The sequence below is a fragment of the Rhinatrema bivittatum genome, chromosome 4, assembly GCF_901001135.1.
Source record: "Rhinatrema bivittatum chromosome 4, aRhiBiv1.1, whole genome shotgun sequence".
Classification (NCBI taxonomy): domain Eukaryota; kingdom Metazoa; phylum Chordata; class Amphibia; order Gymnophiona; family Rhinatrematidae; genus Rhinatrema; species Rhinatrema bivittatum.
In genome coordinates this window covers 439257553-439329641 of record NC_042618.1, presented here as the reverse complement: position 1 = coordinate 439329641, position 72089 = coordinate 439257553, and positions in this window count along the sequence as shown.

Below are 72089 nucleotides of genomic sequence, written 5' to 3'. Positions count from 1 at the left end.
TTGAAATTGTCCCCACCACATAGGGATGTTGGGTCAGAGAACCTCAAAGTGACAACAGGCACTGGATTTTTGTGTTGAATTTTTGAGATTTATGGACATGGATTATTATTTTTTTGGAATAGACTTTAAAGTTTATTTTTATTTCAGTAAAAGTTTATTTTTGAGCACCAATTTGTTCTGCTGGTTCTTCCAAATGAAAGCATCCTCATCCAGAGCCAAAGGACAGTGAGTACCAAGTGTGAGAAAGTGAATGGTGTGAAAGTGGGCCCCCATCCCTGAACGCCTAGGGCTGCAGAGGTGGAGCACAGTGGCCAGTGGAGAACTGTGTGGTGAGAGAGGTGGAGAGAATCAGAGGTCCGGATAGATAAACGGTCCCGGGGAAACTGTGCGCCCCTGAATTCCAGGAGATCCTCGAAGAGGGAGTTAGATAACATGGCACCTGAACAGGGATCTGAGGGCATCCCCGGGTTGGATTTTGTGAGTTTTGGGGTGAAAACGAATGTAGAAAAGGAACTGTTTTGGACGTTGCTGTGATTTGGAAAACTTTTAAGAAAAAAAAAATCCCCTATAGGGAGTAATGGATTTAAAAATGGATAATCACTGTTCCTGCCTGTGAGGGAGGGGTTAAGCATGAAGAATCTCATGTCAATTACCCCAAGGTGGTGGTGGTGATATCAGAGCAGGATGAGCTGAAATCGGATCCTGGTGATGTCAGCATGATTGAGAGGAGGAGGTACTGGCTGAAAATCCCTAGAAGTGATGTAGCCAACCCCCCCCCACCCCGCTACTTTGGGCAACGTTGCCAGGGTCTGATCCCTTTACCACTTGGGAGGAGGGGTGGCCTGTTCAGGAGGAGGAAGAGAACATGCTGCCAGCCGTTTGCCTTGGCCTGGTTACAAAATCGGGAGCCAGAGGAGGCACCCCATAAAGTGCAGCCTAATGTGATGCTTTCTCTACTGCCACAAGAATGAAGATGCCGGTGGAGAGAGGCAAAACCCAAGAGAGGGAGAGCCACAGGAGCACCATTGCACCAGCATAAAGGAAAGCAAGAGCCAGTGCAACAGCTGATCGGGAGCAGGGCCGGGACACGCAGCGGCCCAGCACCAAGCTTCATTTGGAGAGGCCTGGAATAGGAAGCAGGGCTGCACAACCAGGGAGGAAACATAGGAACCTGTGCAACATCTGTATGGGAATGGGAGCAGGATCTTGGGGAGAAGAAGCTGTTTCTGCTGGAGTCCTTATCAGGGATCCAACAGAACCCCGGGGCGGAGGAGCACACAGACAGCTCGAGGAGGAACGGCTTCAATGCAGAGCTAATGAAAGGGAACCCTCAGCAAGAGAGAGAGAAGGGAGCCTGTCTTGGGAGCTTGCCTTAAAAAGGAAGAGCACCCTTTATTGGTGTAAAGATACTGGCTGCTAGGTGGCCTTCTGCCAGCAGGGGCCCTCCCTGGGCCACTCTCAGACCTGCTCTAGCCTCTACTTTGAAGGCTGCTTGATGCAGCAAGGCCAGCCCTATAAAATGTTCAGCTTTCTCGTGGCCTCATCATCGAGTCACCTTGGATCCTTGCTTTGGCCATCCTTGCTATTACCTTGCCTTGCCAAATGTTCTTGTTTGCCTTGTTCTTGCTCTGTTTGGGTCTCTTGGTGGTCTTCCTTTTCTGTGTAGTCCTTGCCATTGTCCTGTCTAGGTCTTCCGTGGCCTAACTTGTACCATGCCTTGTTCCTGTCCAGTCTGGGCCTCTTGGTGGCCCTCCTTGTCTGTATAGTTCTTGTCTTTGTCCTGTCTAGATCTCCTGGTGGCCTGTCCTGTCCCTGTGTTCCTTGTCTTGCCCTAGTCTTGTTTAGGTCTCCCGATGGCCTATCTAGCTTGTTCCTTGCTTATCTAAGCTCCCCTGGTTGCCTTCCTTGCCTGTGTGTCTTTGCCTTGTGCCCTGTTCCAGTTCCTGTATCTTGTCTGTCCTTATTTGTCTGGTTCTGTCTTGCCTGCCCTGTTTCCTGCCTAGCTCCATTCTTGACCGCAGCCTGCCTTCATTCCTGCCTGAACCCTATCAGTGAAGTCCTGCCGGCCAACAAAACCTGTGGGCTGAACCCAAGGGGGAGGTGTCTGGCCAGGCAGAAGACCTTGCCCTGCTCTTGACCCCTATGCTGCCCCTGCCTGGGGAATTAACTTGCACCATCCTGCCCAGCCCTGATAATTGGAATCAGCAGGGGAAAAGAGAACAGTGCCTTGTGCTTAAAGACGAGCCTTCCGGTGACAGCCTTCCTGGAAGACTTGGATGTCACAAGGCCCAGCATACAAACTGAGAGGTGCAGATGGTGCCTCACCTACTCCAGTGTTTGTTAGAGGCACCATAGACAGCTGATGATTTAAGCATAGTCACCATCCATGCCAGAATCTGCTCACACAAATGGTCATTGCTGATCTAAGCTGGTATGGTGGAGATAAAATGATAGTGGTGGTGATGATGAGCACAGCCTTCCGTAGGCTCACATCTCCTTTTGCAAATGACTTGCACCATGGAAGCATAATGCAACCTTCCTCTTGGGCATAGCATAGACATGCAGAAGGCACAGGGGGGGGGGGGGGGGGGGGGGGCTTTTCTTTTTTTTTTTTTTATGAATATCTGCTTTTACAACACTTGCTATTTGGATTTTTGTAGATACTTACCCTCTGGAGTCCAAAACGAATGTGGGTAACTTGATTCCTTTGTGAGCAGTTCACTTGATAAAGGTTGTTAATCTTTATAATGGTTAAGGTTAACTTCAGGATGCTATGAAAACATGCACAGATGTTTATTTTTTTAAAGTGTGTTATTGTAGGATTTTTCCCTCAATCCAGGTCACCTGTTTAGAATTTTTCACTGTGCTAGCCCTCACCATAGTATGACATCTGCTAGATTTCATGACATATCATCTTGTCACTTCTAGGGGAAGTCTGTTCCAAGACTTGTTTTAAAACCCAGCTAAACTCAACAACCAATGGTGGGCTCCCTGTCTGTATCCATCTTTTTCATACCAGGCCCTCATCACCTGCTAGCCAGGTTTTTTTTTTTTTTGTTTTAATTAAAGATTTGTATTGAAGTTCAATGATTACATTGCAGTGGATCAACAAGAAAAGAAGTAATGATGGACATTCATTTTAAACTTTCCATACAACTGTACCCCTCATCCCCACTCACCCCCCGCCACCTGATACAGTTTATAATAGGCACAACAGATAACACTACCTAGTTGTATATTAACATATGATTGTGTTTGTTCTTTTTCACCATCTGCTTAATTGCTATACCTCTCAAATGGAGAATCGACCAATGAAGCGTAAAACAATAGATATGTAATAAAGGAATAAAGAAATGAAGAAATATAACCTAAATCTTCCCAATACTTCATAGTGAAGAGTTATCCATATTTTCCTATCTCATAAATGATTCCCAAATCTTCTGGAAGGTCTTTCTGCTATCATTCCTGGAAGCAGTTATAGCTGCCATCCTATAATTGTAGCATACCCTTTGCAAGTCCGCCGATAACGGGGGAGGTTCTGAGCTTCTCCATCTCCATGCTATCTCACGGCGAGCGGCCACACACATTTGTTGGCACAGCCGCTGCTGGAACTTGTCCAGTTTGGGAGAAGGCATATTAAGCAAAGCAAGACCCATAACAAACAAATCTTCCACTTCAAGCATTTCCTGAGCCCAAACTAGTAATTTTTTCCATAATGGGGAGATAATTGGACAGTTCCACCTTATGTGGAGGAAAGTTCCCCTATACCCGCATTGCCGCCAACAATAAGCGCTAGCTGAGGGATACATGCGATGTATCCGCTCTGGTGTTATATGCCATCTCACTAGTAGTTTATAACAATTTTCCTGCTGTTGCGCCGAGACGGAGCATTTACTTACAGATGTGTATATACCATCCCACATTTCAGGGGAAATGGTTGTTCCTAGATCAGCTTCCCAAGCAGAAACATAGGGAAAAATAGGCTTACATTGGCTGCTGAGTATAGCATATAATTTAGACATAAGACCTTTGTTTTAGATGTAAAGCTCCAGAACAATAATGTTCAAATAGTTTTTTACCAGGGGCCAGAGAGGTGCTTATTTTTGGGGACATTAAAAATGTTGAACCTGAGCATAGGCTAACAAATCCAGAGCTCCAGGTCCATACTGTTGTGAGAGGGAGTCAGGACTTTATGGATTCTCCAGAAAGTAAATGTTCGAAATATTTTGTTCTCCTATGTTTCCACTTGGCAAACGCTAGCCAGTTTGAGACAATTTGCTTGCAGAGTGCAGTACAGTAATCGTCTTGGGGCTCTCAGTCTTGAAATCTGACCGCCACTTGTGCACAATCCTAGCCGGTTGTAGGCCCATAGGGATTGGGCATCATCCCCTATGGGGGCTTCCTTCAGGCAGACTTACAGAGTTGTTTTGGTTTTCTTTTGTGACTTGGAGTGCAGTATAGTCTTCTGTGGAGAGCACTGATGGGCTGGAGAGCACCTAATACTAATTAAGATGCGCGAAGATCCATTAAAAATCTTTACGCTAAAATGAGGCAGGATTTAAATGATCTTCAAGTAACACAGCAGAGAAAATAAATACTGGGCCAGTCACAGGTATTTTTTCTAGTAAAACAATTGGTCATCCAAATCAAGAATATAGGAACATTTTAAATAACTGAACATATGTTCTGTCAAGAGATAAAATGAGTCTGAGCTATGTTTTGAAGGACTTCAGTGGCTATCCTGCACCTTAGGCTGGCAGTGGGTTGAGGAATGCTGAGAGGGTAGTAATCACAGCACTTGAGATGGAGTTAAGAGTTACAACTTATACCAGGTCAGCCTGAATGAGCTGATTCAGTGTGTTCTCCCCGGCCACTGTGGCATGCATGGAGTTGTAGTTCTGATTTTCCTAAGAATAGTAGAACCGTATCTCTATACATGTGATGCGGCAAAAACCAGGCTTGAATCTGTCCAGGTTGATACGTGTGAGGTAGCAACTCTCGATGTAGTCAGCTACTACATTGCACATCAGCGACACCTACTGACCCGACCCAGGGTTGAGAAGGGAGCATGGTCTGTGACCTCTGATGACCAGTGCAGGAAGCTGCAGAGGGGCAGGTCTTCCCTATCCTGGCCCCCCCCCCCCCCAAGGAAAAGTTTCCCCGAGACATCCCTCCAGGCAGTCTCATAGGCTTCCTCAAAAAAATGTACAAAAATCACGGAAACAACCCGAAAGCCCACCAAACAGCCAAGGAGTGGACTGTAAGGCAGCTTCCCGGCCTGATCCAGGGACCACAAGCAGGTAGTACCTGAGTCTAAGGATAGGCCTCAAAGATCCAACACAGAATAAACTCCTAACTTCAAAACCAAACTGCACTGCTCCCAGAGCTCTCAGGAGAGCTGCTTTTATTACATCCTAGGGGATCAGCCATCTCAGCACTCTCAAAGGGAGGGACTGCCTATGAATGTCGCCTTCCTATAATTACCAAGGTATACTACTCTAGCTGAAGAAATTCACCAATCCTTAGTGGGAATGAGCCCAGAGTGCCATTACAGATTTATAATGCCATTTTTATATTAAGCACTCCTTTTGTTCCATGCTACGTAGCAACATAAAATGTGAAGTAGAAGATGCATGTATGAAAGAGTTGCTCGGTGTGCTTCATCCTGTGTTCACTAGCAATTGCCTAAGTTCATTGAAGGGAAAAGAAAGCTTAAATGTTCTTTATAATCAGAAACAATGCTGTGCATCAAAAATTTATGCATTTTGTTTTTCAGTTTTCTTCATTTGAAACAGAACTGCTTCTTGATAAACATTGAACAAGAGGAGATGGATCATAATGTGCCTATGTTTGCAGATTTATTAGATACCTGAACTATTCTTAGGTAGTCTTATTCATCTTTACCTAGTGTTGTGGCCCATTTAGCTTATAAGAATCATTAGGTTGTTTTTTTTTGACATTCAAATGAAAGTAAACCATACACTTTTGGCAGTATTGTATAGCTGAGAATCATTTACTTGTCAAATATCTTTGAACAAGTGTGAAAAGGCCTCTGTCTAAGCTGTAATTTTCATGAAGGTCACCCAGCTTCAAGTCTGTATAAGTAAGGTGACTTTAATGAAAGTATTTTTATCAATGATTTTTGGATTTTCTCCTATTGATTTATCTGTTATATGCCTCCTTGCTGTAGACATTTAGACTTAAACAGAAAGGGTCGCTGAATGCTTAGGTTTTCAATCATTTAGATTTGGATTATTGAAGCTAATTATGAGGTGGTAATTGTAGATAGTGGAATACAGTGTATTTCAACAGGTTTTATTGCATCCACCAGAGCATATGACTGTGTGTGTTTAATAATTTTGGGGCATCTAATAACAATCCTTTGTTTATCTCCAGGGATGCACGAGATTGGAAAAATTTCCCTGATAGGGAGAGCTCAAGATGAATCACCCTGATGACAATCCCTAGATCTACAGCATTTCACAAGCTTATGGAAAGCTGTAGATCATGATCATGATGTTATCGTCAGGGTGATTTATTTTGAGCTCTCTTACCCATAGGAGACAACTTTTCAAAATGATTAGGGGTGCTAAATTCAACACAAATTACCCCTCCCTAGGCACAGTGAAAAAGTTTGCTCAATATTGGCGGTGCTCAAGCAAGCACAATATGCAAAGAACTGGCACCTATGCTCCTAAGTAAGGACAACTTTTCCAAGATAACCGATGCTATTTGCATATCTACATGTTTGTGCATTTACATTTTTTTTTTAAAGATACTGCTCTCTTCAATTACAATAGATTTTATGTGGTTAACAAATATATACAAGTATAACATAAATCAAAAACAATAAAATTAAAAACAGAACAAAAAACCGAGAAGCATTTCATATAGCAAGTACAAGCCTCTTAAATTTAAATTTCAAATGCCTCCAAGAAATAATACACTAATACACTTTGACCTGCTTATGAAATATTTTAAAGTCAAGCAATCCTCTTAACTGTAAAGGTAAGGCATTCTTCAAGGTTGGCCCAATCACTGCAAAAGCCAGCTTACGGGTTTCTTGCAGCCCAACATCCTCAGAAGCACAAGCAAAAATATATCCACAGACCAAAGACTTCTCATGGAATGATATCATCATGAGAAGTCTGCTAAATACCTTGGCCCACTGCCATCAGCAGCTTTAAAAATCAGCATTTGTATCTTAAACTGAATCCTTTGGGCAATCAGTAACCAATGAATCTCCTTAAGATAAGGCATAATAAGGTTTGTGCAGCAGACAACCTGTAAGAAGGAATGGGGCAGAGCTTTGCACTAGCTGTAATGCTTGAATAGAAGATTTAGGTAACCCAGCATTCAGAGCACTACAGTAATCAAGCACAGCCAGCACAAAACTCGGCATCACAGACCTAAAATCTTCCTTAAATAGCATAAACATCAGTCGACATAAGAATCTCAATTTAAATTACCCGTTTTTAAAGCAGACCTAATCTGTGCAGTCACAAAAAAGTTTGAGTCGATTAGTATCCCCAAATCATGTGCTACATCAAGTATCTGACAAATCTTGTCCATTAATTTTAATTGAAGTAAATGTGCAAAGGAAATTGATGCAGATTAATCCAACAGACCTCAGTCTTACTTAAATTTAAGACTAAATTATTGCTGTTTTAACCATTTCCGAATGGATTCCATGCAAATTATACAAGTTTTTTTTTAATTTTTGAAGCAAAGTTGTACAATATGGGGTAAATTTTAACACATGTGCGCACGCTACCCAGTGCGCACACATGGACACGCAATTTTATAACTTGTGCGCACAAATAAAATCAGGAGTCAGAGCACTCAAGGGGGTGCACAATTGTGCACCTTGTGCGCACCGAGCCGCGCTTCCTTCCCCCGTTCCCTCCCAGGCTGCTCCGAAATCGGAACGGCCTTGGAGGGAACTTCCCCCGCCCTTTCCCCCCTAACCTTTTCCTTGGTTTTTCTTTTATTACAAAACTTACTTCAGCCCTGGGGCTGAAGTAAGTTGCGCGTGCCGGCCGACTGCCGGTGTGTGATCCCCGGCACAGCAGCATATGGCCGCTGTGCCGGGAGCTTCTGACCCCACCCCGCCCCGTCTTGCCCACGCCCCACCCCTTTCCCAAAGTCCCGGGACCTAGATGTGACCCGGGGCTTTACGCGCGTCGCCGGGCCTTTATAAAATCGGTCTGGCGCGCGTAGGGCTTTTAAAATCAGCCCCTATATATCCAAAGGAATAATAAAAAAAAAAAAAAAAAAGCATCTGGGCAGTACCTCCTGGGAATGGATTAGTTGTCTAATTCTTCCTGAGCAAATATTGCAGAGATGCCCCAACCAATGTGGCATTCCTTAGCACTAGCACACAAACCTTCCTTTCAAGGCCTGTGTATTAGCAGCATAGAGAAAAACGTGCTGTGAAACAAGTGGTGTGCACAGTCACATTGTAAAGCACCCTATGGAACAGGAACCTCCTGGTCACGGTGGCAAGGAGTTCCACTACTGTTATTTCATAGTTATTATCGGTTCTCCGTTATCCTTAGGAGTTTATATAAAGAGGGGAAGGTGTCCTATCTCCCCACAATCCCACTCCTCGACTGTGTAAATTGTAGTAATGGGTAAACCCACATGGCCAGTATGACTCCCAGAGGCTTGGAGTAGGAGATGGCATGGAAATATTAAGATTACAAACCCAGGAAAGTAGAATTTATATGAAAAATATTTAAAAAATTTAGCACTTAACTATATTATAGTGTAATCGTACAATAGCAACAATTAAAACAATACAATTTTTAATTTTTCAGTCACACTTCTTGTTTGGCTAAAAGAAAAGATCAAAACAAACCAAAAAAGGAACCGAAAATGGATCATATACCAATTAACTCGCTATCCTTCAATCATAAAACGACAGTAAAGCCTGATATCATAAATGATGAAACAACGAACTAGAGGTTAACACAAAACCCAACTGGGTGAGAAACCAAGCTCTCAACAATATAGTACAAATAAATTTGGACTATGTATCATCAAAATTTAATCATATATCAGGATTTGTTGCTCATTGGTTTTTTTTTTTTATTTTTTTGCAATTTAAAAATATTGAAACACGTTTTACTTACCTTCTCTGAAGAACTTCCATAAACATATGTAGAACCAAATTTCAAGGTACTGTTCCAATCACATGGAAATAGGGAAACTCAATTTGTCAACTACGGTTTTCAATGATGCATAAATTTGGTTAGCTTGGTTGAAAGGCGAAATGAAAAAGGCTATTTGTGATAAAGAGACCCTACACACAGAAACTATGTAGAAAAGAGAAGAGGAAAAAGTTGTGGAAATCCTGCCAAAGAAAAGGGGCTGGGACAGAAAAACAGTGCTGCTAAGGTTGCAGAGCACTGAAGGTTAAAAGCTTGCTGGCGCAAAGAGGAGCACACAACAAAAAGAAAAACAAAACAAAAAACTGAAACTGCCTTTAAAATAGTGAGTGATCTGTGGGGCCTGGAGGGAAGCAGGTTTAGGTTTTTCTGCAGACTAAGGAGGCAAGCTCTGTCTGAAGTTAGGCCTTATTCTCAGTGTAGTTAGCACTGGACATGCAGGAGTTTTGTTTTTTTTTCCTTTTATATAAAAAAAAATCAGAGAGAAAATAATGGTATAAAAATCTGCAGAGACAGGGTGCAGTCCCTGTAGAGACTGAAGCTGCCAGAGATCCAGGCAGTACTATGGAAAACCTGGTCTGAAGCCAGTTGATGTACTGCACTACAGGTAAAAGAAGGAAAAAGCCAGACTGCTTGGGAAAAGTGAGCATACCTACTTCTGTGTGATAGGTGTTCCCAGCTCTCTAGAGCCAGATGGAAGAGAGAACCTGAGGCTGGAGAGGCCAGCCAAGTTGGTGGAGCTAGAGAATCCACTCCTAAGAGTCCAGGACAAGCAAAGAAGTGAGTGCCTAGACCGGCTGGATAGAGAGTGCCAACAACTCCTGGTTGAGCTAGATGAGATGTTGGCAGAGATGTCCCATGAGTTGAGCGAGTTGGGGCAATGTGCTGAGGAGACCACTGGGAATGCAGAGAAGGCACAGCAGAGTGTGGTACTCGAGAGCTCATGGAGAAGCTTAAAGGAATGGCCTGAAGAGATGGGTTGCAGAAGAGCATGAGAGATATACTGCCAAGTGGTCTGATGGAGGGCCACAGAGGCCATGGAGACCCCAGCAAGAGGGGCTACAGAGTAGCCAGATGGAGGAACTGTCATAGAGAGCTCAGATGGAGATGCAGCTGAGATCCCAGACGGACGGTAGAGTCCCCAGCGAGAGGGGCTACAGAGGAGCCAATGTGTGGTGATGTCGAGGATTCAGCGAGAGGTGCTGTGGAATCACCAGATGGCAGTGATCGTGATGGTGCAGATGAGGCATAAGTCACCAGAGAGAAGAGTACTCCCACAGACAGTCCAAAGAGTCATGCTAAGGTGGAATTGGAACCCGAAACCAGCAATGGACTCAATTAAAGGACTGGGGGTGCACACTGGATTAAGAGCACAGTAGATGGTGCTACCTGCGCTGTCTGGGGTAACCCTAATGTATTGGGGTGAACATGATCCTAGAATCCTGACCCCAAGCTTAGTTGGCGGAGGCCAGATGAAGGGAAGTGGGGAGGTGAAGCACTTCCCTGGCTGGGATCCTGGGGCAGTGAAAACACTGAGACTATTGGATCCAAGATGATGGGGAGGGTATGTGATGAAATGACCCTCCCACCCCCGTTTTGCATATGCAGGAGCAGGCATTTAGCCTGGTCCACCTTAACCAGGAGTTCCTCAGGGATCTGTACTTGGACCGGTGCTTTTCAATATATATATAAATGATCTGGAAAGGAATATGATGAGTGAGGTTATCAAATTTGCGGATAATACAAAATTATTCAGAGTAGTTAAATCACAAGCGGATTGTGATACATTACAGGAGGACCTTGCAAGACTGGAAGATTGGGCATCCAAATGGCAGATGAAATTTAATGTGGACAAGTGCAAAGTGTTGCATATAGGGAAAAATAACCCTTGCTGTAGTTACACAATGTTAGGTTCCATATTAGGAGCTACCACCCAGGAAAAAGATCTAGGCATCATAGTGGATAATACTTTAAAATCGTCGGCTCAGTGTGCTGCAGCAGTCAAAAAAGCAAACAGAATGTTAGGAATTATTAGGAAGGGAATAATTAATAAAACGGAAAATGTCATAATGCCTCTGTATCACTCCATGGTGAGACTGCACCTTGAATACTGTGTACAATTCTGGTCGCCACAGCTCAAAAAAAGATATAATTGTGATGAAGAAGATACAGAGAAGGGCTACCAAAATGATAAGGGGAATGGAACAGCTCCCCTATGAGGAAAGGCTGAAGAGGTTAGGGCTGTTCAGCTTGGAGAAGAGACGGCTGAGGGGGAATATGATAGAGGTCTTTAAGATCATGAGAGGTCTTGAACAAGTAGATGTGAATCGGTTATTTACACTTTCGAATAATAGAGGGACTAGGGGGCATTCCATGAAGTTAGCATGAAGTTAAGACTAATCGGAGAAAATTATTTTTTACTCAATGCACAATAAAGCTCTGGAATTTGTTGCCAGAGGATGTAGTTAGTGCAGTTAGTTTAGCTGGGTTCAAAAAAGGTTTGGATAAGTTCTTGGAGGAGAAGTCCATTAATTGCTATTAATCATGTTTACTTAGGGAATAGCTATTAATTGCATCAGTAGCATAGGATCTTCTTAGTGTTTGGGCAATTGCCAGGTTCTTGTGGCCTGGTTTGGCCTCTGTTGGAAACAGGATCCTGGGCTTGATGGACTCTTGGTCTGACCCAGTATGGCAATTTCTTATGTTATTCTATTCTTATCTCCTATAGAGAGAAAGAGCTCTGTGGGCAGGATCCTGCTGGGAAGGGAATAAAGATTATGAGCCTAGCTGGTATCTGGAGGCCCCTACGTCTCCAAGAGAAGGCAGCTCTGGTAAAACATCTTTAACTTGAAGCTCCTGGAAGTATACTGCAAAGGTAGGCATTCATTGTTATGCTTGTGGTGCTGTTAAATGTGAATAAAGTGTTCTCACAGGACAAGCAGGATGGTAGTCCTCACATATGGGTGACATCACAGGATGGAGCCCAATCACGGAACACTTCTGTCAAAGTTTCCAGAACTTTGACTGGCCCCTACTGGGCATGCCCAGCATGGCACTAACCCTGCAGCCAGCAGGGGTCCCCCCTTCAGTCTTCTTTTTTCCGCTCAGCAGTAGCCACGCGGTTAAGGAGCTCTGTAGAGATTCCTGACAGGAATTTTCCTCACGGAATTACTAAAATTTAATTTACCCCACAGGGGTCCACTCCGGTAAGTTTTTTACCCGTTTTCCGTCGATTACCGTACAGTTTGGCCCTCGCGGCTTACTGGCTGTCGACTGTACCACGGCTCAACTTTTTCATGGCCTTGGCGTCGGGGGTTCCGCCGGTGTCCGGACTGTAATCGCACTATGTCCATCACAGACCCCCACAAAGTCTGTGTAATGTGTCTCGGATGTGAGCAAGATGGCCTAACCTGCACCAAATATGCCCTAATGACACCAAAAGGTCACAAGGCCAGAATGGAGAAAATGGAACTTCTCTTTAGTGCTCAAACCCCGACGCAGTCTATTGCATCGACGTCGTCAGAACCGGCACCGTCAACTTCACGCCAGTATCGACCTCCGGCCGGTAACCGTCTGGCATCGATGACTCCTCGGCCTTTTAACATCCTTCACTCCCCCTCAGGACTGTGGGGATCGTAGAGATAAACATCGCCACCGGCATCGAAAGTCTCGGACCATCGAGGGAGCGAAATCATCGACCTCACCATCGTCCGAGCTGCCATCGAAGAAACCCTGTCCAGAAAAGGCACCGACCTTTTCGGCGACCGGGTCACCGAGGCAACCCTCACTTGACAGGGTATCGGGAGCCACGACTCCGCTTTTAACGGTGGTTCCTCTGGCTATGCCTCTGCCTCCTTCTTCTGTTCCGGAGCCGGGGCTGCTTGCTCCAGGTCTCCAAGAAGAACTGGCCTGGATGGTTCAGGAGGCCATCGACAAGGCGATGCATCGACTCCAGGTTCCTCTGGCACCGACACCGGTACCGATTTCGGAACCGATCACCGACCCGATTCCAGCAGCGTTGGCACCGCTGCTCTCGAGGATGGAAGCTCTCATGGCCGCTTTTCCACTGATGGACCCTGGGTCACCGATGGCTCCGGTGCCCTCTTCGCTTACTTTGTCATCGGGAGGAGAAACACCGTTCCGCATCCCTCCATCGGGAGTTCTGCTGATGCCTCAGCCATTGATGCCGATACGGACGTCGGTGCCACCGATCCATCCATTGGTGCCGATACGTCCGTTGGCGCCACTGAGCCATCCATCGATGCCCTCGATGCCTGCACCGGTACCTTCGATGCCTTCATCAGTGCCTCCAGTTATTCCTTCGAGTCCTTCGGAGCCTAAATCAGGCCCTTCAGGGATCCCACCGCCCCGTCCTCCTCTAGTCCCTAGAGGAGCAGGTGCTGATCCCTATGATACCTGGACTGATGAGTCTTCACCAGACACCGATGATTTGCCTTCACCACCTTCACCTACTGAAAGCAGAAAGCGTTCTCCTCCAGAGGACCTTTGCTTTATAAATTTTGTGAAGGAGATATCTGAATTGGTTCCTTTCCAGTTACAGACAGAACAGGACGATAGGCATCAAATGATGGAGTTGCTACAATTTCTGGATGCTCCCAAGGAAATAACATCCATCCCTATCCACCAGGTTCTTCTGGATCTCCTCAAATAGAACTGGGAACATCCTGGCTCTGTTGCTCCAGTCAACAGGAAAGCTGACACTACCTATCTTGTACAGTCAGCTCCAGGCTTTCACAAACCTCAATTGGATCACCAATCTGTGGTCGTAGAATCTGCCCAGAAAAGAGCAAGGAGATCAAAACCTCACACTTCCTTTCTCCCAGGCAAGGAACAGACATTTCTAGATGCCATTGGTCGCCGTGTCTTCCAGGGATCAATGCTCATCTCCAGAATTGCCTTTTATCAACTCTAAATGACCCAATATAATAGGGCCTTATTTAAGCAGATACAAGATTTGACAGACTCCCTGCTTCAGCAATTTCAAGATCAACTCCAAACCCTAGTAAACAAGGGGCTTGAGGCAGGCAAGCATGAAATCAGATCATCTTACAATATCTTTGACACTGCTACCAGGGTATCTGCAGCTGCTATCTCGGCAAGACGATGGGCCTGGCTCAAATCTTCTGACTTTTGCCCTGAAGTACAAGACTGATTATCTGACCTGCCTTGTGTAGGAGATAATCTGTTTGGCGAACAGATTCAACGAATGGTGGCGGAACTCAGGGACCATAATGAGACCCTAAGACAGCTCTCTCTGATGCCTTCTGAGTACTCTTCAAAACAGCCCTTCCGAAAGGACTCTAAGAAGACATTCTTCCGCCTGAAGAAATCCTACCCACCACCAGCTAGAACCCATTCTACGAGACCGTTTCAAAAAACCCAGTCTCGTCAGACACGAAAACAAAAACCGCAAGCACCTCCTCAACCAGGTCCTGCTTCCGGTTTTTGACTCCTGGATAGAGAGCAGCAGCCAGCTTCCATTGCCCCACATACCAGTGGGAGGTCGATTGTGCCATTTCAACAACAGGTGGCACTCGATCACCTCAGACCAGTGGGTCCTGGCAATAATTGCTCAGGGTTATCATCTGAACTTTCTCTCCATTCCACCAGACTCCCCACCTTTACAGACGTGGAAAACATCCGATCACTCCATCCTTCTGGAACAGGAGGTCTCCCTCCTCCTCCAGTCCAAGGCAATAGAACCAGTACCCTACTCTCAGCACAGCCTAGGGTTCTATTACCGGTACTTTCTAATCCCCCAAAAATCGGGGGGTGTTCATCCAATTCTGGACCTACATGCTCTCAACAAGTACCTCCAGCGAGAAAAGTTCAAAATGGTAACCTTGGGCTCTCTTCTTCCTCTTCTACAAAGAGGAGACTGGCTCTGCTCTCTAGACCTCCAGGACGCATACACTCATATCGCGATAATTCCATCCCATCGCAAATACCTGAGGTTTCTAGTAGGCCCCAAGCACTATCAGTACTGAGTGCTTCCATTTGGCCTCGCGTCTGCACCACGAGTCTTCACAAAATGCCTTGCCATAGTTGCAGCCTTCCTCAGGACTCAAGGTGTTTACATCTCCCCCTATCTAGACGATTGGTTAATCAGGGCTCCCACTCAGCAAGCTGTTCTCTCATCCCTACATCTTACCTTACACACTATAATTTCGCTCGGATTTCTCGTCAACTATGACAAATCCTTCTTACTCCCATCTCAAACCTTATCGTTCATTGGGGCAGATTGGGACACATTGCAGGCAAAGGCTTTTCTGCCTCGACAGCGAGCTCTCACTCTCGTGTCTCTTGCACATCTGCTGCAGTCTCAGCACTCCATGACTGCACACCGCTTTCTTATCCTCCTGGGACGCTTGGCGTCCTCAGTTCAGGTCACCCCAATGGCCCGCTTGGCCATGAGAGTCATGCAGTGGACTCTAAGGTCACAATGGACTCAATCCATTCAGCCCCTGTCGACCATTGTCCACGTAAACGACTCACTCTGTCAGTCTCTCGCCTGGTGGAAAGATCAGGTCAATCTCCTCCAAGGCTTGCCCTTCCAGGCTCCAGACCCTCAAATAACTCTCACAACCGATGCTTCCAACCTCAGCTGGAGAGCCCATGTGGCTAATCTGCAGACACAAGGATCTTGGTCTCCAGAGGAAGCCAAACACCAAATAAATTTCCTGGAGCTTCGAGCAATCAGATATACTCTCAGGGTACTTCAGGATCGCCTATCCAATCAAGTCATCCTGATCCAGACGGACAGCCAGGTGGCCATGTGGTACATCAACAAACAGGGAGGGACGGGCTCCTACCTTCTATGTCAGGAAGCTGCACAGATATGGGCGGAGGCCCTTTCCCATTCGATGTACCTCAGGGCCACCTACTTGCTGGGAGTGGACAATGTGTTGACAGACAAGCTGAGTCGCACCTTTCAACTGCACGATTGGTCTCTCAACCCCTCAGTAGCGAACTCGATTTTCCAGCAATGGGGTTATCCTCAAATAGACCTCTTTGTGTCACCTCAAAATCGCAAAGTAGAGAACTTCTGCTCTCTCTCTCGCAGCCAACACTATCAGCCAAGAGACGCATTCTCCCTCTCATGGACAACCGGTCTCCTTTATGCATTCCTTCCACTTCCACTTCTCTCGAAGACTCTCGTGAAGTTACGTCAGGACAAGGGAACCATGATCCTGATAGCACCTCACTGGCCGCGCCAAGTGTGGTTTCCAATACTTCAGGATCTCTCCATTCGCAGGCACATTCCCTTGGGAAAGGACCCGCTTCTAATCACACAAAACGGCGGGTGCCTATGCCACCCCAATCTTCAAGCCTTGTCCCTGATGGCATGGATGTTGAAAGGTTAATCCTTCAGCCACTTAACCTTTCTGAACCAGTTTCCCGTGTCCTGATTGCTTCACGGAAGCCTTCCACGAGAAAATCGTATTCTTACAAGTGGACTAGGTTTACGTCATGGTGCTCTTCTCAGTCCCTTGACCCCTTTACCTGTCCAATCACGAAGTTTCTGGACTATCTCTGGCACTTGTGAGAGTCAGGTCTAAAAACTTCCTCTATTAGGATGTATGTCAGTGCGGTAGCCGCCTTCCATAAAGGTGTCGGGGATTTTCCCATATCAGTACAACCCCTTGTTACACATTTTTTGAAGGGCTTGCTTCACCTCAAGCCTCCTCTGCATCCTCTGGCCCCTCTTGGGACCTCAACCTAGTTTTGGGTCGGCTCATGAAACCACCATTCGAGCCTCTTCAATCCTTTGACCTTCGATATCTCACATGGAAAGTGATTTTCCTTTTGGCAATCACTTCCGCTCGCAGAGTTAGTGAATTACAGGCTCTAGTTACCTATCCGCCTTAGACTAAACTTCTGAAGGACCTAAATTCTTGCCTAAGGTAGTTTCGGAGTTTCATCTCAATCAATCCATTATACTACCTATTTTCCCAGGCCCCCTTCCAATCCAGGAGAGCAGGCTCTGCATACCCTTGACTGCAAATGGGCTCTAGCGTTCTACCTAGAGACCATACAGCTGCCCTCAGGAAAAGCACTCATTTGTTTGTCTTTCCATCCTATCAAATTGGGGCAGCCTGTGGGTAAGCAGACTCTCTCCTCTTGGTTGGTGGACTGCATATCCTTTTGCTATCAGCAAGCGGGCATTCCACTTCAAGACCATGTTAAAGCACACTCTGTGAGGGCCATGGCAACTTCAGTAGCATACCTACACTCGGTGCCACTTCCTGACATTTGCAGAGCTGCCACCTGTGGTTCTCTCCATACCTTTACTGCCCATTATTGCTTAGACAAAGCCGGAAGATAAGATTCCATCTTCGGCCAGTCTGTCTTTGCCCTCGGCCAAATTTCATCCCAGGCCTAGTGCCTTGCACGCCTGAGTACTTTTGGTGCGTACTCGGACATCCTCAACTCGGTACTCACCCATATGTGAGAACTACCATCCTGCTTGTCCTGTGAGAAAGCAAATGTTGCTTTCCTGTAACAGGTGTTCTCACAGGACAGCAGGATGTTAGTGCGGTGTTGGGTTCATAACGTTTTCATATTTTATTTTCGGCACTACCTGTTGCTTTTTAACAAGACTGGAAACTTTGACAGAAGTGTTCCGTGATTGGGCTCCATCCTGTGATGTCACCCATATGTGAGGACTAACATCCTGCTGTCATGTGAGAACACCTGTTACAGGTAAGCAACATTTGCTAAACTGCAAGAAGAAAAGTTGGAGTCAGCATGTTTTCTGACTCGAGAGTGAAGATTTGCTTAACAATCCTCACACTATTTTAGCCAAAAGAAATTCCTTCAAAAACTGGAAGAAGGAGCCTTCTAAAGAAAATAGGAAAAAGTATAAGCACTTGTTGCGGTCTGCACCGCTTCCTCTCCCTTGTGCCTGACCAGTGCCTACCTTCGCGGCTGGAGACGCCACGCTCCGCAACCCCAGGATCCCAAGACGCCGATGGTTCCACATGGCGTCCGCCATTTCCTGCCTGTTTCGCCGCGGCCTCGCGCGCGCATGAGTACGCTCACTTTGTGCGTCCAGCACCCGGAAGTCGAGCCCCACCTGCGAGGATGACGTCACGCACCCAGGGCGATATAACCGGCGCCCGGACGCCGTCTCATCGCCTTGCAATGAGGTTCACTACTGCCTTGTAGTTCTGAGTTGCACATCGCCTTCACTGAGTTCCTGTCGCTGACCTTGGATTGCCTGACTACGCTTTGCCTGCTGCCTGCCTCTGACCTTGGTTTGTTCCTGACTACGCTTTGCCTGCTGCCTGCCTCTGACCCTGGTTTGTTCCTGACTACGCTTTGCCTGCTGCCTGCCTCTGACCCTGGTTTGTTCCTGACTCCGCTTGCCTGCCGCCTGCCCTGATCTTGGCCTGTTCCTGTTTGCCCAGCCTGCTGCCTGCCACTGATCTCGGCTCGTCTCTGGTCCTGCTTCAGTCTTCAGCTTGCTCCAGTTCCTGTTGGCTACGGAACCCATCCCAGGTTACAGCGTGCGCCAGCTCCTGCTCGTCACAGACTTTGTCTCAGGCTACGCCTGCTCCTATTCCCGCTGGCCACAGAGACTCTGTTACTATTCCCCGCCTGCCTCAGTATCCGGTCTCCTGCCTACCAAGTACCTTTGGACTTCCTTGCTCTCACCCCTGTTACTGGACTCTCTCTATTGCCCAAGTCCCAAGGAGCCAGAACCCTACGGGCTCCTCCTGGGGGGTTCCTGGTTCCCGGGTGAACACCTCGAGCCTCTGGCTCCGCCTCCCGGCCTACCCTATCACTCAAGGTAGGCCGGCCCAAGGGTCCACTACTTCGCCTGCAGTATCAAACTGCAACAGCACTGACAAGTTAAATGTAAAACATTTATAAGGCAGGATAAAAGAGAATTTGAAAAGAACCTGGCTGTGGAAGAAAAAAAGTCATAATAAAACCTTTTAAAAAAAATATTCAAAGCAGGAATCCTGCGAGGGAGTCAGTTGGACTGTGAGATAATCAAGGGGTTAAAGGGGCCATCGCTGAAAGACTAAATTAATTTTTTACTTTGGTGTTTATAAATAAAGATGTTGGAGAGATACCTGTTCTAGAGATGGTTTTCAAGGGTCATGATTCAGATAAACTGAACTAAATCATGGAAGATGTTATAAGTCAGATTGACAAACTGAAGAACAGCAAATTACCCAGACCAGATGGTATATACCCCAGGGTTGTGAAAGAACTAAAAAATGAAATGTTAGATCTATTGTGAGTAATTTGTAACCTATCATTAAAATAATTCATTGTACCTGAAGACTGGAAGATGGCCAATGTAACCCTGATATTTAGGAATTATTAGGAAGGGAATGGTTAATAAAATGGAAAATGTTATAATACCTCTTTATTGCTCCATGGTGAGACCACACCTTGAATACTGTGTACTGGTACTGGTCGCCGCATCTCAAAAAAGGTATAGATGCATTGAAGAAGGTACAGGGAAGGGCACCAAGAACATAAGAGCATAAGACTTGCCATACTGGGTCAGACCAAAGGTCCATCAAGCCCAGTATCCTGTTTCCAACAGTGGCCAGTCCAGGTCCCAAGTACCTGGCAGGATCCCAAGGGGAAGATGAAGCAAAATTATTCAAAGTTGTTAAATTACAAGAGGATTGTATGAAATTGCAAGAGTACCTTGCATAACTGGGAGACTGAGCATGCAAATAGCAAATGAAATTTAATGTGGTCTAGTGCAAAGTGTTGCAATTAGGGAAGAGTAACCTAAATTATAGCTACACAATGCAAGGTTCCACATTAGGAGTCACCATTCAGAAAAAGGATCTAGGTATCATCGTTGATACTATGTTGAAATCTTCTGCTCCGTGTGCTGCAGCAGCCAAGAAAACGAATAGAATGCTAGGAATTATTAGGAAAGGGAGAATAAAACAGAGAAAATCATAATGCTTCTGTATCGCTCCATGTGGTGCAAAAGGTTTTTTAAACCAAAATGATAAAGGGGATGGAATGGCTCCTCTATGAGGAAAGGCTAAAGAGTAACAACTTCTGAAATTCATTGCCAGAGGATGTGGTTACAGCAGTTAGTGTAACTGGGTTTAAAATAGGTTTGGATAAGTTCCTAGAGGAAAAATCCATAAACTGCTACTCTGTTAATAAGCAATAGGAGCTTGTGATTTTTCTAATGTTTGGGTACTTGGCAGGTGCTTATGACTTGGATTGGCCACTGTTGGAAACAGGATACTGGGCTTGATGGACCCTTGGTCTGACACAGTATGGCAATTTCTTATATTCTTATGGAGGATGTAGATTATAAGAAATGTTAAATAAAATATAACTTTTGTAATGCAGCTTGTTGGAAGAGACTACAAATTAAAATAAATGCTGTAACATTTGTGTATTTTGAGTGATTTCATCATTTTGTGCCTAGGGGAGACTTCTGCTCCAAAAGAGTCCTGTTACTTCTCCTGCTGCAGGTCATAAGGGGCCAGCAGCCTTCTGCAAAGTGAGTAAAAAAACCCCAAAATAAAACAGATTCTACTTCCTGGATATAATATCAAGATAAATATTAAGGGAAAAATCCTCCCAGTCTACTTTTCTGTGACAGGGCTTTTTTTTTTTTTTTTTTATTGTGAAAAGAGTTTTATGAGAGGTCCTGGCAGTCTCCCAATTTCACGATCTGTGCTCCATTGTAATTTGATCTACTACTTATTGAAAAGTCTCTCTTTGTTTGCTCTAACCTAAAATTATGAGCCATTGCTGCTGGAACAATGGATCAGAGAAAATCTTTGAATACCTCTGGTGTTGGCCTATTCATCTATATTCTTTTCTTTTTCTCCATATCCTGTTTGGATAGCTGGAAGAAATAGTGTAGTTGTTCTGCAGACTGCCTTGTCTCTAACCTACACATATTTAAATTTAGCTGTAATATGTGCTGTTACAATATCTCAGGGATATAAAGCAAACAATGCATAAACACTGGTACCTTGCAGATGGTGCCCTTTGTATGAACCAAATAGGCTTCTATTTTAGGCCATCAAGGTCATTAACATTTGTGAATGAGATGAAATGGCTGAGCCTGAACTGTAACACTTATGGAGTGTGATTTTAGGACCTAAATAGATAAATATAGAGGAGAGAAAGAAATGACAGAGATATTCAGATACCTCAAAAGGTACACATAGTGCATGATAGGCAAATATTTTTGGTGGAAAGGAGGTTCTGGAGCAAGGATCATAATAGTAGGTCGGAGAGGGGTAGAATAAGAGAAACATAAGGTCAAATTCCTTCATAGAAAGGTGGAGGAAACACCAGACATTCTTTAACAAATTGTGGGAGGGGGGCTGTGCAATGGGGCAATCACAACTGCAGAGAAAGTGGGGGAAGTGATGGGACAGCTGGAGATCACATTTTGGTCTGTGGTAGTGCAGCAGGCAGGGAAAATGGGCAGGCATGATGGAACATGTGCTTTCTGTTGATAAGCAGGGCTAAATTAGCCATGATCTATGGGTGACGTCATCCGGCAGCATCCACCGATCATGGCTAATTCATCCTGCTATCTACAGAAAACACTGTTGATGGTAAATGAACTTGCTCGTCTTCACCTGCTAACATATTCTCTTGCTCCATGTTAGTGTGCAAGAGAAACTTGTTTTGCAGAGCTTTAAATGGATAGCAAACTGATGAAGTATGCTATGTATCAGTGTGCAGTGGTGTTTTAAGCTGATAAATCTAATAAAGTATATTGCTTTTATGGAGAGCACCTCAAGGTATAATATGAACAGGAGGTGCTGCCAATTTGCTAGTAAGCCATTATTGTCATTTTGTTTTTGCCAGGGGGGCCAAACATCACTTGTTTTGTTTTGTTTTGTTTTGTGTTTTCTATTACAGTTGCACAAACTAAATGTGAACTATGAATGCCAAAAACATTTAGTTTTGTTGGCATTTTAGCTTTGCATTATATGCATGTTTACATACTGTTCTGAGAATAAAGTCTAATTTGAATGTGATGTGTAAATATTAATAGACTATGCTAGCCCTTTTTTTTTCTAGCTATATTTTGAGTTGGGCGTATTAGTGATCAAGCTGTTGTAATTTCATTGTGCAACAAACAGTTCCAGAAAGCAGATGACATCATGGTTTGTTTTCCAGTACTGGGTTTCATATGCTGGAACAGTGATAGCATTAGAATGCAATTCTTCTTTAACATAATAACATAGAAAGACAATGACAGATAAAGACCAACATGGAACTTCAACTTTTCCAGCAAGGTGTTGAGGGTTGTAACTGCCGCTTTGCTACATAAAAGTTACTACATGTTACCTCAGTGCTTCATTTCCATTCTCTTGCCAGTAAGGATCCTATTTGTTTAGCCCATGCCCTTTTGAACCTCCATGCCTGATGTAAACTCTTAAGCTATGCAGCTGCTCCTTTCAGTTTTTTCCTAACCATTTTCCTCATTTTATCATAGTTACATTTTTTAAAGTTAAATGCTGTCGCAATAGATTTTTTTAGGTCCTCCCTCCAGTTATTAAGTCAACTTTGATCATGTTGTGATCACTATTGCCAAATGGCCCCAACACTGTTACCTCTCGTAAAATTCCTAAATGAAATAAATGACTGATTCATGGAGCAGCTAGTACAAAAAACAACAAGAGGGGAAGTTATTTTAGACCTAGTCCTTAGTGGAACACAGGATTTGGTGTGAGAGGTAACAATGTTGGAACCACTTGGCAATAGAGAGGGCACTAAAGAAATCCACTGTGTCAGCATTTAACTTCAAAAAGGAGACTATGATAAAATGAGGAAAATTGTTAGGAAAAAACTGAAAGGAGCAACTGTAAAGGTTAAAAGTTTAGATCAAGCATGGACATTGTTTTAAAATACCATCTTGGAAGCCCAGACCAGAAGTATTTCATATATTAGAAAATGTGGAAGGAGCTCTAAACGACTACTGCATGGTTAAAATGTAAGGTGAGAGAGGCTATAATAGCTAAAAGATCATCTTTCATGAAATGGAAAAGGGATCCGAATGAAGAAAACAGGAAACGGCATAAACACTGGCAAGTTAGATGCAAAGCATGATAAGGAAGGCAAAGAGAGAATTTGAAAAGAAGCTTGCTGTGGAAGCAAAAACTCATAATAAAAACTTTTCCAGGTACATTCATGGTAAAAAGCCTGCAGGAAGTCAGAGCATTAAATGATTAAGAGGTAAAAGGAGCACTTAGGTTTGACAAAGCCATAGCAGAGAGACTAAATTAATTCTTTGCTTCGATATTCACTGAGGAAGATGTAGAGTGAAACCCATGTCATAAATGATATTCAAAGGTTATAATGCAGAGGAAATCAAACAAATCTCAGTGAACCTTGAAGATGTACTAGGGCAAATTGGAAAAGAATATCAAATCACCTGAACCAGATGTTATACAACCCATTGTACTAAAAGAACTGAGAAAAGAAATTGCGGACCTGCTATTGAAAATAGTTAAAATATCATTAACATAGTCTGTGGTACCTGAAGACTGCAAGGTTGCCAAAGTAACACCAGTTTTTAAAAAGGGACCAAGGGGTGATACAGGAAACTGCAGACTAGTGAGTCTGATGTCTGTGCCAGGCAAAATGGTAGAGATCATCATAAAGAACAAAATTGCTGAACATATAGATAGGCATAGTTTAATGGGAGTGTCCCCCAAAACTTGCCAAAAGTCCCTGGTGGTCCAGCGGGGGTCCGGGAGTGATCTCCTGCACTCGGGCCGCCGGCTGCCAGTATTCAAAATGGCGCCGATAGCCTTTGCCCTTATTATGTCACAGGGGCTACCGGTGCCATTGGTCAGCCCCTGTCACATGGTAGGAGCACAAGATGGCGCCGGCCATCCATTGCTCCCACCATGTGACAGAAGCCGACCAATGGCACCGGTAGCTTTTCTGTGACATAGTAAGGTCAAAGGCTATTGGTGCCATTTTGAATACCGGCAGCCGAGGGCATGAGTGCAGGAGATGGCTCCCGGACCCCCCGCTGGACCACCAGGGAGTTTTGGTAAGTCTTGGGGGGGTCAGGAGGGTGGGGGGTTGTAGTTAATTCAATTTTAGCCGGGAAACAAATAAGAATTAACGCATGAACATATCGGGGGCTCCCTTGCCGAATGCAATGTATCTGCCCACCAACGAATACGAATCCCGAATGCAATGTATGGCGTCCCTCTACACATTCCTAGTTGATAATACGTTGAAATTTTCTGCTCAGAATGTAGCAGCAACCAAGAAAGCAAATAGAATGCTAGGGATTATTAGGAAAGGAAATGAGAATAAAACAGAGAATTGCCTCTGTATTGCTCCATGGTGCAACCTCATCTTGGGGATAGATGTCACTTCTAGTCATCACATCTCAAAATAAAAACAGCAGAATTAGAACAGGTACAGAGAAGGGTAACCAAATTGAGAAAGGGGATGGAGCTAGTCCCCTGTGAGGAAAAGCTAAAGAGGTTAGGACTCTTCAGCTTGGAAAATAGATGGCTAAGGGGAAATATGATAAAGGTTTAGAAAATAATGAGTGGAATGGAACAAGTAAATGTTAATCAGTTGTTTACTCTTTCAAAAAGTATGAAGTCTAGGGGATACACAATGAAGTTACTAGGTAATACATTTAAAATTAATAGGAGAAAATAATTTTTTACTCTACACATAATTAAACTCGGGAATTCATTGACAGAGGATGTGGTGAAAGCTATTAGTGTAGCTGCTTTTAAAAACAGCTTGGACAACTTCCTGTAGGAAAAGTCCATAAACCATTATTAAGGTCGCTTTGCTGATATCCACTGCTTATTCTTGGGAAAAGCAGCATGGAATCTATCTACCCTTTGGGATCCTGCCAGGTACTTGTGACCTGGATTGGCCACTGTTGGAAACAGGATACTGGGTTTGATGAACTCTTGGTCTGACCCAGTTTGGCAAGTCTTATGTTCTTATAGCTTGGAACAAAAGCATTTTAATGTCTACCTCAAGGTTAGGCATTATAACCAGTCATTTGAGAGAGACCATTAGCAACAAGAAAATAGGGTTCTTTTGTCTGATCTATATGATATTACTGACCCGAGCTGGCACACAATCTCTTTTTTGTATTGGATTCTGGTGGGAAAGCTAAAGACTCATGTTTACACTAAGTTGTTGAATCTTGGGAGCGAGAGATAGGTGTTGTCCTTACAGAACGTCAATATATGCAAGTGTTTAAACATATACCTTCCATAACCTGCAATCTGGGCCTCTATGAAACGCAATATAGATTCTTAATGTGCTACTATGTATCTCAGCATTTGGCATATATTATGAAAATAGCTACTACAGAAAATTTTCTAAAATGCCATTCAGCTATAGGAACTCTGGGTCATCAACTTTGGGATTGCCAAGAATCAGTGAATTTTGGAGAAAAGTTCTTTAACATATTCAGGTCTTGGTTGATGTGGTGTTACTTATGATGCTAAAGTTCTTTTGTTTAATAATCTGCACTGTGTACCCCTGAAGAGGCAATTCCTTAAATTATGGGTGCGGAAAGTTCTGCTGTTAGCAAAACTTTGTATTTTGCAGTGTTGGATGATTGAAGATTCCCCAACACTGACACATGGGAGAAACCAGATTCATCAAATGTGTATTCTTGAAAAATATGTGGAGAAGATTGACATTTTTCAGAAAAAGAAAGTCTTTCTATGAATTTAGGAACCATGAATATAGACATTATCCCACAAAGTAAGGAACATGATTCTGAATGACTGTTAACTATTTTTTGGGGCTGAAACCCATGATGTCTCTCATGGATGCGTGTTGGACGTGAGTTAAAGAGGAGAGGGTTGGAGGGGAAAGGGGGGAAGGAAGAGCTTTTCTGTAGATGATGATGGAGTAGATGAAACTCCATTTACAAAAGAGAATGTATGGGAAGAGCTAGGAAAACTAAAAGTGGACAAGACCATAGGGCCGGATGAGCATACCTGGAAACTCTCCGGATTTAGCCCGGAGACTCTGGAAATTGACAAATTTCCGGATCTCAGGGCAGGACCATAAAATTTCCAGGCTGCTGCTATTTCCGCACGTCTCGAGCTGGAGCCACTATATTTCCGCGCATGCTGAAAAGCTGGAAGGCACTCGACGGTTTCAATCAAGGTGAGAGAGAGAGAGAACTATAAGAAGGCAAACACGATGACTATATATACACATCACAGTAAGAGCATACTTTCAACTCAGGGTGGGTGGGTTGGGCAGGGTTTCATTGGTCTGCCTGATGAATTTCCTGCAAGGTGTCCAAGTCTGCCCCTTTGAATGATAAAGTTTGAGATGGGACTAAGCAAGATTTTGTGTAGTTGACGAGAAATCCTAGCGAAGTTAGAGTGTGTAGGGACGACAGAGCAGCTTGCTGAATGGGAGCCCAGATCAACCAATCGTCTAGATAGGGGTAGATGTGAACACCTTGAGTCCTGAGGAAGGCTGCTACTACTACGAGGCACTTGGTGAAGACTCGTGGTGCAGATGCCAGGCCGAATGGGAGCACTCGGTATTGATAGTGCTTGGGGCCTACTAGAAATCTCAGGAACCTGCGATGAGATGGATTTATCGCAATGTGCGTGTACGCATCTTGGAGATCAAGAGAGCAGAGCCAGTCTCCTCTTTGCAGAAAAGGAAGGAGGGAACCCAAGGTTACCATCTTGAACTTTTCTCGTTGGAGGTACTTGTTGAGGGCACGTATGTCCAGAATTGGATGAACACCTCCCAATTTTTTGGGGATTAGAAAGTACCGGGAATAGAATCCTAGGCCTTGTTGAGAGTAAGGTACTGGTTCTATTGCTCTGGACTGGAGGAGGAGGGAAACCTCCTGCTCCAGGAGTAGTGAGTGGTCGGATGTTGTCCACACCTGTAGAGGTGGGGAGTCCAGTGGAATGGAGAGAAAGTTCAGGCAATAACCTTGAGAGATTATGGTGAGGACCCACTGGTCCGAGGTGATTGTGTGCCACCTGTTGTTGAAATGGCATAATCGACCTCCCACTGGTATCTGAGGCAGTGGAAACTGGCGGCTGCTCTCTATGCAGGAGTCAAAAACCGGAAGCAGGGCCCGGCTGAGGAGCTGCTTGCGGCTTTTGTTTACGAGATTTCTAGTAGGCCCCAATCACTATCAATACTGAGTGCTCCCATTCGGCCTGGCATCTGCACCACGAGTCTTCACCAAGTGCCTCGTAATAGTAGCAGCCTTCCTCAGGAGTCAAGGTGTTCACGTCTACCCCTATCTAGACGATTGGTTGATCTGGGCTCCCATTCAGCAAGCTGCTCTGTCCTCCCTACACACTCTAACTTCGCTAGGATTTCTCGTCAACTACGCAAAATCTTGCTTAGTCCCATCTCAAACTTTATCATTCAAAGGGGCAGACTTGGACACCTTGCAGGCAAAGGCTTTTCTGTCTCGACAGCGAGCTCTCACTCTCATCTCCCTCGCACACCAGCTACAGTCTCAGTGCCGCACGACTGCACGCCACTTTCTCATCCTACTGGGACACATGGTGTCCTCAGTACAGGTTACCCCAATGGCCCGCTTGGCCATGAGTGACATGCAGTGGACTCTAAGGTCACAATGGACTCAGTCCGTCCAACCTCTATCAACCACTGTCCACATCACCGACTCACTCCGTCAGTCTCTAGCCTGGTGGAAAAATCAGATCAATTTCCTCCAAGGCCTGCCTTTCCATGCTGCAGACCCTCAAATAATTCTCACCACCGATGCTTCCAACCTTGGCTGGGGAGTCCATGTGGCCGATTTGCAAACACAGGGAACTTGGTCTCCAGAGGAAGCCAAACACCAAATCAATTTCCTGGAGCTTCGAGCGATCTGATATGCTCTCAGGTTATTTCAGGATCACCTTTCCAATCAGGTCATCCTGATTCAGATGGACAACCAGGTGGCCATGTGGTACATTAACAAACAGGGAGGGACGGGCTCCTACCTACTGTGTCAGGAAGCTGCGCAGACATGGGCGGAGGCCCTCTCCCACTCGATGTACCTCAGGGCCTCCTAGTTGCTGGGAGTGGACAATGTGTTGGCGGACAACCTAAGTCACGCTTTCCATCTGCACGAGTGGTCTCTCAACCCCATAGTAGTGGACACAATATTCCAACATTGGGGTCATCCTCGCATAGACCTCTTTGCGTCACCTCAAAACTGCAAGGTAGAGACCTTTTGCTCTCTCACTCGCAGCCAACACTCTCAGCCAAGAGATGCGTTCTTCCTCTCATGGGCAACCAGTCTCCTATATGCATTCCCTCCACTTCCACTTCTCTTGAAGACTCTCGTGAAGTTACGTCAGGACAAAGGATACATGATCCTGATAGCACCTCACTGGCCTCGCCAAGTGAGGTAACCAATACTTCAGGATCTCTCCATTCGCAGGCTCATTCCCTTGGGAAAGGACACGCTTCTGATCACTCAGAGTGGCGGGTGCCTACGCCACCCCAATCTTCAAGCTTTGTCCCTGACGGCCTGGATGTTGAAAGGTTAATTCTTCAGCCACTTAACCTTTCAGAGCCAGTTTCCCGTGTCCTGATTGCTTCACGGAAGCCTTCCAGGAAAAAAGTCTTACCTATACAAATGGAACAGGTTTAAATCATGGTGTTCTTCTCAATCCCTTGATCCCTTTACCTGTTCCACCACGAAGTTTCTAGACTATCTCTGGCACTTGTCAGAATCAGGTCTAAAAATTTCCTCCATCAGAATACATGTCATTGTGGTGGCTGCCTTCCATAAAGGTGTAGGGGATGTTCCTATTTCAATACAACCCCTCGTAACACGTTTTCTGAAAGGCTTGCTTCACTTCAAGCCTCCACTATCCCCTCCTGCCCCTTCTTGGGACCTCAATCTGGTTTTAGGAAGGCTCATGAAACCACCATTCGAGCCTCTCCAATCCTGTGATCTTCGCTATCTCACATGGAAAGTGATTTTTCTTCTGGCAATCACATCTGCTCGCAGAGTTAGTGAGTTACCGGCCCTAGTTACTTATCCACCTTACACTAAACTTCTGCAGGACCAGGCAGTACTCTACATTCACCCTTATTTCTTACCTAAGATAGTATCGGAGTTTCACATTAATCAATCCATTATACTATCTACCTTCTTTCCCAGGCCCCACTCCAATCCAGGAGAACAGACTCTGCACACCCTTGACTGCTAACGGGCTCTAGCCTTCTATCTAGACCATACAGCTGCCCACAGGAAAAGCACTCAATTGTTTGTCTCTTTCCATTCCATCAAATTGGGGCAGCCTTTGGGTAAGCAGACTCTCTCCTCCTGGTTAGCGGACTGCATATCCTTTTGCTATCAGCAAGCAGGCATTTCACTTCAAGCACACTCTGTGAGGGCCATGGCGACTTCAGTAGCACACCTACACTCGGTGACGCTTCCTGACATTTGCAGGGCTGATACCTGGAGTTCTCTCCATACCTTTACAGCCCATTATTGCTTAGACAAAGCCGGAAGTCAAGATTCCATCTTCGGCCAGTCTGTCTTGCACAACCTTTTTACAACTTGATGTACCAACACCCTTCCGCCTGCCCATTAGGGTTCAGGATGCCCTCTACCAAATTCCACCCCAGTCCTTGTGCCTATTGCACATCTTGGGTACATTTGGTGCATTTCTTGGACATCCTCAGCTCGATACTCACCCATATGTGAGGACTACCATCCTGCTTGTCCTGTGAGAAAGCAAATGTTGCTTACCTGTAACAGGTATTCTCACAGGACAGCAGGATGTTAGTCCTCACAAAACCCACCCGCCGCCCCGCGGTGTTGGGTTTGTTACGTTTTCTTATTTTATTTTTCGGCACTTCCTGTAGCTTTAAACAAGACTGAAGGGGAACCCCTGCTGGCTGCAGGTTTAGTGCCATGCTGGGCATGCCCAGTAGGTGCCAGTCAAAGTTCTAGAAACTTTGACAAAAGTGTTCCGTGATTGGTCTCCATCCTGTGATGTCACCCATATGTGAGGACTAATATCCTGCTGTCATGTGAGAACACCTGTTACAGGTAAGCAACATTTGCTTTCCCACAACCATGCATTTTAGTTCTTTGATATTACTTTTGAAATAAAGAGCTGCTCCTCCCCCTTTTCAGTTATCTCTATCCTTACTAAATAGATTGTAGATTGGTATGGCCGAATCCCCATTCATGAAACTCATTGAGCCACGTTTTTATAATACAAACAATATCTAAGTTCATCTTCACAATTTTTCAGAGGTTTGGAGATGTATTTGTACATATAATATGCTTAGGGCTTGGGGTCTATTTGTTGGAGTACCATTTTATAGTTCATGCCCACTGACATGCACACCTCTGTGGAACCCAGCAGCTGCATGGGCTGGAAGGAGGCATGTGCATAGGCCTTCTGCCTGCATGGCAGGACACAGATGAAAGTGTTGAGGGGAGGCTAAAGGTGTATGTGTCGGGTGGGAGGGGTTACATCTCCAGTGGGTAACAACTGGGAAAGGGGAGTGCAGGCATGAGGGTTCCCTCTGGAGCCCTACAATTGTGGACCCTAAATCCAGCTACTAGAGGTTGCAGTTGTGCAACGACATGGGCTTACTGCTGTCTCTGCAGCATCCTCAGCCCCAGCCGACCTAGGAAGTGGAAGACCTGAGCAGTGAATCAAACCCAGGTCTTCCGCGAGAGCCACTTGTGTTATTTCTAATTTAACTCATATTGGAGAGGAGAGATGGTAATAATGAAAATTAATAGTCCAGAGGGATGGAGACCTGATAATTTTCCAATTTTTAACCATGTTTATAAATAATAACTATCTAAGTATAAAGAACTTAGAGGTCTGTTTCCTAAAGGTTTTCTCCCATTTTGTGTGTATGAGAAAAGTGCTTAGTTAATAGGGTCCTTAATTAGGAGATCAGAAAATAAAATATATATTTTTTAATATTTGCATTATTTCCTCATAACAGTTTAGTACCAGCACAGTACTATATTTAAATTCTGTTGCCTGCTCTGCAACTTAATAGTCTCACAAATGTGAGTCAAGAGAAATTATGCATGTTAGTACATATTTTGAATTTGTATCATTTTGCACCATCATCCATCCCATCTGTTGAAAGGTATTTTGAAGACCCGAGTTGGAGACACTTACTCAACATGAGCATTTGCCAGAAAAAAAACAAAACCCTCAAAACAAAACAAAACAAAAATAAGCATTTGCAAACAGGGTGAGTAATTATTCTTGCTAATGAAGGAAGGGATGGATTGACTAGTAGAGAATGAGTTAGCTCCAAATGCTTACCGGCTGAAAATCAACAAACAATAATCTCAGCATATGTCTCTTGGCATATTTTAATGAAAAAAAAAACCCAGAAAATTGGTGTTCAGCGTATTTCTGTTCTTTTGGTGTGCTCTGTTAGTTTTAATAGAAGTTATTTAAGGGATGTTGTCAACCACCTGCAGGTCCATTTTGACCATTTTATAATTAAATGAATAGGAAGGAGGAAGGTTTGCCATGATTCACAGAATGTAGTTCTGTTTCATTTGTGCCAAAGATGTGCTATCAACAGCTTTATTTGGCATTAATATGTATTTATTTTCTTCAATTTATATTCCATGTTTCTATGAAAGTGAGTTTCGCATGGCCGCTATGCCAGGGATCGCGCGCCGGCCAACTGCCGGCGCGTGCAACTTACTTCAGTCCCAGAGCTGAACTAAGTTTTGAAAAAAAAATGAAGACGAAAAAGGTAGGGGGGGAAAGGGGAGGGAAGGGAAGTGGGGTGGGGGAGGTAGGGGAGGGGAAGGGAAGTGGGGCCGGGGGATAGGGAATGGGGGAAGGCAGCACAACTCGGAGCGGGCTTGGTGCGCGTAAGGTGCACAGTTGTGCACCCCCCTTGCATGCTCCGACCCATGATTTTATAACATGTGCGCTACCTGACACGCACACATGGACATGTGATTTTATAACATGCGCATGCAGGGGTGGGGGGGGGGTGAGGATTTTTGCAGTTACGCGCAGTGATGCATTGGGGTCTTCCCCAGTTCCTTCCCAGTCTGCTCCAATTAAGGAGCAGACTGGGAGGGAACTTCCCAACCCTCTAGCCTGACCTCCCTTCCCCTTCTTCTGTTCTGCTCTCCCCCTTTCCTTATGCTAAACCCTCCCAAAATCTTTAACCTACCTTTTGCACAGTGGTAAATGGCCGTTGTGCCGGGTGCCTCTAACCCCACTCCCAGACCACCCCTTTCAGAAACCCCAGGACTTACACACGTGGCCGGGCCTTTGAAAATTGGCCCGGCACGTAAGGCCACCTACGCAGGTAAGTGATTTAAAATCCGGCCCTTAGTGTGATAGGGTGGCAGTGAATGGTGGAATTATGAGTGAGAAGAATTGGAGGACTACAAAAGGAACAACTAAAAATCCCCAAAGAAAATAATGAGACCTATCTACTTAGTGTGACACATAAGTATGCAGCTGTATTATTTATGAGAATGACTGTAAGCACCAAACAAGTTATACAAGCAATATAGCAGAGTAAATAATTTTCACAGCTAAAAGGAATAAGTGAATATACAAATGCCCTAGCAATAAGCAGTCACTTTCCTGTTAGAGCATCCTCTTTCTCTCCAGACAGTGACAGCAAGTGGTTTCTTGATTGAGGCCTGGATGGTATTGGGAAATTCCTGGTCATTGCAGAGTTGGTCATGATGACCTTTGTAGGCTCAGGACTCTGCAGGAATCCGTCCAGTCTCTTGTGTATTCTTCTTTTAAGCTCTTAGCCTTGCACATGCGTATAAGCCAGCCTAGTATATATTCTCTTTGAAGCTTCAGCTAAGTTTGCAGCATGTGCTTGCAATGAAGCCCTATAATGGAGTCTAAGTTGTTCTTTTCTCTGACATCCTATTCCACCATCTTACAGTCACTGGCCACTGATCATGCTTTCATACAAATAGGCCTGTCTGTGTCTCAAGCGTACAATGAAAAAACCTCATGTCAACTCTCTCCTAATCAAATATACTTAGTAAAATTAATTCAATCACAAATGATTAGCATGTAATTTATTGTGCATACTAAACTAGTTTAGCATACCCCAGAACCATTGGCAACCTATAATGAATTAGTCTCTATGTCTTGATGAATTAGTAAAAAATACTTTCCAACCAGTATTTTGATATCAATTGATCTTTACTTAATATAAATGACAATGCTTATATCATGAAAAGCACTGATACTTGTAAACATAGTGCAGACTACCAAGAATCTATTCATTTCTGTACAAATCTGCAAGCAATCCATGGGCAGATGTGGGTATTCTGTGGGTGATGAAAATATAAATTTGCTTATCCAAATTCTCTAGCTTTGTAACATTCTGTAGTGTAAATGACCCTTCTCCATAAAAAAAAATAGCATTCTCTAAGAGGTCGATATTCAGCAGGCCAGTGATTAGTATTTATTTATTTATTTGAAAATGTATGAATCACTTATCAATGTTACTAAGCGATTTACAATAAAATATTCATAATTCGGTTAAGCACATGAAGGCATCTTTTAAAATTAGCTATAAAACAAATACTTAAGAACAATAAAATAGAAATAAAAAATGAAAATAAAAATAAGAATAGCACGAACAATGACTGCTGTTGTAATGAGTAATTTTACCCTGATATTCAGTGGATTATAGCTGGATAAGTGTTTCACTGAATATGCCCAGTTAAAGTTACCTGGATAAGGTTATCCGAGTAACTTTAGGACAGGTATTTCTCTGACCAGACTTACCTGGTTAACTTTAGCCAGTGAGCACTGAATATCAGCATTCATTAGCTAAAATTTAACAATGTCCTGAGAACGACCACATCAGTAATGAATTATCCAGACAAAATTTAGCTGGATGGGGGGGGGAAATGTTCAAATCTTGGGCTTTGTCCAGGTAACTCAATGTTATGCAGAAACACCCTTTGAATATTAACCTCTCAAACCTTAATGTGTGTGCTAAGGTGCCCACTAATGCTTTAGTGAGCGAATGGAAAATGTTAACCTATAGGTGCATGCTATTGAGCATAATGAGATGTAAATGAAGGCATAATGAGCTCATGCAAAAGATCACTCTTTTCACTAAACTCACTAATTATTGAGTACGTGCCCCCCAAAAAATTGTATTACCCGCTCTGAAACCCACAATAGGCATTGATTTCACACACTATATAATCCACTTACTGGTCAGAGGTAGGTTGTTGTGGAAAATGGAGATGTTTTACTTGCTGGAGTAGAAAATGCTGCAGCAAGGAGGGAGAAGAGAAGGAGACAAGAGTAAGATGGAGAGAGAGAGAGACAGATGAAGAATAGGGATGTGATTTTGTTTAAAATTAAATACTATTGGCCGGATTTTCGAGGCCTGGCGCGTATAAAATCAGTGAGATGTGTGTATGTTGAGTGCATTTTAGAAACGGCCCGGCCACGCGTATATATCCCAGTACGCGCAGAAGTGCCGGGCCATCGAAAAGGCTTACTTACTGAAAGAGCAGTAAATAAGAAAACAAAAAAAATTTACGCTAGCTAGGTAGGGGTCGGGGAGGAGAGGGGAGGGGAAAAGGGAGGCAGAATAAGAAGGGATATAGTGAAGTTCCCTCCCAGTCCGCTCCTTAATTGGAGCAGACTGGGAGGGAACAGGGAAAACCCTACTTGCGTTGCTGACGTATTTTTGAAAAATCCCTCCCCCTCCCCCCATTGCTTGCGTGTGCGTGCGGGAATCATATTTTATAACATGCACGCGGCAACACGCGTATGTTATAAAATTGGCGAGTCCATGTGTGCGTGCATGGGGTTTAAAATCGACCACTATGTCAACAAAATATCTTTTTTCTTTTCATTTGTTTCTTTCTGCCCTGCCTCACTGCTGACTAAATCCATACTTAAAAATGTATTATAAAGCTCTTGGGCTGCTTCTGCATTCCTTCCACCCTCTCAGCCTTCACCTTAAATTACCCCATCTCCAAGGTTGCTCCTGCCCTACCAATGCCATACTTCAAAATAGCGCTGACTGACCTGAGGCTGGCGTTGACTGACATGAGGCTGGTGCCTGTATGGAATACGACCATATGACAAAATGACACTGGCTGACCCAATGCAGATAAAGACCAAAATGGCTCATCTAAGCTGTCCAGTTGAGATTTGTCCTCTTTGGGTATATAAATGATCTGGAAAGGAATATGACGAGTGAGGTTATCAAATTTGGGGATGATACAAAATTATTCAGAGTAGTTAAATCACAAGCGGATTGTGATACATTACAGGAGGGCCTTGCAAGTCTGGAAGATTGGGCATCCAAATGGCAGATGAAATTTAATGTGGACAAGTGCAAAGTGTTGCATATAGGGAAAAATAACCCTTGCTGTAGTTACACAATGTTAGGTTCCATATTAGGAGCTACCACCCAGGAAAAAGATCTAGGCATCATAGTGGATAATACTTTAAAATTGTCGGCTCAGTGTGCTGCAGCAGTCAAAAAAGCAAACAGAATGTTAGGAAATATTAGGAAGGGAATGGTTAATAAAATGGAAAATGTCATAATGCCTCTCTATCGCTCCATGGTGAGACTGCACCTTGAATACTGTGTACAATTCTGGTCGCCACAGCTCAAAAAAGATATAGTTGCGATGGAGAAAGTACAGAGAAGGGCAACCAAAATGATAAAGGGGATGGAACAGCTCCCCTATGAGGAAAGGCTGAAGAGGTTAGGGGTGTTCAGCTTGGACAAGAGACGGCTGAGGGGGGGATATGATAAAGGTCTTTAAGATCATGAGAGGTCTTGAATGAGTAGATGTGAATCGGTTATTTACACTTTCGAATAATAGAAGGACTAGGGGGCATTCCATAAAGTTAGCAAATAGCACATTCAAGACTAATTGGAGAAATTTCTTTTTCAGTCAACGCACAATAAAGCTCTGGAATTTGTTGCCAGAGGATGTGGTTAGTGCAGTTAGTGTAGTTGGGTTCAAAAAAGGATTGGATAAGTTCTTGGAGGAGAAGTCCATTAACAGCTATTGATCAAGTTTACTTAGGGAATAGCCACTGCTATTAATTGCATCAGTAGCATGGGATCTTCTTAGTGTTTGGGTAATTGCTAGGTTCTTGTGGCCTGGTTTGGCCTCTGTTGGAAACAGGATGCTGGGCTTGATGGACTCTTGGTCTGACCCAGTATGGCATTTTCTTATGTTCTTATGCACATGTAGACCATATGCAATGCAGCACCAACTGCCCCATTCCCCATGTCTTTTACCCAACCTCTCAACACTTTTCCTACCACTGTCCTTATATATATCCCAAACATTCCCAAAATCTGTTACAATGATGGCCTCTACTATCTTTGGTAGCAGGCTTTTCCATGTCTTGTCATTTCCAACTTTTCTTCGCACAAAATCAGTACTCAGGGCTGTAAGTGCTGCTTTGTGCAGATTACCCCGATACTTTCTTGGAGGTCTAATTCAATCATACCTTTGCTATTTAGGGTTGGAGTAACAATGCAGTCATACCACTGCTGTTTTGGGCTCAACTGCCACTAAATGCAGTTCATCTCAATGCTTCATTACCATTCTTTTGCCACAATTGTTCCTCTGTGTTTATCCCACACTTTTATGAATCACAGAAAGAACAATCCGTTCCTGAATATGCATGTGATGTGCACATGACCATTCTAAATTTGGTTGCCTGCTAGCTAGGGTTCTACCATGACTCCTTTGTCCTGCATTACTCTGCCCTTTTCCAACAGTGTGAGGAGAGTCAGTATGATAGAGGCTGGCTGCTTAGTAAGTACATCTCCTTTATCCCAAATCAGTCTATACACAGTGCATCTCAGACACATGCCAGCCACAAAAACACAGCAAAGGGAACATGCCTAATGAGAGCCACCCTTTGACATGAAGTCCTGTCTATCACTGACATCCATTAAGCATGGTCAGAGGAACAGGTGTGTTTTCAGCAAGTTTATGGGATTAATTCACAAGGCGCAGTTTAAACTTCAGACAGAGTTAATGATATGATTTTGCTTTTATTGTTTCATTTACTGTTTCTATTTAAATAATGATTTTAGATACTTTTAGTCAGATTTTATTTGTATTGATTGGTTTTATGTAATTTTTTATTCTAATCTATTTTTATTTTATTTTTTATTGTTTTTATATTTTTAATGTGTAAACCGTAGAGATAGCGACATGGTTCTCTGTATAACGGTATAAAAAAGTTGTATAAATAAACAGGGACAATTGGAACACTTACAATGCTAACAGCCACATCATTTGCACACCAGCTCACGCTGGCTAAGGCTTATCTCTAGGATTTTATATGCTCCTTTCTTCTTTCCAGGTGATGCAGGACATGGATGTTGACCTTGGTGATATCAAACACACATCTGGTGTGTTAGAAAGTCACTTTAGCTATTTGTATCATTCCTGTGGGGCTTTTATAGTACTCCCTTCAAAAAGTGGCTATCATTGCATTTGACTGCTGTATGCCTCACAAACTTGCAATTACATAGCATATACTAGCTGATATTAATCCAGAGCTGGAGGAGGTTCCCTAGTGCTCCCTTGCTAGATGGAGGAAAAATACAGCAAAGGAAGTCAGTCAGAAGCCAGATGGTGGCAGATTACTTAAACTGTAAGTGCCAACTAAATCCACATCTTACTAGTACCCCTCCATGAGGAAAGACCACTCACAACGCCCTTTTCACAGATTTTATTTTTTATGCTTTACACAATGCAATTGCCCTCAGATACTCTCCTACCATGGCCTGCTACTTTTCCTCACTCTTGCCAGATAAGGATAACTCCCTCTGTGGAATAGGCAATTTGTTGGGAATGTGGCACGACAAGGGGGAGGGGACAGGGCTGGACCTGGGATGGACAGAATGGAGGTCAGTGTAGAGCTGGGAAGATAGAATACAGTGCCTTGTAAAAGTCTTCACGCCCTTGTACATGTTTTGATACAAATCAAAATGCATTAAAATAGGAGTTTGTTTTACTGATCTGCACAACATTCTGTACACTTTAATCGTAAAAGAATAATAATGGAAATATAAGAATATATGAACATATAAGAATCTATGACATATATGAAAGAAATATACATTTCATAAGGGAGTGGAATTTTGGGATTGAACACTAGATAGCACGTTATGCAAAAGCAAGAATTTTTGAGTTTTTTTTGAGGCTGTGTGACGATTAAAACACCAACGATAAAAATGACTGGACTTTGATTCTGTTCATTTTTTATGTATGAACGCACCTATTTTTCACTCAGATTTTTTATTAGTATAAAAAGCTTTTAAATGATTGTGCCTGTTGATGAGGCAGTTTCTTGATATAATATAATATTTTTCTCTGCTTTGGACACTTGCCACACCCTTCTGCTATCCTTAAGATGTACCAAACCCCAACTGTGGCTCACCTCCAGAGTTCATTTCCTATATTCCTGCACCTTTCTTCTCAAGTCACTACACTGGCTCCACATTTGCTTTCATATTCAATTCAAGATTCTCCCACTCACCAGGGAAGTGCAGGGAAAAACAATTTGTTGCAGTTTTGTTTTTGTTTTTAATTTTTTTCCTCCCATATATCATTTTGTTTAATGTTTATTTCATTTCTGTACTTTGCAGAAATAAAATAAACATTAACCCCCCAGACCCTTCTGTACACCGTCTCTCCCGCCCCCTCAAAAATTGCTGGTGCCAGGAACCTGCAATCTGTAAGCATTTGTATTTATTATAAGAATTTGTATTTATTATTTAGCTATTTACATTGTTCTGTTACCACTTGGTCCTATTCTCTCCTTTACCTCAAGTTCTAAGTTCCTACAAAGTTAGCCTTGTTATTTATACCCACTTGTTTGATGTAATTGTTTGATGTAATTTTCCAATCTTGGTTCTGTGTAAACCGAAGTGGTATGTACTAGTACATGAACTCCGGTATGTAAAAGCCTTTAAATAAATACATAAATAAATAAATAAATAACCTTCCTGGTCCTCATTTACCTTGTCCTTGGGGCATCCCATTACTGAGCCCTAGGCCTAGGTCCAGGCCTGATGCAGGGGGCCCAGCCTGGAAATTGGTCCCATCACAGATGCCTCAGTCCACGCCCAACACCAGAGCCTGGCCTGGAGGTTGGAACCTGTTGCCGAGGCCTCAGCCCAGATCTAGGTCCATTGCTGGGGCCAGGCCCAGAGGCAGGACCCGATGCTAAGGCAGCTGTACATCAAAATGGTGCCCTCCAGGCTGCCGCTTTTGCTTCCTGCTTCATTTGGTGAGCCTCATTACCTGCTTCTATTGGTCCCGTTGGAGAGAGGGAGGAGCTGGACTGCGTTTAAAGAACCGCGCTTGTAGGCGCGACGCTGCCGCTTTTGCTTCCTGCTTCATTTGGTGAGCCTCATTACCTGCTTCTATTGGTCCCGTTGGAGAGAGGGAGGAGCTGGACTGCGTTTAAAGAACCGCGCTTGTAGGCGCGACCCTGCCGCTTTTGCTTCCTGCTTCATTTGGTGAGCCTCATTACCTGCTTCTATTGGTCCCGTTGGAGAGAGGGAGGAGCTGGACTGCGTTTAAAGAACCGCGCTTGTAGGCGCGACGCTGCCGCTTTTGCTTCCTGCTTCATTTGGTGAGCCTCATTACCTGCTTCTATTGGTCCCGTTGGAGAGAGGGAGGAGCTGGACTGCGTTTAAAAAACCACGACCAGCGGCGCAACGCTGCCGCCGGCGCGACACCTAAGCCGCGCGCGCCGAAGGGGCGCGCGCGGCTTTGTCCGGCTTCGTCCGGAAGAGAACGGGAGTGAACATTAAGGCAAACCGACTGTAAGTAAAAGATTTGTTCTTCGAAATTATTTCAAGCGGCCCAGAGACATATATACAAGGGAACAAGACTGACTATCAATTTCTGACCCTCTCCTCTTGATAACGGTTTATTTTTCCTATAATGCCGCATACTAAGAGGAAGGCCCGAATAAAAGAGTCTTCCTCTACACCGATTACAACTTCATTTCAACCGCGAATCGAGGACAGTTTCAGAAAATCTTCATCAAAGACTTCGGGGATGGCCGCTGAGGGCTCTAGTTTAGAGCAGGAACTAGGTCCCAGGCCCTTAGAAATATCTTTAAGCCCCGGAGCCCCCGAGAGACCTGAGCCACCGTCTGGTAGAAATGCCAGAGAGGAACTAGAACAATCCCCAGATCCATCTGTTTTTGATTTCCAGAGGCAATTAAGGAATTCACCTGAATTGCCGGTGAACCCCGTTGATAGGGGTTCCATGGAATCAGAAATACAGGGAGAATCTGTTCTAGATAAAGAGGCCACTACAAGATTAGGAAATGATATAATCCAGATTGTAGCCCCCAAGTCATTTTCGCTAGAAGAAATTGGGAAAATGATTATCCAGATGCAGAAATCAATTAATACTTTGTCCAATAAAGTAGAGGAGGCTTTACAAGTAAACCAAGCAATAGAACAAAGGGTGGGAAAACTGGAAACAGATATTAAGATAGTAGAGAAGAAGGTGGAACAAAATGATGAAATTCAAATTAATTTGATAAAATCTGAAAAAATGTTGTTAGATAGAATTGAATATCTAGAAAATCAGTCAAGGAATCAGAATTTGAGATTGCTTAATTTCCCAAAGACGAATTTGATGTCCCCTATGGACCTTTTTCGGAGTTACTTAAAAAATATTTTGAAATATTCAGAGGCCTCCGTACCAACAATCTCTCGAATGTATTATCTTCCCCTGTTCCATAAGGGTGAAATGGGGCAAACTGTGAGAGAGGAATCTGAAAATGTAGATTTAAATCTGACTGATTTTCTGGAGAAGTCATTTGAAACTAACATAACATCTAGAGCTACGTTGTTAGTTCAATTTGTTTATATGACAGATAGAGATTCTCTGTTGAAATCATTCTTTAGGAATCAAAATCTGCTGTTCTACGGTCAAAGTATAAGAGTGTTCCCAGATATCGCCCGTTCGACACAAATTCGTCGGAAGACATTTATTAATATGAGATCTGAAGTTTTGGAAAGAGGGGCAAAGTTTATGTTAAGATACCCATGTCGTTGTTTAATCATATACCAAGACTCTAGGTATGTTTTCACTCAACCTGAACAACTGAGGGGTTATCTGGATTCTCATTCCTAATGTATCTTGTAGAAAGGGGGTAGAAAAAAATGAATAAAAAGATGGAGAAATAAGATAGGTTAAGTGTTAAATATATGTAATTTCCTAGATCTGCTCAAATATGAATATATATGTCTCTTTTGCTTTGCACTATGAATGGTATGATAATTCAAGGTGGGATTGAAATTTCTTCTTTATTTTTAAGACATATTGTTATTTATGTACCTTGATTTTGTTTACATTTTGAAAAAATTCAATAAACAATAAATTAAAAAAAAAAAATAAAAAAATGGTGCCCTCCACTCAAAAGGAAGGCACCAGAGAGACGTCACTCCGGTGCATCCTCCAAGCGGAAGGCATCATTTGAAGAGGAAGTCAGACGGAAAAGGATTTCTGGAGGCCTGGTACCCAGTTTCTGAACCTGGGCCTGGGCCAAAGCAAGACCAAGGCCCTGGGAATGGGACTCAGTCTCTGGGCCAGGCCCTGGCATTAGCCCCAGCCTCTGGGCCAGGCTTTGGCATTGGCCCTAGGCCGAGGCCTCAGCATTGGGACTTGGCCTCTGGGTCAGATCCCGGCATTGGGCTTGGGTGTAGGCTGAGACCTTGGAATTGGGAACTGGCCTCTGGGCTGGGTCCTGGGCCTAGGCCTCAGGCTGGTTGCATTGATGGGACCCCTCATGGACAGAGTAGGTGGGGACTGGGGAGATTCCTGGCCCCAGCAGTTTTTGGGAGGTGGTCTGAGGGTTTTTTCCCTCTTTTTTTCAAAACAACAAAAAATATTAACAAAATCTCATTGGTTTTTCTATCATTTCATTTTGAAAACCTTATAAAAACAAAATAGGAAATGTTTCATTCCCTATTTTTTGTCAAATGAATGCATTTCTTTACTGTTCACCTACAAGCAATGCTCCCTGTAAGCTGTAAATATGTGGACATGCATACAGTTTATGAAACAAGTGCACTGGAAAACAACATGCACAAGGAAAGGAAAATAAAATAGTGTTTCAAAGAACATGGCACACAAATTTCTGGTTTGTGTTGCACAGGAGGACTTTTTTGCACTCACAAAAAAATGAGAGGAAACACTGCCTACAAGTGCATTCACTCTGCAGCTTCTTATTACCTCTGCTTGCTTATCTCCCTCTACCCGCCCATCCCACCTTTCAAATTCTGTAGATCTGGGACTCTGCTCTTATCTTATTCTTCTCCTCCACTGCTAGCTCCCAGCTCTGCACTTTCCACCTTGCTGCAGCATGTATGCCTGAAATAGCCTTACTGAACTGGAGTGTCATGCATCTCTGGCTATATTCAAGTACTTACCCTTCTGGGGTTGCTTTTTAAATCTTGTTATGTTATGGTCATAGCCTTGTTGATTTGAACTATATTTGCTGCAATAAATACAATTTCCTAAAGCTTTCTTATTTGTCCTGTATGTGTCTTGACTAGATTGTAAGCTCCCCGGAGTAGGGACTATTTCTTATGTGCATGTGTACAGTGCTGTTGATGTTTGGAAGTGCTAAAGAAATAAGTAGTAGTAGCTGCAACTATTTGATGCTTGAACTTGCTGCTGTTGGAATGCTTTTTAAGTGCCAAAGAATGTATATATACAGTACATATAATAAATCAAGGAACTTCACATCATTTAATATAAAACAAATTTTCATTTATTTTTCATGATTTTTAACTTTTTATACAAACAAGTGTGATTCTAAGACAATTAATTTCCCAAAATTGGTACCAAACACCGCAAGTATATCAGTACAGATCTTTTCTTTAAAAACCAAATCAATCTGTTAAATAAATCCAAAATTTACAAATGTCCTGAAGACGAAGGATTTAGGATGACTCAAGGCTTAAAGGTTTTCAAAAGCAAACGTCCGAATATGGAGATGCACAGAGAACTTCTCTTTCTTTTATGTTGAATTTCTTTACGAGACCAGCAATTGCCATACGCAGACTGCAGTTTGAAGAAATCTGTTTTTACTCCCATTGCATCTTGGTATAAGCTTGGCAATCTCCATATTCGGATATTTACTTTTGAAAACTTTTAAGCCTTGTGTCATCCTAAATCCTTCGTCTTTAGGACATTTGTGAATTTTGGACTTATTTAACTGATTGATTTGGGTTTTAAAGCAAAAATCTGTACTGTTGCACTTGTGATGTTTGGTACCATTTTGGGGAAATTATCTTAGAATCACACTTGTTTGTATAAAAAGTTTAAAAATCATGAAAAATGAAAAAGACTTGTAAATTAAATGATATGATGTTCCTTGATTAATTATATATACTGTATGTACACATAGGAACACTTTCAACATTTATTTCTGCCAGCTGGTTTGTAACTATATATGTATATATGTATGTGTGTGTATGTATCTATTCCAGAAAGTGCACAAAAACATTGAAACATATGTACAACACAATAGCCTATAAAAGAAAATATTTTAGATCAACATTCACTTGATTTAGTAATGTTTTTCTGTTTGTTCCGTGACAAAGTGGAATTCTATGAGTATGTTTTGGATTTGGCAGAAGGAAGGTTGGTAAAACAGTTGCAGTAGAATGCTGTTCTGCCTTCTGGTGGCAAATTTATTAAGAGTTTGCATTTAAAATAGAAAAACATATTTTGATGAGATTGATTCTAACCTGGCACATACTGTGCTGTCTGAAAGCCTTCACACAATTCACAGCAGCACTGGTGTGTTATAAATCAATATATACTGCACACTACTGCTATAAGAATGTTCTGTTTATAATAATGTTTACTTTTATCCCAAGGGAATATTGTACATAAGAAGAACATAAGAAATTGCCATACTGGGTCAGACCAAGGGTCCATCATGCCCAGCATCCTTTTTCCAACAGTGGCCAATCCAGGCTACAAGTACCTGGCAAGTACCCAAAGACTAAGTAGATCCCATTCTACTGATGCCAGTAATAGCAGTGGCTATTCCCTAAGTCAGCTTGATAAATAGCAGTTAATGGATCTCTCCTTGAAGAACTTATCCAAATCCTGCTACACTAACTGCACTAACCACTTCCTCTGGCAACAAATTCCAGAACGTAATTATGCATTGAGTGAAAAAGAATTTTCTCCGATTTAAATGTGCTACTTGCTAACTTCATGGAGTGTACCCCCTAGACCTTCTATTATCCGAAAGAGTAAATAACAGATTCACATTTACCTGTTTTAGACCTCTCATGATTCTGTAGGCCTGTCATATCCCCTCTCAGCTGTCTCTTCCTCAAGTTGAACAGTCCTAACCTCTTCAGCCTTTCCTCATAGGGGAGCTGTTCCATCCCCTTTATCATTTTGGTTGCCCTTCTCTGTACCTTCTACAGTGCAACTATCATTTTTGAGTTGCGGCGACCAGATTTGTACACAATACTAAAGGTGCGGTCTCACCATGGAGCGATGCAGAGGCATTATGACATTTTTTGTTTTATTCACCATTCCTTTCCTAATAATTCCACACTGAGCTGACAATTTCAATGTATTATCCACTGAAATGCCTAGAAGTTTTTCCTGGGTGGTAGCTCCTGATATAGAATCTAACATTGTGTAACTACAGCATGGGTTATTTTTCCTTATATGCAACACCTTACACTTGTCCACATTAAATTTTATCTGCCATTTAGATGTCCAATCTTCCAGTCTCACAAGGTTCTCCTGCAATTTATCACAATCTGCTTGTGATTTAACTACTCTGAATAATTTTGTATCATCTGCAAATTTGATTACCTCACTCATTGTATTCCTTTCAAGATCATTTATAAATATATTGAAAAGCACCGGTCCAAGTACAGATCCCTGAGGCACTCCACTGTTTACCTTTTCCACTGAGAAAATTGACCATTTAATCCTACTCTCTGTTCCTGTCTTTTAAACAGTTTATAACACACAAAAGGACATCATCCCCTATTCCATGACTTTTTAGTTTTCTTAGAAGCCTCTCATGAGGGACTTTGTCAAATGCCTTCTGAAAATCCAAATATACTACATCTACTGGTTCACCTTTATCCACATGTTTATTAAACCCTTCAAAAAACTGAAGCAGATTTGTGAGGCAAGACTTCCCTTGGGTAAAACCATGCTGACTGTGTTCCATTAAATCATGTCTTTTTATATGCTCTGTGATTTTGATCTTTAGAATACTTTCCACTATTTTTCCTACTGGAGCCCTTTTTATATATTGGGGTTATATTGGCCACCCTCCAGTCCTCAGATACAATGGATGATTTTAATGATAGGTTACAAATTTTTACTAATAGGTCTGAAATTTCATTTTTTAGTTCCTTCAGAACCCTAGGGTGCATACCATCCGGTCCAGGTGATTTGCTACTGTTTAGTTTGTCAATCTGGCCTCCTACATCTTCCAGGTTCACAGTGATGTGGTTCAGTTCATCTGAGTCATCACCCTTGAAAACCATCTCCGGGACTGGTATCTCCCCAATATCCTCATTAGTAAAGACAGAAGCAAAGAATTAATTTAGTCTTTCTGCAGTAGCCTTATCTTCCCTAAGAGCCCCTTTAACCTCTCGGTCATCTAACAGTCCAACAGACTCCCTCACAGATTTCTTGCTTCAGATATATTTTTAAAAGTATTTATTATGAGTTTTTGCCTCTACGGCCATCTTCATTTCAAATTCACTCTTAGCCTGCCTTATCAATGTTTTACAGTTAACTTGACAATGCTTATGCTTATTCCTATTTTCTTTAGATGGATCCTTCTTCCAATTTTTGAAGGATGCTTTTTAGGTAAAATAGTCTCTTTCACCTCACCTTTTAACCATGTCAGTAATCGTTTTGCCTTCCTTCCACCTTTCTTAATGCTTGGAATACATCTGGACTGCGCTCCTTGTACACCACTATGTACATTGACAGTGCTTTTGTGAGTAATAAGGGAATAGAAATTAAATATGATGATCTTTTTAATATAAAGGATACATATTTGATTTTATAAAAATTGTATATATATATAGATATATGACTGCATGTACATATGGATATCCCTATCTATAAATCTGTCCCTATAAATGTGCTTCACTCCATGTTATGACAGTATTTGCTTAAATGCAAAAGTTCATATTTATAGAACCCGTAAAGGTGAAACCAGAATGTGCATAAATAATCATGGGAGTGGTTAGCGCAGCAGGAGAAAAACCAGAGAACCCAGGGTTCAAATCCCACTGCTCTTCCTTGTTACTTTACATTCTATTACATTGGTACCAGCTTAGGGTCTGCCATACATACAGGTAAATTTTAAAAGGAACGTAAGTATTGCATCACTAACAAAAATACACCTTATTTTATAAAGTTTGCATGTAGCATTTAAAATACTGTTGCTGCACATACTTCTACAGCCTTTACACAATCCAGTGGGAGCACTGAGAGGAGACAAATTATATCGCAATGACAGAGAGGAGTACCCGGGAGGAGGTGTGGCCCTTTATGTCCGGGATGGCATAGAGTCCAACAGGATAAACATCCTGCATGAGACTAAATACAAAATTGAATCTTTATGGGTAGAAATCCCTTGTGTGTCGGGGAAGACTACAGTGATAGGGGTATACTACTGTCCATCTGGTCAAGATGGTGAGACTGACAGTGAAATGCTAAGAGAAATTAGGGAAGCTAACCAAATTGGTAGTGCAGTAATAATGGGAGACTTCAATTACCCCAATATTGACTGGGTAAATGTATCATCGGGACATGCTAGAGAGATAACGTTCCTAGATGGAATAAATGATAGCTTTATGGAGCAATTGGTTCAGGAACCAACGAGAGAGGGAGCAATTTTAGATCTAATTCTCAGTGGAGCACAGGACTTTGTGAGAGAGGTAACGGTGGTGGGGCCGCTTGGCAATAGTGATCATAATATGATCAAATTTGATTTAATGACTGGAAGAGAAACAGTGTGCAAATCCAAGGCTCTCGTGCTAAACTTTCAAAAGGGCAACTTTGATAAAATGAGAAAAATTGTTAGAAAAAAACTGAAAGGAGCAGGTACAAAAGTAAAAAATGTCCAAGAGGCGTGGTCATTGTTAAAAAATGCCATTCTAGAAGCACAGTCCAGATGTATTCCACACATTAAGAAAGGTGGAAAGAAGGCAAAACGATTACCGGCATGGTTAAAAGGGGAGGTGAAAGAAGCTATTTTAGCCAAAAGATCTTCATTCAAAAATTGGAAGAAGGATCCAACAGAAGAAAATAGCATAAAGCATAAACGTTGGCAAGTTAAATGTAAGACATTGATAAGACAGGCTAAGAGAGAATTTGAAAAGAAGTTGGCCGTAGAGGCAAAAACTCACAGTAAAAACTTTTAAAAATATATCCGAAGTAGAAAGCCTGTGAGGGAGTCAGTTGGACCGTTAGATGATTGAGGGGTTAAAGGGGCACTTAGAGAAGATAAGGCCATAGCAGAAAGATTAAATGATTTCTTTGCTTCGGTGTTTACTGAAGAGGATGTTGGGGAGGTACCCGTAATGGAGAAGGTTTTCATGGGTAATGATTCAGATGGACTGAATCAAATCACGGTGAACCTAGAAGATGTGGTAGGCCTGATTGACAAACTGAAGAGTAGTAAATCACCTGGACTGGATGGTATATACCCCATGTTACATGGGGGGTGTTTAGTGTGCCCTTGGGCCTCAGCCCAGGCCCAGACCTTCAGGGCTGGGCCGAGGGTTGACGGCATGCCCCCCGCATAGTTGAACACAGTCTTACCCTCTGCCAGGCCTGCAAGCTCCCAGCGCCAACAACATGATGTTGGTAGGGGAACGGTCCTCCGACTGCTCCGAGCCCTTTCGGACCTGCTGCTTGATCGGCATTGGAGCAGCAGGCCTGCCCTGAAGTTGAGGGCAGACAGAGGCCTTGACATGTAGACAGGACTATGATTGATGCGACGGCATCTTAGACAAGACTGGGTTGATGCGACAGCATCACACTCATGACGAGGAACTTGATCCAAACAAGACAAGACATAAGGCAGGAGGAAATCGGCACTGTCTCTCAGGGCACCCTACTCAGCCCACCCGCGGGACTGAGTCGCGGACCACCCTGTCTCACTGCGCGCACTACAAAGCCCTTGCAGGCTGGTCACGGACCACGAGGAGAACGGGACAAGCGCAGGGAAAGTCCAGGCAAAGAGGAACTCCAATGACGAAGCCGGTGTCACCCGAAGCTCCCTCTATGGCTGGCGGAAACGGAGGCTCAAGAGCACAGGGCAATCCCACCTGCAAGCCACCTCATTCCTGGGCACACATCATCCGAGAGAACAGGTTTACAGGAACAGAAGGCTCAGGAGCACCAGCCGAAGACACAGGGAGGAACATCCTGGCAGGAAGACACATCAGGATGTGGAGGAACATGGCGGAACATCAGGACATGGTCAGGGACCTCAGGCAATACATCAAGACACAAAGACGTGGTATAAAAGCAGACGAGACGAGGAGCTGCACGAAGAACAAAAACCCTTACAAGGCTCTGGCAGGCAGGAGCTTCCAGAGGGAAATCACCTCGATGCAAGGCAAAGACAGACTGAAGTTGAAGTCCTTATATAGGGCTGCAGACCGGTGGCTCCCTGGGAGGAGTTTGGCAGGCCCACACCTAGCTGACCCTATAACTACAAAGAAGAGCTGCGGGCCGGCCCCTAGGGAAGGGCGTAGCTCAAACCAGGAAGTCCATGCAAGCACAAGCAGCCTCAGGCAGGCCCCATGGACATCAAGGCCTCCCAGGCCCTGGAGCAAATCCTGGACAGTTCACAGGCGAAACCCTGGCTTGGAGCGACCTCCATGAAGAGGTAAGGCGCCTCCCGTAGCCCCGCTACAGGAGGGTTCATAACACCCCAGAGTACTGAAGGAACTAAAAAATGAAATTTCAGACCTATTAGTAAAAATTTGTAACTTATCATTAAAATCATCCATTGTACCTGAAGACTGGAGGATAGCAAATGTAACCCCAATATTTAAAAAGGGCTCCAGGGGCGATCCGGGAAACTACAGACTGGTTAGCCTGACATCAGTGCCAGGAAAAATAGTGGCAAGTGTTCTAAACATCAAAATCACAGAACATATAGAAAGACATGGTTTAATGGAACAAAGTCAGCATGGCTTTACCCAGGGCAAGTCTTGCCTCACAAATCTGCTTCACTTTTTTGAAGGAGTTAATAAACATGTGGATAAAGGTGAACCTGTAGATGTAGTATACTTGGATTTTCAGAAGGCGTTTGACAAAGTTCCTCATGAGAGGCTTCTAGGAAAAGTAAAAGGTCATGGGATAGGTGGTGATGTCCTTTCGTGGATTGCAAACTGGCTAAAAGACAGGAAACAGAGAGTAGGATTAAATGGACAATTTTCTCAGTGGAAGGGAGTGGACAGTGGAGTGCCTCAGGGATCTGTATTGGGACCCTTACTTTTCAATATATTTATAAATGATCTGGAAAGAAATATGACGAGTGAGGTAATCAAATTTGCAGATGATACAAAATTGTTCAGAGTAGTTAAATCACAAGCAGATTGTGATAAATTGCAGGAAGATCTTCTGACACTGGAAAATTGGCATCCAAATGGCAGATGAAATTTAATGTGGATAAGTGCAAGGTGATACATATAGGAAAAAATAACCGATGCTATAGTTAAACAATGTTAGGTTCCATATTAGGAGCTACCACCCAAGACAGAGATCTAGGTGTCATAGTGGATAACACATTGAAATCGTCGGTTCAGTGTGCTGCGGCAGTCAAAAAAGCAAACAGATTGTTGGGAATTATTAGAAAGGGAATGGTGAATAAAATGGAAAATGTCATAATGCCTCTGTATCGCTTCATGGTGAGACCGCACCTTGAATACTGTGTACAATTCTGGTCACCGCATCTGAAAAAAGATATAGTTGCGATGGAGAAGGTACAGAGAAGGGTGATCAAAATGATAAAGGGAACGGAACAGCTCCCCTATGAGGAAAGACTAAAGAGGTTAGACTTTTCAGCTTGGAGAAGAGACGGCTGAGGGAGGGATATGACAGAGGTGTTTAAAATCATGAGAGGTCTAGAATGGGTTAATGTGAATTGGTTATTTACTCTTTTGGCTAATAGTCTAGGGGGTACTCCTTGAAGTTAGCATGTGGCACATTTAAAACTAATCAGAGAAAGTTCTTTTTCACTCATCGCACAATTAAACTCTGGAGAATGTGGTTAGTGCAGTTAGTGTAGTTGTGTTTAAAAAAAGGATTGGATAAGTTCTTGGAGGAGAAGTCCATTACCTGCAATTAGTTAAGTTGACCTAGAGAATAGCCACTGCTATTATTAGCAACAGTAGCATGGGATAGACTTAATTTTTGGGTTCTTGCCAGGTTCTTATGGCCTGGATTGGCCACTGTTGGAAACAGGATGCTGGGCTTGATGGACCCTTGGTCTGACCCAGTATGGCATGTTCTTATATCTTGCGCATTTGGAGAAAGAGAAGAGTGAGCACCTCTGTATATGGTAGGTCTGATACTCTATAAATAGGTACCACTCTAGTGGGGCACTCTGAATTGGGGTGGGGTTTCGGGAGGTGGGTTGGGGTTAGGAATGGTGTTACATACATATTCAGAAGTATTCATAGTAAAATTGACATCAGTAAAGAATTATAGTCTTTATAAGTGATGAAAAGTCTAACAAGAGGAGTTGATTTGTACACTACCATGCTAGCTGCACTGTACAAATCTACTCCTTTTCATCAAAATTTCAACTATAAACACCATGGTTACACATGACAGGATTGTTATATCACAACTTATATTTCCAGTGAAAAAAATCATTTACGGTATCACAAGATAGAGTGCTTTTGAATGAGAACTTTTTCTCCAATATTCTGTGGTCTACAAGACATAACTAGAAAATGTTCTACTGTGGAAAATGAAGACATCTTGAATTGAGTAAATGTCAGTTTTACTATGAATACCTCTGAATGTGCTATTTCAACACCCCCCCTAACTGCAACCTGCCCTGATTCAAAGTGCCCTTCTAGAGTATCCTTTAAGATCCGGGGTCGGCGCATGCAAGACTGCCCAAAATCTGCAACCTGTGCACGCTGAGCCGCGCAGCCTGCCTCTGTTCCCTCCACCCCCCCCTGCACCTTCCCCTCCCTTCCCTTCCCTTCCCCTACCTAACCCAACCCCCCCAGCCCTATCTAAACCCCTCCTACCTTTGTTAGAAAAGTTACGCCTGCGATTCCCCGTCCCAGGAGCAGTTTCGGAGGCCTCGGCCATGCCCCCAAAATGCCCCCGGGCCGGAACCCCGCCCACGGCCCCGCCCCAGATGACGTGTGCCGCAACACGTCCCCCTCCGACACGCCCCCCCAGGAAAGCCCCGGGATTTATGCGCATCCCGGGGCTTGTGCGCGCCGCCGAGCCTATTCAACATAGGCTCGGTGGCGCAGGGGGAGCTTGGGGCAGGTTTTCCAGGGGTATGCACGTATCTTATGCACAAACCCCTTTGAAAATCTGCCCCATAGTGTATTAGACTGATCCTATACAGAGGTGATCTCTCTCGCTCTCTCTCTCTCACACACAGTAGGAAAGTTACACAGGCAACATATGTGTGTTGCCTTTGCAAAATTTGTGGTTACATGCATCAGTTTTGAAACCCAGAACGCCCATGAACTGCCCCTTTTCTGCCTCCTTATTCTGAATGCACGTACATGCATCCTTCCCAGCTTCCTAAAATGTGTGTTGCTTACGCCTATGTAGCTGTTTAATCACGAGCAACACTTTTAAAATCTACCTCTAAGACTTTTCTCCCATTCTCTGTCTATGGGAAAAATGCTTATTAAATCAGGCCAAAGTGGTATAGTGAAATTGAAAGGTGGAAAGGATCAATGTGTGGAGAGAGATGAAGAAATGGCAGAAATATTAAATGAATACTTCAATTCTGTGTTCACTAAAGAGGACCCTGGAGAAGGACCGTCGCTAGTTAACAAGAAACTGCACCACCCTAGCCCATCCCTCCCCCCCCAGATCCCGCCTAAATTGATTGATGCTTAATTGCATCTCCTTGTATAACCGCCTTGTAACTTCATTCCCTTGTATTTTGCCTTTAATCTCGTACCCATGCATTACTGCCCCGAACTTCATATCTCCTGACCTCAGTCTTTTATAACTGCTTAACCACTTCAGGTATATTATTTATAGATTCCACCTCCTCAGCCATTTTTTTTCGTATTCTCACTTTTAATCTAATACAGGTATATTATGTACATAGTTTATATTTATGGTTCTATCTATTTAAAATCCTTACCTAGGTCACCTGACCATTCTTCTACAACTCCTCCAAGTTCTGTATATCCCTGTTACATGTAACTTTATACTTCCCTCTCAGTTGCAATATATTTTATCCCCCTGTTATCTGTAAACCGATGTGATATGCTTATGAACGTCAGTATATAAAAGTTTTTAAATAAAATAAATAAATAAATAGATGTAACTCCATTTACAGTAGAAAATGTATGGGAAGAGCTGGAGAAACTGAAAGTGGACAAAGCCATGGGGCCTGATGAAGTTCATCCCAGGATACTGAGGGAGCTCAGAGATGTGCTGGCGGGTCCACTGTGTGACCTGTTAAATAGATCCCTAGAAACGGGAGTGGTGCCGAGTGATTGGAGAAGAGCGGTGGTGGTCCCGCTTCACTAGAGTAGGATCAGAGAAGAGGCTAGTAACTACAGACCAGTTAGCCTCACTTCGGTGGTGGGAAAAGTAATGGAGTCACTGTTGAAAGAGAGAATAGTGAACTATCTACAGTCGGGAGAATTACTGGTCCAGAGGCAACATGGATTCATCAAGGGAAGATCCTGTCAGACAAATCTGATTGACTTTTTTGACTGAGTAACCAAGGAATTGGATCAAGGAAGAGCACTCGATGTCATCTACTTGGATTTCAGCAAAGCTTTTGATATGGTCCTGCACAGGAGACTGGTGAATAAAATGAGAAGCTTAGGAGTGAGTGCCGAGCTGGTGGCCTGGATTGCAAACTGGTTGATGGACAGAAGACAATGTGTGATGGTAAATGGAACTCTCTTTGAAGAGAGAGCGGTTTTAAGCGGTGTACCACAAGGATCGGTGTTGGGACCGGTCCTGTTCAATATCTTTGTGAGCGACATTGCAGACGGGATAGAAGGTAAGGTTTGTCTTTTTGCGGATGACACTAAGATCTGCAACAGAGTGGACACGCCGGAAGGAGTGGAGAGAATGAGACAGGATTTAAGGAAGCTGGAAGAGTGGTCGAAGATATGGCAGGTGAGATTCAATGCCAAGAAATGCAAAGTCATGCATATGGGGAGTGGAAATCCAAATGAACTGTATTCGATGGGGGGAGAAAGGCTGATGTGCACGGAGCAGGAGAGAGACCTTGGGGTGATAGTGTCAAATGATATGAAGTCGGCGAAACAATGTGACAAGGCGATAGCTAAAGCCAGAAGAATGCTGGGCTGCATAGAGAGAGGAATATTGAGTAAGAAAAGGGAAGTAATTATCCCCTTGTACAGGTCCTTGGTGAGGCCTCACCTGGAGTACTGTGTTCAGTTCTGGAGACCTTATCTCCAAAGAGACAGAGACAAGATGGCGGCGGTCCAGAGAAGGGCAAACAAAAAGGTGGATGGTCTTCATCAAATGACTTATGAGGAGAGATTGAAGAATCTAAACATGTACACCCTGGAGGAAAGGAGGAGCAGAGGTGATATGATACAGACTTTCAGATACTTGAAAGGTTTTAATGATCCAAAGACAACAACAAACCTTTTCTGTCAGAAAAAAATGAGCAGAACCAGGGGTCACGATTTGAAGCTCCAGGGAGGAAGACTCAGAACCAATGTCAGGAAGTATTTCTTCACGGAGAGGGTGGTGGATGCCTGGAATGCCCTTCCGGAGGAAGTGGTGAAGACCAGAACTGTGAAGGACTTCAAAGGGGCGTGGGATAAACACTGTGGATCCATAAATTCTAGAGGACGTGAATGAAGAGTGGGTGGCTCGCGGGAATGACGGCTACTACCTGGAGATAATTCAATAAACATTCAATAAACATACACACGGTTAATGCGACTCCAACATTGCTCTAAGACTCCAACATTGCTCTAAGCTTCAATGGCAAGAGGAAATGTGGAAAAAAGGATTTGCATTCACAAAAAAGCGGGTAGTAGCTTGCTTGTTACGGCAGTTACTACCCCAAACCAAATAAGCCTGATACTTCACTTTCAATGCATATCCAGCATAGCTCTCTGCTTCAACGGCAGGGGAGAAAGACTGATACTTCACGCATATCCAGCATAGCTGTCTGCTTCAATGGTAGGGGAGAAAGTCTGATACTTCACTTTCAATGCATATTCAGCATAGCTCTCTGCTTCAACGGCAGGGGAGAAAATCTGATACTTCACTTTCAATGCATATCCAGCATAACTCTCTGCTTCAACGGCAGGGGGGAATGAAGAAAAGTGGATCTATATACAGACAACAACCAACATTACATAGTCTGGGTAAACAAATAAGCATGGGTGTAGCTTGCTTATTGCGGCAGTTACTACCCCTAACTACTTAAGCTAGATATTTCACTTAGATGCAGTTCCAACACTGCTCTCTACATTAATGGTGGGGGTGGAAGGGAAATAGAACCAAAAGGTTACTAAGAGCCAAGAGTAACAGATAAGTATGAGGAAAAAAAAAAGTGCGAAACTTGCTGGGCAGACTGGATGGGCCGTTTGGTCTTCTTCTGCTGTCATTTCTATGTTTCTATATAAGCCCTTTTTTCATCAGGGAAATACCTACAGTACCTGAATGTAATCTGCTTTCAAATGCCTGAAAGGCAGAATTTAAATCTAACAAATTGTTAAAGAGGGGTCAAGTTTCAAAGAGTTTAAATGCCTGAACCAGTCGTTTGGAAAATTGGACTATTGTTGAGCACCTAAATTTAGGCTTAGTTTCATTAACCACCTGAATAAACATTCCTAAAATGTGGGCTTCTATGGCAGGAGTTAGGTTGGAGAAAGCAAAATGTTTCACACTAATTTTCAGTAGGAGACACATAACTTAGGCCTGGATTTATCAAAATGCACTAAATATTGCATGCGATAGGAAAAGGGGCATGTTTTATGGTAATAGTGCACTTTGCAATAAACAGCCTATCTTAGCATAGGTATTACTGCGATAACGTTTTTGCTCTAAGTACCACAATTGTTGCAATTCCTACCTACAACCACTGGGTGGGAAGAGAGAGAGAAAAAACCTAGCTATAAGGGTCTCATACTAGGTAGGTATATATACCTCTATAGGAGGCCCACCTAGCTACTCGAGGTGAGGTTTAGGTATTAGTGTAGGGGTTAGGGGCCACTTTGACATGCAGAGTGTGACGTATGAACAGATCAGTGCACTCTTGTGAAGATTTATGACCTTCAGAGTGAGGAAACTCACCCAAAGATGAGATTTGTGCAATGTTCTCTCAGCCTAGCTTGATGGCCTCTCTACCTGGGCAAAACTGTAAGCCCAGCCCACTTGGCCAAAAATCCCACCCCTTTTTCTCATTTGCATCGCACCATGCGTTAATGTCATTTTCACATGCCTTGATAAATCACTCCGCTTAGTTCTTTGTCTTAACAATTGTGCCACTGTTTGTAGCTAGTTCATCATTTAATGACAAGATATTTCAGTACCGCTACAACTAATACTTATTACTAATTTCCCTGCCATCTATCTTATGTAGAGCATGTTTCTTACCTTTGCCAAGGTACATTACCTTAAATTTCTCTTTATTGAAACCCAACTGCTGCTTCCTTATCCAAGTCTGCTGCTAACCTTTTCACATCTTTCTTTCTTTCTTTATTTATTTATTTATTTATTTATTTATTTATTTATTTAAAGCTTTTTTATACCGGCATTCATGATAAAATCATATCATGCCGGTTTACAGAAAACAGGGGAGTGATAAACATTGAACGAAAACTGGTGTTGATATGTAGCGAAGAAGTTACAATAAACAAGGGAAAATTAGAACTTGGAGAAGAAGAAGAGTAGCTGGAACGATTTAGTCAATTACAATAAATTAATTAATTACATAGTGTTCAGATTAATTACATAGTGGATGTAGTATTTTTGGAGAAAGTTATGAGAGTCCATTGTGATTGTCAGTTGTGATCAGGAAAGGCTTGCCTAAACAACCATGTCTTTAGCCTTTTTCTGAATGTTGGTAGGCAAGGCTCCTGTCTGAGGTCGGGGGGGATGGTATTCCATAATGATGGTCCAGCGGTGGAAAAGGCCCGTTCTCTGAATGTTTGATGGTGTGTAGCTTTTGTTTGTGGAACGTGTAGGGATCCTCTGTATGCTTCTCTGATTGGTCTTGACGAGGAGTATAGTCTGAGTGGTATCTGAAGATTGAGTGGGGCTTGAGAGTAGATGGTTTTATTGATGATGGTGATGGTCTTGTGGAGTATTCTGAAGTGAATTGGGAGCCAGTGTAATTTTTTGAGAATGGGGGAGATGTGATCTCTTACATCAAAAGCATAGAACAATTGAACAATTGAACATAGAACAATAAATAAAACATAGATCTCTTACATCAAAAGCATAGAACAATTGCACACCAGTAAACTCTGTACATATCCCTGTCCTACTCTGCTATAGATACCATGGAAGCTCCAACCTGATAATTAACCCCTACTGTATTAAATCATGGTATTTGCTTATTTGTCTTTAGATTTAGTTGCAAAATGCAGTATTTATTATATTTATTCTTTTTGCATGTAGTACCTAAAATATTTCCACCATTTGTTGTTTATTATATTAGCATTTGCACTATCAGCTATACTGTCACAACAGCATACTGTATTCTGAAATGTTATAATTATTCCTGTAACACGCTTTGAACTTTCTTGTTGGCAAGGTGTGCCATAAATAAATGATGATTTGAGTTGATACAAGACTAGTGTTTTATCAGGAAAACTTGCTAGTCCACTAGAGACTAGCCACAGAAGACATGGAAACTACCACATGAAAGGCATATCATCAGGAAAATAGTTTATTATTTTTAAGACTTTGTAAATCAATAGCTTGTTTCTATATCATCTAAAATTGTTAGCATTAGATTTAGAATGATTGTGATATTAATTTCACGTGGAATATTGTAGCATGGAAGTAAGCTAAATATATGCTCAGTCCAATGACCATAGTAGACTACACTCTCCCAGAAGAGGTGCACTTGTGCAAGAACCATTTATCATTCAGGAAGGGCATAACAACTTAGCTATTCAGGACATTTTATCCTTAAATGATTCCATAAATTAGAAAGCGTTGGGGCTTAATGTAGAATTATTAATACTGTATATTCATTTTTTTTTGGTGGGAGTTAGGGAATTCATTATGGGTATATATTTGTTTTATCTTGTTCTGTTGGGATCTGCTGGACTAGAGCAATGAGACTTGCCAGTCATAGCCTAGCTCTCCATACTACTGGTTGGAGTGCCCCTGAAAGGACCAGTGCTTTACATTTCAGCTGTGTGAAAAACTGCAGTCAAGTAATTTTCTGAATTGCTCAGCTATAGGCTGTACAGTGTATGAAATGGTCATGCTCCTTTGTAAATAATTGTCGGAACTGGAGAGGTTTGAAGCAGTGACTGGCCAGAAAAGCAGGATGGTGCTCTTCTAACGGGGCTAAAGCTTCAAGACAGGGAAAGCTGAGTTGTTGGAGGGAATGAGCCTGATGCAGGATCTAATAACCACACTTCTTGGTAACTTGATTGGGCCATTGGCCTTGAAAAGTGGTTGCTGGAATCAGGAAGGTGATCTGGCAACTTGAAGGATACTTAACCTGACATCCAGGGTAGTTTATTTTTGAAACCGGAGTAACACATCCATTTACCAATACAGTACTTATATTTCGATTGGACCTGTTTTTACTAAAATGATTTGCTATTTTCCTTGTTAATGCCAGACCAGCCCTGGGCTGGCTCTCAACCATGGGAGGCCCAGAGCTATCTCTCAGGCCCCCTACACTTTGGGAAAGGCCTCTGGGTCAGGAACCTGATAATATTCTAGATTAAAACCATTTTATAGATGATCAAATATAGAAATAGTAAGCTTTCTACAGCAAGAACAAATATATAGGAGTAGGTTATGCAGCAAAATGATTATTAAATGAATACTTCAAACTTCTGTACTTACCCTGAAAGTCAGCATGGCTGAAATGTTCCCCTTGTGGGTGTACAGTGTTAAAACACAGCACAATATACCTTTTTCAAGAGAAAATAACCTTTTAACAAATGTAGTGGTCATAATTTTGGATTCTATCATGCAACAAAATCTGTTTATTCTGCTTCTGGTAGTGCTGTAACCCCTTGCTGCTGTAACCTACGTCTTCCAGCTGCTCCCTGATCGCCTTAGCAGAGTGATTGGGAGGAAAGGAGGCAGGGGAGCAGCTAGGAGGCTGCTGAATTGCAGAAAAATCCTTTTTATTGAAAAGTTTGCTCATGTAACAGGCAATTGGTGACATTTTGGAGGATTATATGCCTGTCTGCAGGGAGGTGGGGGCTGGTTTCAGTCTTGTTCACTTTTGAGTAAAAGTTCTTTATTTATTAAGGAAGATAGATAAGTCAGTGTTTCCCAGCCCTCTCCTGGTAGCAAACCTCCCCAGTCAGGTTTTCAGGAATATCACACTAAATATGTATGAGAATCATTTGCATACATTGAAACCCACTGTATGCAAATCTACCTCATGCATATTCATTACGGATATCCTGAAAACCTAACTGGTTAGATGTGCTTCCAGAAGAGGGTTTCCTAACCATCTGTAGACATTAAAACACTCCTTTGCAGATTATTACAAAACTATATATTTCTTACTTCCACAACATACATTTACTAAAAGAAACCAACAGATTTTTAAAACAGCTACTGGAGCATTATTTGCAGAGAGGAATTTTATTTTGAGCCATAGCTGCTTGCTCAAAGGGGAAATATGTTCATCTCTGTACCCAGTTTCCTTTCTTACCTTGCATAACTGTAAGATTTCAATGCTTTGGTGTAGATGTGGCAGAGGGAAAATGCAGTTAAACAGACAGAGGCCCTTCCAGAAAATCCCTTCCCTTTCAAACTCCACTCTTCCCTTTCCCTTTCAAACTCCACCCTTCCCTTTCAAACTCCACTCCTCTAACAGACCAACGAGAGATATCCACAAAGGCACTCTGAAATTTCCCCCTACTAAAGCCACTCGCCTCTCTACGACCAAAGACAGAGCTTTTTCAATTGCAGGCCCAGCTATCTGGAACAATATCCCAGCAAATCTCAGATTGGAACCCTGCCTCTTAACCTTCAGAAAAAGACTAAAGATGTGGCTCTTTCACCAAGCCTTCCCAGATCCACCGGATAATCACTAGTTTGAGCCTCACTTCTTACAAGGACCTTGACACACTTCCTCCTGAACAATGGACACTGGCATTTCCTGGTTAAAGCATATGCTCTAACCCGTTAAATTATTCGTATCATGTTATATTTATTCTACCTGCCTCTATCTTCCTTCCAGCTTGTCTTTAAGCCTCCAAGTTTTCCATACCTTGTTGATTGTAACTTTGACTTATTCCTTTTCCTTTGTTATCTATTATTTACCAGAATTGTTACCTCAGTTTTTACCCTTTGTTAAAATGTAAACTGATCCGATATGGTTATCTACTATGAAGGTCGGTATAGAAAACTGCTAAATAAATAAAATAAATAAATAAATAAAATGGAAACTACATTTCAGAAGCTAACGACTGGAGCGTTTAGGTTGGGGAGCATTGATTACTGTTATTTTAAGAATATTTCTTTTAGCAATTGTAGTCACTGGGCCACATAGTTATGTCCCAGAGTGAGAGGAACCGCTGTGTTTAGGGCCTTGATGTTGGCATCCCACAGATGGAGAATGCTCAAGGTGTGTGTGTGTGTGGGGGGGGGGGGGGGGGGGGGGGGGGGAGGGGAAGGGGAATGTTTTCAGTTGAGAGAGAGGAGTCCTGGTGTGAGAGTGGACTGAGAAGTGGCATGCTGAAAGTGCTTAGGAAGCAGTTATCGAGCCCCACTGGGTCTCTACTAAACATATTTGTAGGGGGGGACAGAAGTAGATTTGCTTGGGTGCAGGTCCCCCGAGTGAGAGGCATCGACAGTGAAGTCCTGATTCTTTAAAAACCTGTGACGCCACTTTGAAGTGTGGATTTTTTGTCTTAGCCCCCCATAGGAGGTAAGATATTCCTGTTCCTATTCCTGGTTTTGTTTTGTTTTCTCTCGGGAAAGGACCCTTGGGCCCCATGGAAGGAGAACTAGAACCGGAAAAGGAGAAAGGATGCTTTTCCCAACTTTAATGATGCCAGGCTTTCTCCCTTTTGATTTTAGGTAAAGGAAGTTTTTATCCACCCTTCCTTCCTCAATTTTGGTTATATTGTGAAATTAACTTTTTATTTTATAGCTTTTCAAAATACATATCTCAAGATAAACTTGAAAAAACCCCCCAAACTATAAAAAAATGAAAGAAAACAAAATAGAACAAAATTAATGAATAAAGATAATTGCTCACAAATCAAGTCCACAATTTAGAAGAATCCAGGAACACAAGCCAATAGGTAAATATAGATTATTCCTGACTAAGAAAAAAAAGGGCATAGCAGTTAGCTCCTAGGACTACTAATTAGAACGCAGTTCAAAATTACACTTGCATATCACGTATAATAGCAGGAGGATCCAAACTTACAAATTTATCAGCAAGAAATAAAAGAAAGCTGGCTAGGCACATAGAAAACATACATAATGACCATTATATTTAACGCAGTATTTGCATAGGAACTTAAGAAAAAACTGTGCCTCCAGTTGAACCTAGGTGTCAACAAAATAAACTGTTTTCATTTCCATTGAGTAGATCTAGCTACTTCAGGAAAAGCCATAGCTTAACTTCACATTGTAACAGGTGAATTTTAAAAGCCTGGCACATGCCAAAGCCAGGAGATATGTGCACAAGTCGGGCCAGTGCATGCCGAATGGATTTTAAAAGCCGCCCGAGTACGTGCATACTTGCCGCTATGTGCACAAATGAAAAGTTCCGAAAAAGGGTATGGGCGTGGGCATTCCTGAATTCCACATTGAAATCTGCATGTAAATAATTTGCGCGCACAGGCGCGCGCCAGGGTCCCTTGCCATACAACTTTATTTCTGCTATGGATGATGCACAAGTTATAAAATAAAGACAAAGAGGCAGATCAGCAGGGTTTTAAGGGTCGAGGGTAACAGGAGAAGGGAAGTCCTACTCCTTACCTGGGTGAACTAGAACTGAACTGGGCAAACAGATAATGGCGTCGGCGCACGTATCTTTTAAAATCCCCCCACCTACGTAGTAGAAGTGGCATTTGTGCTCATAAGCGTATGTCCTACTAAAATTGCACACACGTGTGCGTGGGCAGGCAGTTTTATATCATGCTTACATATAAGCGCATATGTTATAAAATGGCCACTTCCTAGGGTGCGGGCCGACGACCGCGTGCATATGTGTACCTGCGCACCTGTTTAAAAGTTACCATCTAAGAAAATAAGACCACAATGCCTGCAGTACATTTTGAGAAGCCAGTCTCTATCAGATTCTAATACCAAAGTGACCAACAGTGTAGAAGGTTTAGCCAAGACTGTGTCAGATGTCTCAAAAATATCAGTCTATTTTAATTGGAAGAAAATATTTGTAAAAGATGGAGGAAGGGTTTCATATATATGAGTTTTAAACCCCCGCCAGGGTGAACTGAATTTGTGTATATATAATCATAAACCAAACCTCCTCCATCCAGTATTTTTGTTGAAATGTGTGCAACAAGATGAAACACCTCTTCAATTGAAGAGCGCACAATGGCGTCTTGAAGAAAGAGAATAATATCACAGACGGCTTTGGTACACCAATTGATTTAAAAACAGGATAACATCCCCTGAGGAAAGGTCCTTTCAAGGACCAGAAACGTGGCTACGTCGGGTTGTCAACTTTTACCAGATAAGTCGGGACTTTTAAAATATATCTGATAAAGTCTGTTGTCAATGACATTTAAAGGAAAAGAAAAAAAGTGAAACAAAAAATTACACAGGTGTTTCATCTTGTTGCACACATTTCAACAAAAATACTGGATGGAGGAGGTTTGGTTTATGATTATATATACACAAATTGAGTTCACCCTGGCGGGGGTTTAAAACTCATATATATGAAACCCTTCCTCCATCTTTTACAAATATTTTCTTCCAATTAAAATAGGCAGGCTACTTCGGGTCATACACAGGCTCGGTAGCCTTCAGTGAATAGTTGCGGTATTTGGAATGAGATGATTCACGGTTGGTGAGCAATAAAGATTGAATGTGATTTGTTTAGTATCTTATAATTCCCCAAAACATTTTTTGGTGCTTTTTGAATTGGGTATCTCTCGAAAATATCAGTAACATCCAAGGAATTGTTCGAAATAGAAAAAAGTCCTTGGAATTTATTAATTTCATTCTTTGCAGTGGAAGATAATAAATCTAGACTATAGGTGTTAATGCAGCTTCGTGAACCTTGAGAATTTCCAACAAATATCATCTGAACATATCTTTGGCAGGAACCATGGGAACACAAGGAAAATTTATAAAGTACAAATTTCTGCACCTCAAATTTCTCCAAATTTTCTACTTTGTTAGACAAAAAAACTATTGTCTTTAATCAGTTTATCCTGAAGAGACTTGATATGGGAAAGAATGGCCTGAACGTCAGTAATTTGTTTAACCATTTCAGCTTTAGATTTTTCTATCGCTTTAACACATGTGTCCAAGGCACTATTTCTCACAATTAAAGGAGAAACTTGACCTTACCCAAACCTTCAGTGGCTTTCCATATGGACTCAAGAGTAAATTCAGTTGGCCCCTTCATTTTAAAGCTCCCCTGCAAAAGTAGTCTGCCCAGCCATTGCAGTCATTTGACTAAAACCACCAGGATCCTCTGACTGAGCCCACACAGCCTCCGAGCCCATGAAGATATCTTCACCAGCAAACATGTGTTCCCTGCTCCAAATAGTCTCTGGACTAAGAGATACAAATGATCCTGGGGGAAGGCGGAGGCAAATCCTCCCCTCCCACACTTCCCAGCGGATTTCCCATTGGCAGCACCATTCCCCAGAGAACGTGGACATCCACAGGACCTTGTGGTGAGGAGGCTGATGAGGCAGCAGGGAGCTCCGAATCTAATCTTCCTTTTTGTCCCATATTTGAAGTAAAAGTAAGTAGTAAACCACGAGGAAAGAAGTTTCATGACTAGCTGCCTGCTGCCATCTTGGATTCCTAGAAAATATTGTGAAACTAATTTTTATTGTTACCATTTACCCAAATTCCCAAGGGTCCAGGGGCTCAGTGTGTAATATCGTGGAAGGAGTTTGGAAGTCTCTAAACCAGAGATCCATTGACCCTGGAAAGCTCACTGAAGGAATGAGAGGAGGAGAACAGAAGTTGAACTTCAAAAAAGACCAGTGGCACCCATCTGGTGTTATACAGAAATGTATCATCTGAATATTGAAGAGACGCGTGGAGAGGTACTCTGCAGGTATCATCAAGAACAGTGAGATAAATGGAACAGAAGTAAGAAGTAAATTCTGTACATTTGGATAAAGGTATGAGAGATGGGACTTTACGTAATGTTATCTAAATTGTAATTAAGAATCCTGTTGGCCAAATTTTGGGAGAGAACATTACAACTACCCCTATGATTGGACAGGATCAGGAATGAAAGAACAAATTATAAAGTCATAGATTTATTTAGCACCAATAGTGTAAATGGACCGCATTGAACAAGGAATTGTAAATGAACATTTTCATCAACTCAATCAATGATCAGTAAAGTTAAGTTGGACTCACCATCACTTTTCAGAGTGATTATTACTATGATGTTTAAATATTGGTTTAAAAATGCTCAGGGTCCTGGAGATAAGTCGTCCCCCCCGACAGAAAATCCTGGACTCAGATGGGCTTAAATGACAGTAAAGGAAGTTAGAACAGCAGAAACCTTTAAATCTAACGGTGACTCTTGGGGTCCTGTTGTGAGACATCAGCCAGGGTTTACATAGTATTTGTAGGAGGCCAGTGAGGATAATCTCTATCTCCTGGTGAAATTGTAGTTCTTAGGAGGATTAAGGATTATGAATTACAACACTATATTGTTCCTACTCCAGTGAAACAAACTCCAAGGTTGAAACTGCGAGTATGTATGGAGGATATACTTCCTGGTAACTGTAGAGCAGAAAGGATTCACTGGGTTGTACCCATGTGAGAGGGGAGAAACTTTCAATAGAAAGTGAAAAAGAAAACTAGTTCCTTGGAAAAACTAGAGAGATGTGGCATGTTTCAAAATTCTGAGTGGTTTATCTGAAGCTGGAGTAAGTTGATAAATGAATTTTCTATTGAACTGAGAATTGTGATCCCAAAGCTCCAAGGAATGCCAAAACTAAGATAAGTCCTTAAAGGAGAGGGGTTTAGCGAGATCTGTGATCTCATAAAGCCTGGGAGAAGCAAAATGCTATTAAAACCCTAAGCTCTTTTTTTTGAGAATATGATCTGGAACTTGAAAGTACAGTAAAATTTGCACGCTGAAACTGCGAATCTGAACCCAAAAGCTTAGCTCAGTTCTGTGAACATTAAATAAGTCAGACCAGTTTGAACCACATTTTTTTTGGAGTGTGTGCAAGTTATTACGGTGTCTTGTCTCCACTAAAATCAAATACCGCAGAGAGGACTGATTTGGTAAGCTTTTGCTTTTAAATGCTTTCACCCCTGGTCCAGTACAGCATCTGATTGACCACTTGTTAAAGAAAACATTAGACTGTCAGGAATTGACCCCCCCCCCGAATAAATGGGTTACACAAGCATCCCTCGCTTAAGATCTTTGTAGTGAGCTTCTTGCATCTCCTCCACAGTGTGTTATTTGCCCTGGATCCTATGTTGATTGAACTGAGGAACAGATGAAAGGTTAACCATACAGGAAGTGCAAGATAGGAGAGAGTGTCAGAAGTGGATTGCAGAGAGATGTTAGTTGAATTCAGTTGCAAATGTAGAGTAGAAAGTTCCCCTCTCCCCACCCCATAATTTATATTCTTTGCTGGAATTAGGTTAGTAGCTTTCCCAGTACACAACTGTTTTGGAAAAGTCTCAGATTGCTGTAATTTTTTTTTGTCTTTCAAGATTAAATATTTTATCTCATTTTACAGCTTGCAGCCCACATGTGTCTTTAGTGTTTGCACCTGCAATAAAATAGCTTATTTTTATTCCAGAGAAGCAATTTGAGAGGAGTGTAACCCACACCAATAAAGAGAGGTTGATAGCAGGATATTTTTCATTTTAACAAAATTTTCTGGCAGCAAGCAAAGCTATGAAGATCTAGTATCATACTAGTGCTAGTCTTTTCCTTGATACAGCACTTAGGAGTTGGACTGCATGAACCTACGGACAAGCTCTTCAATATCACACATTCAAATATGTAAGAAGAAGAAAGATGAGATGTAGATAATTAGTTTACCTGGGTAACAATGAGGTTGGATTATTGCTCGCCCCACCATATCTCCGTGAGTGTGGCTAAAAGCATGCATGCAGATTGACAGTGCGCCTGTTTTTAGCTGCACTGAAAGTGAGCAGCACTGTGGACGGGTTTGGGGGTGGGGACAGGAAATTGGGCATAGGGATTTAATTTTAAAAATTCCTGTGCACGCTCCCAGGCACTTATTTAGCAGCTGCTTCAGTGCAGGTGCAAAGCAGACAAGTACCTTGCACCCGTGGCATAAGCAGCAGACCACAAATTTTATAAGGGAAACCCTGCAGGGAGTTTCCCCTTGAAAATTAGCTGGCAGGCTCCCCATGGGATTTAGTTATTGACCCCTCCTCCCCTCCCAGTACCAGTTTTCACTGTGTTATGGCTTATATCAGTGATCTTCACTATATTTCAAGCCAGGGCCACTTTGGCTAGAAAACTTCAACGTGAGAGTCAAAATTGTTGCTGGAAAAAATAACTGGCAACTCTGGGAAAGGAGGGTTCCCTTCCAATGATATGGCTGGCCTGCAGGGTCCTTCTCTCCGATGTGGTTGACCCTGCTGCTCATGCGCATTCGTGACTTGTGTAACTAAAACAGTCTTGCCCCTCTCCCCCCCCCCACCGCAACACTTTCTCTCTCCCCAGCAACTCTCCTCCACACACACTTTCCTTAATATACTCTCCCGTAAATCCCATCCCAGCCAGTCTCGACCTCCCCACCTATTTCTCCCACCATTCAGCCTTTACCAAGCCTGTCCCCACCTCCATCCTCCCCCCAAGCCTGTTTTAACGCCTTCCCCCCTTCCCTCCTTGTCCAGAGATTTGCTGACTGGGCCATCTCCTGAACAATTCTGTTTTCTTTTGGCACCACATGGCTGTCGGTGAGTTTGAGTCGCCTGTTGCCAAAAGTCCTTGCAGTCTCGACAGAATAGCACAGGAGTTCGGGCACCGCATGTCTCAGAACTCACCGAGAGCCACGCAGCAGCTCGGGCAGAAAACAGAAGGCTTGCCGTCAGCAAAGCCTCCAGAGAAGGCATGGGGAGAGTCTAGGTTGGGTGAAGAGTCGGGATGCTGCGCTGGGGGGGGGGGGGGGGGGGGTGAGGGTGTCAGTGGGAGCAACCTCTGGCTCCAGGATCTCATACCGAAGGACACTGGCCTACATGTTTAATTTCCGATAAAATGTTATCCTTTTGCCTGCTTGTAGACTCATAAACATTAAACAAAAATTCTGTAGATTTTACCTTTTTTTTTTTTTTTTTTTTTAAATTAAAATACTGTCTACTGGGGGAAGAGGTTGGGAGAAGGGGACTGGGGAAATGTCAAAATTAATCCACTTTTTGTGCTGCGTCTAAAGTACTTTTATTTTCAATGCGAAGAGCAAAGCAGCTGAGGAGTAAAATAAGCTTAGTCCAGAAGAATTGTAAATGTGTGTCATCAATAATAGAAGTACAGTTACAGAGCTTTTTGAATTTGTGTGAGATTGGTGGTTTCAGCTCTAGTGGGTCAAAAAGGTTAGAAATAGCTTTCTAATAGTATGTGTTGCCTAAGACAAGCAATCTTTTTCAGCGTTAATAGCAGCAAAATCGTACAAATTGTGGACGTACGGTAGCTTCTTTCAGGTTTGTTTTGAGTGCTGGAAAGTGGTAATGGAGGGGAGAGAAAATGTCTCAGGAACGAGCTGTTCAATAGAAATAGGTTAATTTATATCCGGGGGGGAGGGGGAAACGGATGACATTTTTTGTAGTTTCCTTTTAGATGGGCACGGGTGGGGCTGGAAATGGTTAATAGTATTTCAAAAGGCCAAAGTGTGTTTTTGTTTCTCTGATATAAGTGAAAATCCTCTTTGGCCCTAGGGGTTGCCAGAATGCCAGGAGGCTGTCTCCCCTGCCACCTGTCTCCCTTCTCACCTAGCCATCACAGATATATTTTCATTTCTAAAAAGGCTGAACGTTAAGAGTTTTGCAGTCTAATGTGACATCTTTCCTTATGTATGTCCTGGAAGCCTGGAGAAAGGATCCTCAGTTCCTTTCCAAAAGCCCTGCTTCATCTGGTATTAGGTAAGAGGGAACGTGGAAGAATCTTATATATGTGAAGATTTTGTGAGATGTTGGCAGTTGCTTGTGGGTATGCTAGTCTTCAGTTTTGTTTTTTTTTCGCAGAACCTCACTACGCTTGATGTCCGTCTATGTCCTAGGTCTCCTGACTCTAACTTTAGTAAATGCTTCATAAATCTGTGTAATAGCCCAAAGCAAAGCGTTGTGGTGGCCCTGCTAGTCCGTTTGCATGAATTGTAAAGTTTCACTGTCTGCGGCCTCTGTCAAACTTGCATTCAACCTCCCAACCCACCCTTTTGCAGGGCTAAAATGGCCTATGCAGGCAACCTAACACATGGCTGATTCTAACCCAGTGCAACCGTGCTGTTTCCTCACCAATCTCTTGAAGAGAGAGTATGGGCCGGATTTTAAGAGGTACGCGTGGGCGTAGATTTGTGCGTGCAAACCGGCGCGCACAAATCTACCCTAAATTTTATAATATGCGCACGCAGCCACGTGCATGTTATAAAATCCGGGGTCGGCGCGCGCAAGGGGGTGCACACTTGTGCACCTTGCGGGCGCCGAGCCCTAGGGGAGCCCCGATGGCTTTCCCTGTTCCCTCCGAGGCCGCTCCGAAATGGTAGCAGCCTCGGAGGGAACTTTCCTTCCCCCCCCCCCACCTTCCCCTCCCTTCCCCTACCTAACCCGCCCCCCAGCCCTACCTAAAACCCCCCCATACCTTTGTTTTGCAAGTTGCGCCTGCCTCTGGGGCAGGCGTAGGTTGCGCGCGCCAGCGCGCAATCCCCCGGCCTAGAGGCCCTACAAAGGCCTCTGACCATGCCCCCGCCCCGGACCGCCCACTCTCCACCCCTTTTTTCAAGCCCCAGGACATACGCACATCCCGGGGCTTTTGCACATCGTCGGGCCTATGCAAAATAGGCTTGGCGTGCGTAGGGCTTTTAAAATCTGCCCCTATATTCCTCTTGAAAGTCAGTCACAGATGGATTAAGTTTAGCTCAGTAAAAAGGTATCTCCTAATACAACATGTTTGTTGACCCTTGTTGCTATATAATAGTTCCACAAATTTACCAAGTTAGCTTTAAGACGATTTTACAGTCCAACAGGTCCGCCCCGTGCCTTTAACTGGGGTAGGTTTGATGGGGCACTGCTGCTCAGGCTGAAAGGCGTTTCTTTTTCATATATTTTATTTATTTAAATTTACATTTACTAATCACTTCTACGGGCAGCTTATAGAGACTTATAGTTACACATATTGTAAATTCACTAACAGTTCAGCTGCATAGATGGCTAATTTACTTTGAAGCGCACTAAGCTTCAGCAAGTGCGTGGAATGTGGAAACATCCGGCGTTGGGAGATTCCATGGGTGCGTAGTCCTTAAGGAATGATGGTTCAGGTCCATCCCCCCTACCCGATGTATCTGTAGGGGGGTTTGTTAAACGAGGGGAGTCAAGGAAAGGCAACATTCGCTGCTGTGGCTCCACAGGTTCCAGGAGGGGAGGAGTCATTTGCCTTTCCTTCTCCAGAAGAGAGTGCATGCCCTCCCTCTCTCAGGCCCATGCAATAAGGCACCATCAGCAGAACGCACAGTTTTACCTGCACTTGAATGCACGTTTTGTGGCAGTAAACCCATCGCTGCCAATGCAGGAAGGAGTTTTAAGGGCACAAAAGCGTGCGCATGAAACCGTGCGCCCAGCTCAGTGCCCTCACATGGAAATCCCATGCAAACGAAGACAATAGGCATTAAACCCCTCCCCCCCCGTCCCCGCCGATGCAGAGAGGTGCGTCAATGTTCTTAACATTGGAAAACTTTACTCATGGTCAGAGGTGGAGTAAAGTTTCTGGCACTGATGTGCTGGCTCTTTGATACTTCTGCTACTCAGTTATTACAGTTTTAAAGAAATGGCAGTAAAATCACAAACACTAGAAGAGTTTCCTGGTAGTATATGGGGAGGGGGGGGGAAGTGCACTCTCTCTCCACCCCCAAAAAGAAGTCACAATCTGTTCTAGAGCAAGGCACACTTCTTGTGCTTGCGATGGAGGGGCTGGTGTGCCATAGTCCCGGGTCCTTCACTGCCGCTGCTGCTGCTGTTGCAATTCCTGACCCACCATGGCCCGGAACCAGTGCTTTCCTGCTTGGCCACGACCCAGCAGGATGGCCCTTAAAGGGGAAACGTCTCCCTCATTAAACAGCAGCAAGTAAAAAAAAAAGAAGTCTTATGATGCTTGCAATAAGAAGTGCAATGAGAGACACACAAAAAAAAAAAAATCAGGGCTGCCAGGCGCTCGCATGGGCCTATTCCTGTCTTGTCCTGCAGCTCACTTAGCCTACTACAGCAAGAAAAAGATGAAATCAGCAAGGCTTCCAACCCCCCAAGAGTTAAATGTGCATTCAGCCTGTGCTGAGCACACATTTTAACTCTGTATGCACTAGGGATGTGCTTTCGTTTTTAATGACGTAGGCAGTGTCTGTGACATTGCCTGTTTCATTTCATATTGTTTCTAAATTGAAAGGATAAAAAAATTCACTAAATTTTGTGTTTTTTAAATTTAAGTTTGTGCGCACTATTATGATTCGCATATAGACTAATTTTAAAACGAGAGCGCATGCACCCATACACATGCGTATGGGAACACGAGTGGACATAATGCTGGGATTTTAAATCATGTGTGCACTTATATGCATATGATTTAAAATACATTAAGTATGCTCCTAATTTTAAGCAGTTACTCAAGCAAATGTACTTCACATATCTTCCTTAGGGCTTTGTCAGCTTTAACGCGCATAGGTAAGCGGATTTTAAAGCATGCTCACGTGAAGGATATTCCCAGATTTTCCAGTTAGTCCACCAGTATCCCCAGTCAATCTCAAGGCCATCCAGACCCCTCTGGTTCTTCATCCTGCACTACCCACAGTTGACCCAGACCCCTCACCCTGTCGTGTTAGACCTAAAACGTAAGATCAGCAGACAGTAGGTAGTAATTATATGCAGCTAACAAGCTGCCTTATGCTGTGGCCTCCAGTCTTAAAATACAGATTTACATGCATGACTGTTGGCCCCGCCCCTTTTCTGGCCCTTTTTTTTTTTTAGCTCACACATGCGCACCTACATGTGTAATTCGCAGGTTTTAAAATCCACGTTGCTCACGTGTGTTATGCTGTGCGTTATGCCTGAAACAGGATTTGCGCGTAACATTGCAAATCCCGTTTTGTGCAGAAGAGGGGGAGAGAGGGGAGGGAAAGGGGAGAAGAGGGGAGAGAGAGAGAAAGAGTGCCTCTGGGGAGGCACACATATTAATCAATTTTTTATACCACTGTAGGATTGGCAGCTAGTAACTAGGGGTGAGGTTTTGGTGGTGGCCTAGGTTTTGGGAGGCAGTTTTATATGTACAGTCAGAGGTACGAACAGCACAGTACACAACAGTGAAGATTTGTTGGGATTTGGAGTGAGGAAAGGTACACGAAGATGAGATTTCTACAATGTACTTTAGGTATAATTGCCCCCAAAACCTAAGTCACCACCAAAACCTCACCCTGAGTTACTAGTTGCCCATCATACAGTGGTATGAATAGTTTACTTATATGAGAGCCTTATAAAGTGTCTCTCTCTCTTTCTCATTTTTTATTATGGGGGCTATTCTTGCAAAATGATAAATCTAGGTGAAAGTGACTTACACTTTCTCAAGGCCTGTTAGTGGCAGAAAGAGGTTTTGAACCTTGGCTTCACTGAGGGCTCAGCCCATTGCTCTAACCACTAGGCCACTTCCTCCTTAAACCCAAAGGCCTCTGTTGCCTGTGTATGAAATCTGTATAGTTCATCCTTCACACCAGGGACACCACTGAGGGAGGGATTTACTAATAGCAGTTGGTAACAGTCCTGTGAGGAATTCAGTCCTGGATTAGGAGGAGAATACCTGCCGAACAAAGATCACATTTGTTCAAGTCCGTGTTGTGGCAGTGTAGAGGGGCCTAGTGACCTTGAAAATAATAATTCACAAGTGCTTGAATCACCTCGTACCGGTGAGGTGCAGTGCCCTGAGTGAGGCTCTGCATTCCTGTCCATTGCCATTCAGCTTTCGGTGGCCATTAATGTCCTCACTTTTATAGTTACCATTAAGACTTTTTGAATGAAATATTGTAACATATGCCTTTCCATACACTACATCTTTCAGC